General features: G+C 45.9%; 1 protein-coding gene across 1 annotated transcript; it reads left to right on the forward strand.

Annotated features, from left to right (window-relative positions):
* The first annotated feature begins 33,700 nt into the window (after positions 1-33,700).
* LOC123143924 (FBD-associated F-box protein At5g18780) lies at positions 33,701-35,792 on the forward strand. Its single transcript, XM_044562911.1, has 3 exons — positions 33,701-34,896; positions 34,982-35,143; positions 35,251-35,792. Exons 1-3 carry the CDS (start codon positions 33,976-33,978, stop codon positions 35,611-35,613), a joined length of 1,446 nt encoding a protein of 481 aa, XP_044418846.1. The 5' UTR covers positions 33,701-33,975; the 3' UTR covers positions 35,614-35,792.
* The last annotated feature ends 36,297 nt before the right edge of the window (positions 35,793-72,089 follow it).

The raw sequence follows: 72,089 nt of genomic DNA on the forward strand, positions 1-72,089 counted from the left end.
AAATATGTTCCATGGAGTTTCAGGTCATTCCGAGAACTTTTGTTTTTGCACATAAATAACACCATAGAAAGTCTGCTGAAAATAGCGTCAGTCCGGGTTAGTTCCATTCAAATCATGCAAGTTAGAGTCCAAAACAAGGGCAAAAGTGTTTGGAAAAGTAGATACGACGGAGACGTATCAAGAGGGTGTGCGACGCCTCTATATCTGGCTGCATTGCGCCGTAGCTCCGAATTCATGGAGTTCATGGAGTTTCATGGAGTTCGTCTGCGGTTATCGGCTCGGGTGTGACTAGGTTTGTCACGCCCGAGTAGGTAGCCATCATCGTGTATCGAGGGACGTCCTCGCGATCCATAAATCGATTGGGTATGTCCTGCTCTACTATCCAGGGTCTGCCGGAGGTCGTATGTGTGACCCTGAGCTGTTTCGTCTCTGTTTTTACGAGGCGGTGGGGCATGCTGCTGTTCGGCCTGAGCTGCCGCTCTATCCCGACCACGTGGTGGTCGGTCCGCCGCACTGTCCCGACCGCGTGGTGGTCGATCGGCCGCGTTACGCGAGGGGGGTTTGAGCTCTGGTGCCTCTTCATCAAACTGGGGTAGCAACCTTCGCTTTGGGTAACTCTTGGCTGGGCGTCTGAGGCCGTATTCTTCGGCTGCCAGGACATTGGTCCATCTATCGACGAGCAGATCTTGGTCAGCTTGAAGCTGTTGTTGTTTCTTTTTCAGGCTCCTCGCCATTGCTATTAGCTGGCGCTTGAAGCGCTCCTGCTCGAGATGTTCCTCAGGCACGATGAAATCTTCGTTGCCGAGGCTTTCCGCATCCTCGGAGAGCGGACGGTAACTACCGTCCTCCGAGTCGTTGGGCCTGGCCTGTTCATCGGGGCTGGCTTGCCTGTTTTCTTGCTCCTCCTGCTCGGATGTTACCTCAGCAAGGTCTTCATTGTTTTCGGTATCGTCTGGAGTATTATTTTCACCGGTGCCAGCATTGCTGTCTTTTGAACGACGTGACTTAGAGCGGCGCCGAGGACGCCGATGTTTTTGCTGTGTCTCAGGAGGTTTATTCTCGACTGGATTTTCTTTGTCGTCGTCGTTGGTTGTTTTGGGTGTATCCACCATGTACACATCGTACGAAGAAGTGGCCGTCCAGCGTCCGTTAAATGGCGGATTTTGGTCTTGCTCCTCATCGGCATCGTCGTCCATACCGTCGATGTCTTCGGAGTCGTAATCAAGCGTGTCGGTTAGGTCCTCGACAGTGGCAATAAAGTGGGTGGCGCGTGGGAAGCAAAATTCTCGATCATCAGCCCCCAGTCCAGACTAGACCGAGTTCGGCTGTGAGTCCCCCGCCAAGGACAGGCTTTTTAATGAGTTTAGTATATCGCCCAGAGGCGAGTGCTGGAAGATGTCTGCAGCGCTGAATTCGAAGATCGATGAGTGATCGAGTTCGGCGTCCACAGGCTCACATGGTTCGGAACTTATAACCAGAGACGAGTCCGGAGTTCTGGTGACACAGATATGGTGTGGGGTTAAGTCCATGTGCGGCTCCAACACCGGGGGATCTGTGGCCTCCGTGGTGGGGTCGAGCCACCGATCCATGGATGCCGCAGTGTGCTTTGGATCTAAGGCCAGAGTGCTCACTGGAGCTATCTCCTGGATGCGGTCTGATGACAGATTTAAGTCATGTTTGTCAAGGTGGCCAGGAGCGGTCGCCGCGGTCTCGAATCCGGCGAAGATCAAATCTCCATGGATGTCCGCAACATAATTCAGGCTCCCAAACCTGACCTGATGGCCAGGGGCGTAGCTATCGATCTGCTCCAGGTGGCCAAACGAGTTGGCCCACAGTGCGAAGCCGCCGAACACGAAGATTTGTCCGGGGAGGAAGGTTTCTCCCTGGCCAGCGTCATTTTTGACGATTGAAGGGGCCATCTAACCTTTCGTCGATGGCACAGTGGAACTCTCAATGAAAGCACCAATGTCGGTGTCAAAACCGGTGGATCTCGGGTAGGGGGTCCCGAACTGTGCGTCTAAGGTCGATGGTAACAGGAGACAGGGGACACGATGTTTACCCAAGTTCGGGCCCTCTCTATGGTGGTAATACCCTACTTCCTGCTTGATTAATCTTGATGGATATGAGTATTACAAGAGTTGATCTACCACGAGATCGTAATGGCTAAACCCTAGAAGTCTAGCCTGTATGACTATGGTAATGAGTATCTATTTTTCCGGACTAAGTCCTCCGGTTTATATAGACACCGGGAGGATCTAGGGTTACACAAGGTCGGTTACAAAGAAAGGAATCTACATATCCGGTCTCCAAGCTTGCCTTCCACGCCAAGGAGAGTCCCATCCGGACACGGGTGCAGTCTTTGGTCTTCGTGTTATCACAGCCCATCAGTCCGGCCCATGGCTAACAGGCCGGACGTCCGAGGACCCCTTAGTCCAGGACTCCCTCAATGGGCCTGGGCTCAGACCCACGACCGAGTCCGCGAACAGCCCACGGTCCAACGTCTCGGATAGTGGCACTTCCGTAAGCGACTCATTAATTAATCTGAGATTAATTAACCATTCCTGACCGGCAAAAATAAGCTTCGGCTCGGCTCATTCCAGACGAGGCGAGGCGTGGCGTGGCGAGGCGGGCGGCGGAGGAGGAGGAGCGCACGTGTACAACTCCTATTCCCAAGCTCCCAATAGCAAGTGATGGAGCAACTCTTATAAAGAGGTCTCACTCTTCTTACTGTAGCAGTATGGTACTAAACTTCCCACACTTCCCACCACATGCCGTGCACATGCATGGGCCTTAGAGATTAACCAGGGATTATTGTCTTATATGGGCCTAAGCCCATCCATAATCCAACAGTTAGGTACTTAGGTTAGAGCACGAATGTGGTTGCTTTCCATGTTCTTCCTCCTTTCTCATGCTCGTGTCCTCGTCTCCCACCATCATTCTACCAAACAGTCCATGGTCTCCGATTTTCTATGGCCTTCATCAATAGGACACCACCCTCGTCATTGACGACTCGAAGTTCATCGATGCCAATCCCTTCCCCCTCTCCGCCCTAGCCCACTCTCCTTCGTCCTCCTAATGTGCACCAGCAATTTGTGCCATAAGGCTTCACTCCTAAATTTTAGAATAATGTTTCTTTCTTTGTTTTATCAGCATACAATAGAAGAACACTAGTCAAAATTAAGTACACAAGACATTGTACATTGTCTACAAGGGCAACCTATTCGCTCCTAACCACATGAGAAAAATCAGAACCCAAAATGCGCCTAAGCTGCTTAATTACCATCCAGGTGGGAGTCCGAGAAGAACACCACCTCCACTCTCGCACGCCCTTGTAACTCCAAGAGCTCCTGAAAACCATGCTCGAGAGCATGCCATGACAGTTTCAAACTAGTGTTATCATTGCTCCTAGTGGTCGTCCGCCATGGCGGCCGCTGATCCATCGTTAGAACTCTTGTCGGTTGTTGAATCTTCACTTCCTTTTCATTTATTCTTATTTGCATTTTTCTACGGTGTTCCCGTCAGATCCTATTCCACATGAACATTCTCCGTAGCAGAAATTTAAAATTTTCTACGTATCACCAAGATCAATCTATGGAGTCATCTAGCAACGAGAGAGAGGGGAGTGCATCTACATACCCATGTAGATCGCGAGTGGAAGCGTTCAAGAGAACGGGGTTGATGGAGTCGTACTCGTCGTGATCCAAATCACCGATGATCCTAGCGCCGAACGGACGACACCTCCGCGTTCAACACACGTACGGAGCGGGGACGTCTCCTCCTTCTTGATCCAGCAAGGGGGAAGGAGAAGTTGACGGAGATCCAGCAGCACGACGGCGTGGTGGTGGAAGTAGCGGGATCCCGGCAGGGCTTCGCCAAGCGCAAGCGGGGAGGAAGAGGTGTCACGGGAGGGAGGGAGGCGCCAGGGCTTGGGGTGCTGCTCCCATGCGCCTCCCCACTATATATAGGGGTGGAGGGGGCTGGTTTCTTGCCCTCCAAGTCCATTGGGGCGTTGGCAAAGGTGGGGGGAAGAAATCCCATCATTTCCCTTCCCCACCGATTGTTATCCCCCTTTTTTAGGGATCTTGATCTTATCCCTTCGGGATATGATCTTATTCCTTCTAAGGTGGGATCTTGGTGCGCCTTGACCAGGGGTGTGGGGCCTTGTCCCCACCACCCACGTTCATGTGGGTCCCCCCATGCAGGTGGGCCCCACTTCGGAACCTTCTAAAACCTTCCCGGTACAATGCCGAAAAATCCCGAACATTTTCCGGTGGCCAAAATAGGACTTCCCATATATAAATCTTTATCTCCGGACCATTCCGGAACTCCTCGTGACGTCCAGGATCTCATCCGGGACTCCGAACAACTTTCGGTTAACCGCATACTAATATCTCTACAACTCTAGCGTCACCGAACCTTAAGTGTGTAGACCCTACGGGTTCGGGAGACATGCAGACATGACCGAGACGACTCTCCGGTCAATAACCAACAGCGGGATCTGGATACCCATGTTGGCTCCCACATGTTCCACGATGATCTCATCGGATGAACCACGATGTCGAGGATTCAATCAATCCCGTATACAATTCCCTTTGTCAATCGGTACGTTACTTGCCCGAGATTCGATCGTCGGTATCCCAATACCTTGTTCAATCTCGTTACCGGCAAGTCACTTTACTCGTACCGTAACGCATGATCCCGTGGCTAACTCCTTAGTCACATTGAGCTCATTATGATGATGCATTACCGAGTGGGCCTAGAGATACCTCTCCGTCATACGGAGTGACAAATCCCAGTCTCGATTCGTGCCAACCCAACAGACACTTTCGGAGATACCTGTAGTGCACCTTTATAGCCACCCAGTTACGTTGTGACGTTTGGTACACCCAAAGCATTCCTACGGTATCCGGGAGTTGCACAATCTCATGGTCTAAGGAAATGATACTTGACATTAGAAAAGCTCTAGCAAACGAACTACACGATCTTGTGCTATGCTTAGGATTGGGTCTTGTCCATCACATCATTCTCCTAATGATGTGATCCCGTTATCAATGACATCCAATGTCCATGGTCAGGAAACCATAACCATCTATTGATCAACGAGCTAGTCAACTAGAGGCTTACTAGGGACATGTTGTGGTCTATGTATTCACACATGTATTACGGTTTCCAGTTAATACAATTATAGCATGAACAACAGACAATTATCATGAACAAGGAAATACAATAATAACCATTTTATTATTGCCTCTAGGGCATATTTCCAACAGTATCCCACTTGCACTAGAGTCAATAATCTAGTTCACATCACCATGTGATTAACACTCAAAGTTCACATCGCCATGTGATTAATACCCAAGAGTTTACTAGAGTCAATAATCTAGTTCACATCACCATGTTATTAACACTCAATGAGTTCTAGGGTTTGATCATGTTATGCTTACGAGAGAGGTTTTAGTCAACGGATCTGCAACATTCAGATCTGTGTGTGATTTACAAATCTCTATGTCATCTTGTAGATGCAGCTACCACGCGCTACTTGGAGCTATTCCAAATAACTGCTCTACTATACGAATCCGGTTCACTACTCAGAGTCATCCGGATTAGTGTCAAAGTTTGCATCTACGTAACCCTTTACGACGAACCCCCTTTCCACCTCCATAATCGAGAAAATTCCTTAGTCCACTAGATACTAAGGATAAGTTCGACCGCTGTCATGTGATCCCTTCCTGGATCACTATTGTACCCCTTGACTAACTCATGGCAAGGCACACTTCAGGTGCGGTACACAACATAGCATATTGTAGAGGCTACGTCGACGACCTTCGTCCTTTCTCTTTCTTCTGCCGTGGTCAGGTCTTGAGTCTTACTCAATACTCACACCTTGTAATACAGCCAAGAACTCCTTCTTTGCTGATCTATTTTGAACTCCTTCAAAATCTTGTCACGATATGTATTCATTTCAAAGTACTATTAAGCGTTTTTGATCTATCCTTATAGATCTTGATGCTCAATGTTCAAGTAGCTTAATCCAGGTTTTCCATTAAAAACACTTTTCAAATAACCCTGGATGATTTCCAGAAATTCTACATCATTTCTGATCAACAATATGTTAACAACATATACTCATCAAAAATTCTATAGTGCTCCCACTCACTTCTTTGGAAATACAAGTTTCTCATGAACTTTGTATAAACCCAAAATCTTTGATCATCTCATCAAAGCGTTCATTCCAACTCCGAGATGCTTACTCCAATCCTTAGAAGGATTGCTGGAGCTTTGCATACTTGTTAGCATCTTTCAGGATTGACAAAACCTTCTGGTTGTATCACATACAACCTTTCCTCAAGAAAATCGTCGAGGAAACAATGTTTTGACATCCTATCTGCAAGATTTCATAAATAATGCAGTAATGACTAATATAATTCTAACAGACTCTTAGCATCGCTATGAGTGAGAAAGTCTCATCGCAGTCAACTCCTTGAACTTGCCGGAAAACATCTTAACGACAAGTCGAGCTTTCTTAATGGTGACACTTACCATCATTGTCTGTCTTCCCTTTAAAATCCATCTGTACCCAACAGCCTTACGACCATCAAGTAGTTCTTTCAAAGTCTATACTTTGTTTTCATACATGGATCCTCTCGGATTTTATGGCCTCGAGCCATTCGTCGGAATCCGGGCCCACCATCGCTTCTCCATAGCTCGTAGGTTCATTGTTGTCTAGCAACATGACTTCCAAGACAGGATTACGTACCACTCTGAAGTAGTACGCATCCTTGTCGTCCTATGAGGTTTGGTAGTGACTTGATCTGAAGTTTCATGATCACTATCATAAGCTTCCACTTCAATTGGTGTAGGTGCCACATGAACAACTTCCTGTGCCCTGCTACACATTAGTTGAAGTGACGGTTCAATGACCTCATCAAGTCTCCACCATCCTCCCACTCAATTCTTTCGAGAGAAACTTTTCCTCGAGAAAGGACCCGTTTCTAGAAACAATCACTTTTGCTTCCAGATCTGAACTAGGAGGTATACCCAACTGTTTTGGGTATTCTATGAAGATGCATTTATCCGCTTTGGGTTCGAGCTTATCAGCCTGAAACTTTTTCACATAAGCGTCGCAGCCCCAAACTTTTAAGAAACGACAGCTTAGGTTTCTCTAAACCATAGTTCATACGGTGTCATCTCAACGGAATTGCGTGGTGCCCTATTTAAAGTGAATGCGGTTGTCTCCAATGCCTAACCCATAAACAATAGTTGTAATTCGATAAGAGACATCATGGTATGCACCATATCCAATAGGGTGCTTATGATGTTCGGACACACCATCACAATATGGTGTTCCAGGCGGTATTAGTCGTGAAACAATTTCCACAATTTCTTAATTGTGTGCCAAACTCGTAACTCAGATATTCATCTCTATGATCATATCACAGACATTTTATCCTCTTGTCACGACGATCTTCAACTTCACTCTGAAATTACTTGAACCTTTCAATAATTCAGACTTGTGTTTCATCAAGTAAATATTCTCAGCATCTACTCAAATCATCTGTGAAGTAAGAACATAACGATATCCACTGCGTGCATCAGCACTCATTGGACTGCACACATCAAATGTATTACTTCCAACAAGTTGCTCTCTTGTTCCATCTTACTGAAAACGAGGCCTTTCAGTCATCTTGCCCATGTGGTATGATTTGCATGTCTCAAGTGATTCAAAATCAAGTGAGTCCAAATGATCCATCTGTATGGACTTTCTTCATGCATATATACTAATAGACATGGTTCGCATGTCTCAATCTTTTCAAAAACGAGTGAGTCCAGAGATCCATCAACATGGAGCTTCTTCATGCGTTTTATACCAATATGACTCAAGTGGCAGTGCCACAAGTATGTGGTAATATCATTACTATCTTATATCTTTTGGCATGAACATGTGTATCACTACGATCGAGATTCAATAAACCATTCATTTTAGGTGCAAGACCATTGAAGGTATTATTCAAATAGACAGAGTAACCATTATTCTCCTTTAATAAATAACCGTATTGCGATAAACATAATCCAATCATGTCTATGCTCAACGCAAACACCAAATAATAATTATTCAGGTTTAACCCCAATCTCGATGGTAGAGGGAGCATGCGATGCTTGATCACATCAACCTTGGAAACACTTCCAACACATATCTGAAGGAAAAATGCCCTAGAGGCAATAATAAAGTATTATTTATTTCCTTGTATCATGATAAATGTTTATTATTCATGCTAGAATTGTATTAACCGGAAACATAATACATGTGTGAATATATAGACAAACAGAGTGTCACTAGTATGCCTCTACTTGACTAGCTCGTTAATCAAAGATGGTTATGTTTCCTAGCCATAGACATAAGTTGTCATTTGATTAACGAGATCACCTCATTAGGAGAATGACGTGATTGACTTGACCCATTCCGTTAGCTTAGCACTCGATCGTTTAGTATGTTTCTATTGCTTTCTTCATGACTTATACATGTTCCTATGACTATGAGATTATGCAACTCCCGTTTACCGGAGGAACACTTTGTGTGCTACCAAACGTCACAACGTAAATGGGTGATTATAAAGGTGCTCTACAGGTGTCTCCAAAGGTACTTGTTGGGTTGGCGTATTTCGAGATTAGGATTTGTCACTCCAATTGTCGGAGAGGTATCTCTGGGCCCACTCGGTAATGCACATCACTATAAGCCTTGCAAGCATTGTGACTAATGAGTTAGTTGCAGGATGATGTATTACGGAACGAGTAAAGAGACTTGCCGGTAACGAGATTGAACTAGGTATCGAGATACCGATGATCGAATCTCGGGCAAGTAACATACCGATGACAAAGGGAACAACGTATGTTGTTATGCGGTCTGACCGATAAGGATCTTCGTAGAATATGTGGGAGCCAATATGGGTATCCAGGTCCCGCTATTGGTTATTGACCGGAGACGTGTCTCGGTCATGTCTACATAGTTCTCGAACCCGTAGGGTCCGCACGCTTAACGTTACGATGACAGTTTTATTGAGTTTTGATGTACCGAAGGAGTTCGGAGTCCCGGATGAGATCGGGGATATGACGAGGAGTCTCGAAATGGTCGAGACGTAAAGATCGATATATTGGACGACTATATTCGGACTTCGGAAAGGTTCCGAGTGATTCGGGTATTTTCCGGAGTACCGGAGAGTTACGGGAATACGTATTGGGCCTTATTGGGCCATACGGGAAAGAAGGAAAAGGGCCTCAAGGGTGGCCGCACCCCTCCCTTGGTCTGGTCCGAATTGGACTAGGGAAGGGGGGCGCCCCCTTCCTTCCTTCTCTTTTTTCCTTCCTCTTTTCCTATTCCATATGGGAGGTGGAATCCTACTAGGACTAGGGAGTCCTAGTAGGACTCCACACTTGGTGCGCCCCCTCCTAGGGCCGGCCTCCTCCTCCCTTGCTCCTTTATATACGGGGGCAGGGGGCACCCCATGGACACAACAATTGATCCTTGAGATCTCTTAGCCGTGTGCGGTGCCCCCCTCCACCAAATTACACCTTGATAATACCGTTGCGGAGCTTAGGCAAAGCCCTGCGTCGGTGGAACATCATCATCGTCACCACACCGTCGTGCTGACGAAACTCTCCCTCAACACTCGGCTGGATCGGAGTTCGAGGGACGTCATCGAGCTGAACATGTGTAGAACTCGGAGGTGCCGTGCGTTCGGTACTTGATCGGTCGGATCGTGAAGACGTTCGACTACATCAACCGCGTTGTGATAACGCTTCCGCTGTCGGTCTACGAGGGTACGTGGACAACACTCTCCCCCCTCGTTGCTATGCATCACCATAATCTTGCGTGTGCGTAGGAATTTTTTTGAAATTACTACGTTCCCCAACAATATCGTCATCTCACCTTTAGCTAGTCTCCGTTTATTCCGCAGCTTTTATTTCGAGTTACTAACAGTTAGCAACCGAACCGGTATCTAATACCCTGGTGCTACTAGGAGTACTAGTAAAGTACACATTAATATAATGTATATCCAATATACTTCTGTCGACCTTGCCAGCCTTCTCATCTACGAAGTATCTAGGGTAGTTCTGCTTCAGTGACCGTTCCCCTCATTTCAGAAGCACTTAGTCTCGGATTTGGTTCAACCTTGGGTTTCTTCACTAGAGCAGCAACTGATTTGCCGTTTCATGAAGTATCCCTTCTTGCCCTTGCCCTTTTAGAAACTAGTGGTTTTACTAACCATCAACAATTGACGCTCCTTCTTGATTTCTACTTTCGCGGTGTCAAACATCGCGAGTTGCTCAAGGATCATCATGTCTATCCCTGATATGTTATAGTTCATCACGAAGCTCTAATAGCTTGGTGGCAGTGACTATGGAGAACCATCACTGTCTCATCTGGAAGATTAACTCCCACTCGATTCAAGTGATTGTAGTACTCAGACAATCTGAGCACATGCTCAACGATTGAGCTTTTCTCCCTTAGTTTGCAGGCTTAAGAAACTTGTCAGGGGTCTCATACCTCTTGACGTGGGCATTAGTCTAAAATCCCAATTTCAGTCTTTGGAACATCTCATATGTTCTGCGACGTTTCAAAACCGTCTTTGGTGCCACAATTTTAAACCGTTAGCATCACACACTGAACTATGACCTAGTCATCAAAACGTGTATGTCAGATGTTTCGTAACATCTACAGACGACGCTCGAGGTTCAGCACACCGAGCGGTGCATTAAGGACATAAGCCTTCTGTGCAGCAATGAGGACAATCCTCAGTTTACGGACCCAGTCCGCATAATTGCTACTATCAACTTTCAACTAAATTTTCTCTAGGAACATATCTTAGTAGAACTAAAGCGTAAGCTACGACATTATTTGCAAAGACCTTTTGACTATGTTCACGATAATTAAGTTCATCTGATTATTTAATGAACTCCCACTTAGATAGACATCCCTCTAGTCATCTAAGTGATACATGATCCGAATCGACTAGGCCGTGTCCGATCATCACGTGAGACGGACTAGTCATCATCGGTGAACATCTCCATGTTGATCGTATCTACTATACGACTCATGTTCGACCTTTCGGTCTCTTGTGTTCCGAGGCCATGTCTGTACATGCTAGGCTCGTCAAGTCAACCTAAGTGTTTTGCTTGTGTTCCGAGGCCATGTCTGTACATGCTAGGCTCGTCAACACCCGTTGTATGCGAACGTTAGAATCTATCACACCCGATCATCACGTGGTGCTTCGAAACAACGAACCTTCGCAACGGTGCACAGTTAGGGGGAACACATCTCTTGAAATTTTAGTGAGGGATCATCTTATTTATGCTACCGTCGTTCTAAGCAAATAAGATGTAAACATGACAAACATCACATGCAAATCATAAAGTGACATGATATGGCCAATATCATCTTGCGCCTTTTGATCTCCATCTTCGAGGCGCGGCATGATCACCTTCGTCACCGGCATGACACCATGATCTCCATCATCATGATCTCCATCATCATGTCTTCATGAAGTTGTCTCGCCAACTATTACTTCTACTACTATGGCTAACGGTTAGCAATAAAGTAAAGTAATTACATGGCGTTTTTCATTGACACGCAGGTCATACAATAAATTAAGATAACTCCTATGGCTCCTGCCGGTTGTCATACTCATCGACATGCAAGTCGTGATTCCTATTACAAGAACATGATCAATCTCATACATCACATATATCATTCATCACATCCTTTTGGCCATATCACATCACATAGCATACCCTGCAAAAACAAGTTAGACGTCCTCTAATTGTTGTTGCATGTTTTACGTGGCTGCTATGGGTTTCTAGCAAGAACGCTTCTTACCTACGCAAAAGCCACAACGGTGATATGCCAATTGCTATTTACCCTTCATAATGACCCTTTTCATCGAATCCGATCCGACTAAAGTGGGAGAGACAGACACCCGCTAGCCACCTTATGCATCAAGTGCATGTCAGTCGGTGGAACCTGTCTCACGTAAGAGTACGTGTAAGGTCGGTCCGGGCCGCTTCATCCCACAATGCCGCCGAATCAAGATAAGACTAGTAACGGTAAGCAAATTGAACAAATCGTCGCCCACAACTACTTTGTGTTCTACTCGTGCATAGAATCTACGCATAGACCTGGCTCATGATGCCACTGTTGGGGAACGTAGCAGAAATTTAAAATTTTCTACGTATCACCAAGATCAATCTATGGAGTCATCTAGCAACGAGAGAGAGGGGAGTGCATCTACATACCCTTGTAGATCGCGAGCGGAAGCGTTCAAGAGAACGGGGTTGATGGAGTCGTACTCGTCGTGATCCAAATCACCGATGATCCTAGCGCCGAACGGACGGCACCTCCGCGTTCAACACACATACGGAGCGGGGACGTCTCCTCCTTCTTGATCCAGCAAGGGGGAAGGAGAAGTTGATGGATATCCAGCAGCACGACGGCGTGCTGGTGGAAGTAGCGGGATCCCGGCAGGGCTTCGCCAAGCGCAAGCGGGGAGGAAGAGGTGTCACGGGAGGGAGGGAGGCGCCAGGGCTTGGGGTGCTGCTCCCATGCGCCTCCCCACTATATATAGGGGTGGAGGGGGCTGGTTTCTTGCCCTCCAAGTCCATTGGGGCGTTGGCAAAGGTGGGGGGAAGAAATCCCATCATTTCCCTTCCCCACCGATTGTTATCCCCCTTTTTTGGGATCTTGATCTTATCCCTTCGGGATATGATCTTATTCCTTCTAAGGTGGGATCTTGGTGCGCCTTGACCAGGGGTGTGGGGCCTTGCCCCCACTACCCATGTTCATGTGGGTCCCCCCATGCAGGTGGGCCCCACTTCGGAACCTTCTAGAACCTTCCCAGTACAATACCGAAAAATCCCGAACATTTTCCGGTGGCCAAAATAGGACTTCCCATATATAAATCTTTACCTCCGGAACTCCTCGTGACGTCCGGGATCTCATCCGGGACTCCGAACAACTTTCGGTCAACCGCATACTAATATCTCTACAACTCTAGCGTCACCGAACCTTAAGTGTGTAGACCCTACGGATTCGGGAGACATGCAGACATGACCGAGACGACTCTCCGGTCAATAACCAACAGCGGGATCTGGATACCCATGTTGGCTCCCACATGTTCCACGATGATCTCATCGGATGAACCACGATGTCGAGGATTCAATCAATCTCGTATACAATTCCCTTGTCAATCGGTACGTTACTTGCCCGAGATTCGATCGTGAGTATCCCAATACCTTGTTCAATCTCGTTACCGGCAAGTCACTTTACTCGTACCGTAACGCATGATCCCGTGGCTAAATCCTTAGTCACATTGAGCTCATTATGATGATGCATTACCGAGTGGGCCCAGAGATACCTCTCCGTCATACGGAGTGACAAATCCCAGTCTCGATTCGTGCCAACCCAACAGACACTTTCGGAGATACCTGTAGTGCACCTTTATAGCCACCCAGTTACGTTGTGACGTTTGGTACACCCAAAGCATTCCTACGGTATCCGGGAGTTGCACAATCTCATGGTCTAAGGAAATGATACTTGACATTAGAAAAGCTCTAGCAAACGAACTACACGATCTTGTGCTATGCTTAGGATTGGGTCTTGTCCATCACATCATTCTCCTAATGATGTGATCCCGTTATCAATGACATCCAATGTCCATGGTCAGGAAACCATAACCATCTATTGATCAACGAGCTAGTCAACTAGAGGCTTACTAGGGACATGTTGTGGTCTATGTATTCACACATGTATTACGGTTTCCAGTTAATACAATTATAGCATGAACAACACACAATTATCATGAACAAGGAAATACAATAATAACCATTTTATTATTGCCTCTAGGGCATATTTCCAACATCCACCATATGAGCAGTATTTTCCACCGGTATGATACGATAGCCCACTATTGATAGGTGGTGTAGCGGCCTCGTTATTTGCTGGTAGGGTATTAGAGTCATGTGCAGTTCTCTTCCCTAGAACAAAAAATCTTCCGTGCAGACGTCTTCTCTTGTATTTACTGCATGAGTTCCGTAAGATCCACCATTGCCATCTTCCTGGTACACCATTCCAACACCAGTTTCCACCTGGAAAAGTACCATCTCTTCCACAACCATGCCCATAGACCGATCCAGCAAGGCATGCACCTCTTACTCTGCCAAAGGGACCTCAATCTGTTCCATCAAAGTCATCCCCACATTTTGTATTGCTTGAACCACGGCCACACCGCGTCCTGGTCTACGACCGCCACTGCGGCCATGATCCCTACGTCGTCCACCATATGCTAGAATAAAGTCACCCCTTTCCAGATTAGCCTCATCATGCACGTTGTCCCCGTATTCCTGATGCCAGTGCCCCATTAAACCGCAGTTGCCCCATAAAATAGGGAGCTTCTCATATTTGACCTAGTACCACTCTTCTGTCCATCCTTTGTTACCAAGACAAATCTTATCAGTTCCGTATGCACCTTAAGTTTCAACCTAATCCAGACGAATTCACCTATAAACCGTGCTTGCATCTTGAATTGCACCTCTAGAATCTCTCCCATCGACCAGGACATAGCTCGGGGTGCATGATCAAACAATAAATTATCAGGTAATTTATGCACCAGAGCCCATACAGTCAGTTTATCCAATACAACTGATATAGGGTTTGCAAAACCAACATACTCTTCAATCAACAAAGCCTGATTTCTAAACAACCATGGCCCCATGTTCATTGGTTTGTTCCAATCACCTAGAGCAACCGAGTTGAACAGTGACAAGATTTTCACCAATTCTTCTTGATATCACATCCTTCGTAGGGTTCCATGCTGACCGCATGTCCGCAAAGAGTGAACTAGGGCTAAATCCTCATATGGGCATTTACGATTGCTAACCACTTGGCCTTCTCTCGCGACTCAAAAATTTCATCTTCGCAAACCGAAATTGTCATCATCTTCCTCATGCAGCGTTAGCCGTCCCAACAAATCATCAACTTGATCATTTGTAACACTGCTTGACTTGCCTCGTTCTCCCATGGCCGCGGACAAAACCGATCTATCTGCAACAAACCCTGACGTTGCCTCTGTCGGGCCGGGGGAATCCAGCGCAGGCAAGGCTGGGAAGATGTGGATCGGGAGTCGAGAAACTCTCAACGGGTGGGTTGTTACCAGAGGTAAAGGAACCCTTGATTTTTCGCAATTTTTCTCCACTAGTAGTTTGATAAGAAGCATTGGTGTACTGGTAGTCGGGGCTTAGTTTGGGGGGAAATCCATGGCTAATGAGGATGTTGTGCGATTGGTGATTAGGGAGGAATCGAAGCGTACAATCTTCCTTTAATAGTAGAGATATATAACAACTCCAACAAGTTCCTCTCCATAAAAAACCGTCGTTCATGAAAAGTTGGGGCAAAAAAACCTCTCCAACAGTTCCCATAAACCATTCATAATTTTAGGGGATCATGTAAATTAGGCCCTTTCTACCCTAGGTTTACCGGGATATGATCTTCTCGTATAATTTTGGCGGGCTAGAAACCGCCAAAAGCTTCACCGGCGCCCCGCCGGAACACCGCCGCCACCCGCGTCACCGCCCGCACCGCCCCTCTCCCGCGGCTGTCCCGCACCCGCGCTGCCGCCCACCGCCACGCCGCCTCGCACCGTCCCTCGCCGACGGCCATCACGCATGTCACTGTGTGGCGGGTTCTAAGTCATTATCTATTTTCGTTTAATTAAAAATGACTGCTTTTTGTCCTTGTGCATCATAGAAAGCGTGTAGGACGAGGGAACAGGAGCTGCGTGGCATGCATGCCCGCCAAACATCTTGCATGCTCTCTGTCCTTGTGCATCATAGAAAGCACATAGGGACGAGGAGGGCTGCCTGGCATGCATGCCCGCCAAACATCTTGCATGCTCTCTGTCCTTGTGCATCATAGAAAGCGCATAGGGACGAGGAGGGCTGCCTGGCATGCATGCCCGCCAAACATCTTGCATGCTCTCTGTCCTTGTGCATCATAGAAAGCGTATAGAGACGATGGGAGCTGCCTGGCATGTGTGCCCGCCAAACATCTTGCATGCTCTCTGTCCTTGTGCATCATAGAAAGCGCATAGGGACGAGGGGAGTTGTCTGGCGTGCATGCCCGCCAAACATCTTGTATGCTCTTTGTCCTTGTGCATCATAGAAAGCGCGTAGGGACGAGGGGAGCTGCCTGGCATGCATGCCCGCCAAACATCTTGCATGCTCTCTATCCTTGTGCATCATAGAAAGCGCGTAGGGACGAGGGGAGCTGCCTGTCATGCATGCCCGCCAAATATCTTGCATGCTCTCTCTCCTTGTGCATCATAGAAAGCGCGCAGGACAAAGGAACAGGTCAAGCTCCGCCAGCTGGAAAGAAAGCAAGCAAGCGAATCGTTGGACTCGATCACATAAGTTTCACATGAGTTTTTTACGGGAGTCGTTGGACTCGATCGATCTAAACATACAGGCCAGACCACTCGTCTCGTCATGTAACCATCGCCGCCTCCAAGTGTGCCGCTATGGACGCTCCTCTCCCTTCGCCGGCGGAGTGGAGGGACTGGGCGGGGCTGCCCAGTAACCTCAGCCGGCTCCCACAAGCCGACGTCCTCCGCGAGGCGGGAGTTGGACTCGCGTGCAAACCGTGGCGGCGGGCAGCCGTCGAGGAGGACCTGCTGTGGCGGCGCATCGATCTGGCCGCCCCCGAGGACGCTGACCGGGACGCCCCGGCGGGATGGAAGGCCATGGCCCGCGCCGCCGTGGACCGCAGCGCCGGCCGGTGCGAGTCCTAGCGCGGCCGCGCCGACGCTGATTTCCTCGTCATTCTCGGCGACAGGTACCAATATATAAATCCCTTCCTTTACGTACGTAATTAAGCGTCAGTATGATTATTACTCCCTCCATCACAGTATATAGGGCGCCGATGGCGTCGCTCTAGGACCAAGGTGCCTTCTGATAGGCAGGGATTAAGGAGTCGGTTGTGCTGCGAAATTGATGGCAAGGCGCCTAATGAATCGCTAAAATGAAGCTTGGTAACCTCCCCGTCCAATAAAAACTGAAACAGAGTGCATGCATTGGTGGAGCCGTTTCTGAGCGAAATTTTAGCGGGTTTCTTCCTCCTCCCGCGCCATTCCTTTCTCCCCCGCTCGGTTTCCATCTCCCGCCGATCTGCTGCCAAATACAAAACGAAAATTTCGGAGTTCAAAGCTCCCGCCGATCCGCTCTATAATTAGCTGCGGCGATGGAGGGACACGTACAGACGGCATCTTCTCTCCTCCCTCCTCTCTCCAATGGCGCCGCCGCAGCAATGTGCAGATCGCCGGCCTCCTCCTCTTGGCCTCCGTGGGCTTTCTAGGGTTGCTTTCCAGCCGAGATCGCCGCCGCCCGGAGGTCTTCCTCCTCTTGGTCTCACCGGACGCTCTGGTGCTCCTTCCTTCTCCATCGGCACGGCAGGTTTCGAGCGTCTTCCTCCTCCTACAACTTTGCCTCGACGGCGCGTCGGCCTCACACGCCCATCTCGCGCTCCGGCACCTAATGAGGCCGGTTCCTCGAACTGGAGTGCCTCCGTCGGCGAGGCCGGTACAGGCAGCGGAGGGTTCGTGGGGTTTCACCTCATCAATGGCAGCGGCGGGATCTCGTTTGGCGGTGGCGGTGGCGGTGGCAGCGGGATATCGTTTGGCGGCGGCGGCAGCGGGAAATTAGACGAATAACGAGTGAATTGAAGCCTGCCTTGACTGCTGCAAATGAAAGGGCTCGTGTGGAGTATGCTCTAAAGCATCTTGAGCCATGTAGCCTAACGTCCCTAGGCGGTATCAAACCCACATTTAGGGCTGATATGGATCTGGTTCATATAGATGAGAAATGGTTTTATCGCACGCGGAAGACCCAGAACATGTATTTGAGCCATAGAGAGAATGCACCACACCGGGAATGTAAACATAAAAACCACATTCAAAAAATTATGTTCTTGTCCGCAATGGCTAGACCGAGGTATGCTGCTCAAGGCAATTGTGTTTTTGATGGCAAGATTGGGGTTTGGGCTTACACAGAAATGGTGCAAGCTCAAAAGAAGAGTCAAAACAGCTCCGCACTTGTTTTTGTTACTACTCCTACTTTGTGCTAAAATTTTATGTGCACATTATTTACTTTGTTTCTATATCCATAAGGTTGAGAGGGACATGGGAGCTCAAGCCTTGCCATACAGTGGACAGGGAGAAAAGTCGGGAATACTTAGTGAAATACGTACTGCCGGCTATAAAGGAAAAGTGGCCTGAGAGCGATAGATGGAACACTATCTACGTACAGCAAGACAATGCTAGGACTCATATAAAACCAGATGATCCACTTTTTTTGCAGGAAGCTGCTAGGGGTGGTTGGGATATTAGGATGATATACCAACCACCTAATTCTCCCGACACAAACATATTAGATCTTGGTTGGTTTGCCTCAATTCAAGCCATGTTCCATAGAAAGATGCCCAAGACCCTAGCCGAGATTGTCCAAAAGGTCTTGCAATGTTCCATTTGAGTATTTATATGTTATTTGTGATACATAGCTATTTGCTTATGTAATGATTTGAGTTTTCTTGCTGTTATGTGTCATAGGTTAATCAATCCCTAGCTGAGTACCCCCATCAAAAGCTCAACAGGATCTGGTTGAGTCATCAAGCGTGCATGAGAGAGATCATCAAGCACAAAGGGTCTATCCACTACGCAGTTCCTCACTTGAAGAAAAAAGCATTAGAGAGACAAGGACTTCTCTCGGTTCGTTTGACGATTGATCTAGAATATGTTGAGCAAGCAATTGAGTTCTTGAACTCAACATGATTTGTACTGCCTCATGTGATGGTGCTACTATTCGAGTATTAGTTTCATTAATCTTATCAAAAAATTTGTGGACTGTTTTGAACTGAAAATTTACACCGTAGGGTTTATCATGGAACCATTTTCATATAACGTTACATGACAAGATCATATAAAACAGCTCTTCATATAAGATCATATAAAACCATATTCATACTCATTTTCTTACATAAGATCATGTAATGTTATAAACTTGAAACATATATAACCATTACAACTCACTTTTTTTCATCATCTGGCAAATCTAAACTTGACTATTCGGCACATTATGCGCTTTCTTTTCCTCCTCGAGATAGATAGATGGGTTGCGACGACACCTTATGCATATCCCATCTTTGTTTATCGCCGTCGTAATCGCACAATCCTTGCACCAATAATTGTCACACAGGCAAGGATTTCCACACGAGGAGCAAGAACGTAAATCTTTTGGAACCGGGAGCCTACACCCCGAGCAAAGGAATATAGAAGCCTCACCACGGATGCCACACTTGAGGCACAAAGCCTGATGAATGCACACCTCACAAGTTGAGGTCGGGTTGGAGTAGGTTTTGCGTACCATCTCTTGCTCTTGCACCATCTCCTTCATGGCATGAACTTCCACCACGCCTTGCACCTCCTCCATAGTAGCAACCTCCACCATGCCTTGCACCTCCTCCATGGCAGCAACCTCCACCACGCCTTGCACCTCCTTCATGGAAGCAACCTCCACCACGCCTTGCACCTCCTTCATGGCAGCAACCTCCACCACGCCTTGCACCTCCTTCATGGCAGCAGCCTAGGGAGCCGAAGGAGAGAGAGAGGGAGAAACTGAAAGAGAGCAAACTCCACCACGCCTTGCACCTCCATGGCAGCGGTTTTATACATGTTGCATGCGGGAGCCGAAGGAGAGAGGGAGGGAGAAACTGCATGCGGGAGTAGGCTCATGTTCACACTTGCATGCCTCACATGCACTCATGTTCACACCTGCATACAGGAGGCAAAAGAATTCATGTTCCCACTAGCCAAACCATGCATGCGGGAGTACTAATGCTAAGTAATTAATAGCCTAATTAAGGAGGTGCGCCCTATTTCAAAGGGATTGTGAAAAAAATCTGGTTTTGAAACTGCGCCCTATATACTGTGATGGAGGGAGTATCAAACCTCCGATCGATCGAGCTAACTGATCGCCATGCCTGCGTACATCCATGGATGCAGCGCGCCTTCGCTGAGGAGCCTCCATGTGACGAGCGCGCTCTACAGGGGTGAGGGAGACCTAGTCACGGCGGCGATCAAGAAGCTCCCGCTGCTGGAGCAGCTGGTGCTGTCGCGCGGCATCGTGAAAAAGGAATGGCCGGTGGCCCTCCTCGAGCATTGCCCGCGCCTCGAGCTGCTCGACGCTGGCGACTGTGTGGCCCTTGAGCTGATCGGCAAGAGGCTCGTGGAGAGGTGCGAGAGCAGGATCAGTAAGGAACTCCGGTGGCCACAACGGGGTGATGGCGTGTGCCCTTGCTGCGCCATGCGTGCTCAGATATACGTCGACGAACACGATGAGTGAGCGGTTTTGGATCGATCTTTAGGTTTTGATGATTGCTTTGATCCTTTGTTGTTATTTTACTTTCGACCGCACATTCAAATAATGGAGGCACAAATCCAGTCACGGCTCAAAGTACCAATTATGAAGGCTCGGAGTAGAAGTGGGATGAGGCGCCATTACGTTGCCTAGCATGGTGGTGGTCAATCTGATGAACTTTCCAGCATGCTTGTTGCAGTGTCATGAATTGTCACTTCATCACTATACACTTCGATCTAAGTATTAGTTTATTCTTTGCCATGTTTAAATGAATGATCTACATGTGGGAGTGGATGCAACCGTCCTCAAGCCAGGGCTCGCGTTGGTTCTTTGTTACAATCAACATCCACTATGCTGCGCAGACAAAAAAGCTTCCCTTCGCAAAATTCCATGACCTGTAATCCTCCATTTGGCGTGTAAATTAACTGATAGATAAAATTACCTCGATGCCAATAGTGATAAAATGTTGCATGATCTTTTACCGGGCGCATGATGTCGAGTTAGGGAGGATTAGCTCATGTACCGTTCGACACGTGATCGTACTCATGTTAAGTCCCTCAGGAGCCAATTATGCGCACAAGCATCCGTGGTTTTGCCATCCCCAATTCCATGAATAAGGCCATGGACTAATTTTTTGGCTTCATTAAAAAAAATCCCACTTTTTGAAAAGGATGAGATCCTTTCATGTTCGCATGATCCGTTGTTAGGGCTCGTTGAGCCTTTTTTAGTGACCCCAAGTATCTCGAAGCCATGAAGAAGCCACGACAAAGATTAAGTTTAAATTAAGTTGTGAAGCGTTTTTTGACGATCAAAACACAAAACTAATGATGATCTCCAAGTTCTCATCATGTGAGGAGGAGGTTGAAAACATGAGCATTACCTCTCCTCTATTTGAAAAGGGCAAGAAAATAAGAAGACACTAACTAGAAGGACATCATGTAAAAAATTATATGCAATAAACAAAAAAAAATCCTACTAGAAGTGCAACATGCCAGAGTTTGTACAATTTTGTAGTTTGTAAAAAGCATGCACCCGAGTTTGCTACAAAGGAAATCAATATTACTCCCTTCTGACAGGTACTTAGTGAAAGAAAAATGCCCTAGAGGCAATAATAAAGCTGTTATTTATATTTTCTTATATCATGATAAATGTTTATTATTCATGCTAGAATTGTATTAACCGGAAACTTAGTACATGTGTGAATACATAGACAAAACAGAGTGTCCCTAGTATGCCTCTACTAGACTAGCTCGTTAATCAAAGATGGTTAAGTTTCCTAACCATAGACATGTGTTGTCATTTGATGAACGGGATCACATCATTAGAGAATGATGTGATGGACAAGACCCATCCGTTAGCTTAGCATAATGATCGTTTAGTTTTATTGCTATTGCTTTCTTCATGACTTATACATATTCCTCTGACTATGAGATTATGCAACTCCCGAATACTGGAGGAACACTTTATGTGCTATCAAACGTCACAACATAACTGGGCGATTATAAAGATGCTCTACAGGTGTCTCCGATGGTGTTTGTTGAGTTGGCATAGATCGATATTAGGATTTGTCACTCCGTGTATCGGAGAGGCATCTCTGGGCCCTCTCGGTAATGCACATTACTATAAGCCTTGCAAGCAATGTGACTAATTATTTAGTTGCGGGATGATGCATTAGGGAACGAGTAAAGAGACTTGCCGGTAACGAGATTGAAGTAGGTATGATGATACCGACGATCGGAATCTCGGGCAAGTAACATACCGATGACAAAGGGAATGACGTATGTTGTTATGCGGTTTGACCGATAAAGATCTTCGTAGAATATGTAGGAGCCAATATGAGCATCCAGGTTCCGCTATTGGTTATTGACCGGAGATATGTCTCGGTCATGTCTACATAGTTCTCGAACCCGTAGGGTCCGCATGCTTAACGTTCGATGACGATTTATATTATGAGTTATGTGATTTGATGACCGAACTTTGTTCGGAGTCCCGGTTGAGATCACGGACATGACGAGGAGTCTCGAAATGGTCGAGACATAAGAATGATATATTGGACAATGTTATTCGGACACCGGATGAGTTCCAAGAGGTACCGGATAACTATCGGAGTGTCGGAGGGTTATCGGAACCCCCCGGGGGAACTAATGGGCCTTCATGGGCCTTAGTGGAGAGAGAAAGAAGGGCCACAAGGGGCTGGCCACGCACCCCCCTTGCAGTCCGAATTGGACTAGGGGAAGGGGCGACACCCCCTTTCCCTTTCCCTCTCCCTCTCCCTTCCTTCTTCCCCCTTCCACCAAGTGGAATCCTACTAGGACTTGGAGTCCTAGTAGGACTCCTCTCTCTTGGCGCGCCCTACAGGGGCCGGCCGGCCTCCCCCTCTCCTCCTTTATATACGGGGGCAGGGGGCACCCTAGAACACACAACAGACAATCTCTTAGCCGTGTGCGGTGCCCCCTCCACAGTTTAACACCTCGGTCATATCATCGTAGTGCTTAGGCGAAGCCCTGCGCCGGTAACTTCATCATCACCGTCGCAACACCGTCGTGCTGACGGAACTCTCTCTCGTCCTCAACTGGATCTAGAGCTCGAGGGACGTCATCGTGCTGAACGTGTGCTGAACACGGAGGTGTCGTACGTTCGGTACTTGGATCAGTTGGATCGTGAAGACGTTCCACTACATCAACCGCGTTACTAAACGCTTCCGCTTTCGGTCTACGAGGGTACGTGGACACACTCTCCCGTCTCGTTGCTATGCATCTCCTAGATAGATCTTGCGTGATCGTAGGTAAATTTTTTGAAATACTGCGTTCCCCAACAGTGGCATCCGAGCCAGGTCTATGTGTAGATGATATGCACGAGTAGAACACAAAAAGTTGTCGGCGATAATAGTCATACTGCTTACCACCAACATCTTACTTTGATTCGGCGGTATTGTTGGATGAAGCGGCCCGGACCGACATTACATGACCGCATTCATGAGACTGGTTCTACCGACGTGCTTCGCACACAGGTGGCTAGCGGGTGTCTGTTTCTCCAACTTTAGTTGAATCGAGTTTGACTACGGCCGGTCCTTGTTAAAGGTTACAACAGCACACTTGACGAAAAATCGTTGTGGTTTTGATACGTAGGTAAGAACGGTTCTTGCTAGAAGCCCGTAGCAGGCACCCAAAACTTGCAACAACAAAGTAGAGGACGTCTAACTTGTTTTTGCATGGCATGTTGTGATATGATATGGTCAAGACATGATGTGATATAATTTGTTGTATGAGATGATCATGTTTTGTTGAAGTTATCGGCAACTGGCAGGAGCCTTATGGTTGTCTCTTTATTGCATAAGATGCAAGCGCCATATAATTTCTTTACTTTATCGCTATGCGATAGCAATAGTTGCAAAAGCAATAGTTGGTGAGACGACCATGTGACGACACATTGATAGAGATCAAGATGATGGAGATCATGGTGTCATGCCGGTGACGATGGAGATCATGACGATGCTTTGGAGATGGAGATCAAAGGCACAAGATGATGATGGCCATATCATGTCACATATTTTGGTTGCATGTGGTGTTTATCCTTTATGCATCTTATTTTGCTTAGTACGGCGGTAGCATTATAAGATGATCCCTCACTAAATTTCAAGGTATAGGTGTTCTCCCTGAGTATGCACCGTTGCTATAGTTCATCGTGCCGAGACACCACGTGATGATCGGGTGTGATAAGCTCTACGTTCACATACAATGGGTGCAAGCTAGTTTTGCACATGCAGAATACTCGGGTTAAACTTGACGAGCCTAGCATATGCAGATATGGCCTCGGAACACTGAGACCGAAAGGTCGAACGTGAATCATATAGTAGATATGATCAACATAGTGATGTTCACCACTGAAAACTACTCCATCTCACGTGATGATCGGACATGGTTTAGTTGATATGGATCACGTGATCATTTAGATGACTAGAGAGATGTCTATCTAAGTGGGAGTCCTTAAGTAATATGATTAATTGAACTTTAATTTATCATGAACTTAGTCCTGATAGTATTTGCATATCTATGTTGTAGATCAATAGCTTGCGATGTAGTTCCCCGTTTATTTTTTTGATATGTTCCTAGAGAAAAATAAGTTGAAAGATGATAGTAGCAATGATGCAGACTGGGTCCGTGATTTGAGGACTATCCTCATTGCTGCACGGAATAATTATGTCCTTGATGCACCACTAGGTGACAGACCTATTGCAGGAGCAGATACAGACGTTATGAATGTTTGACAAGCTCGGTATGATGACTACTTGATAGTTTAGTGCACCATGCTTTACGGCTTAGAACCGGGACTTCAAAAACATTTTGAATGCCATGGAGCATATAAGATGTTCCAAGAGTTGAAATTGGTATTTCAGACTCATGCCCGAGTCGAGAGGTATGAGACCTCTCAAAAGTATTTTTCCTACAAGATAGAGGAGAATAGCTCAACCAGTGAGCATGTGCTCAGAATGTCTGAGTACTACAATCGCTTGAATCAAGTGGGAGTTAATCTTCTAGATAAGATAGTGATTGACAAGAGTTCTCTAGTCACTATCACCAAGTTACTGGAACTTCGTGATGAACTATAATATGCAAGGGATGACAAAAATGATTCCCGAGCTCTTCGTGATGCTGAAATCGGCGAAGGTAGAAATCAAGAAAAGCATCAAATGTTGATGGTTGACAAGACCACTAGTTTCAAGTAAAAGGGCAAGGAAATGGAACTTCAAGAAGAATGGCAAGCAAGTTGCCACTCCCATGAAGAAGCCCAAAGCTAGACCCAAGCCTGAAACTGAGTGCTTCTACTGCAAAGTAAATGGTCACTGGAAGCGGAACTGCCCCAAATACTTGGCAGATAAGAAGGATGACAAAGTGAACAAAAGTATATATGATATACATGTTATTGATGTGTACTTTTTACTAGTGTTCATAGTAGCCCTGGGTATTTGATATCGGTTCAGTTGCTATGATTAGTAACTCGAAATAGGAGTTACAAAATGAACAGAGACTAGTTGAGGGAAAGGTGACGATGTGTGTTGGAAATGATTCCAAGGTTGATAAGATCACCATCACATACTCCCTCTACCTTCGGGATTAGTATTGGAACTAAATAAATGTTATTTGGTGTTTGCGTTGAGCATGAATATGATTGGATCATGTTTATTGCGATACGGTTATTCATTTAAGTCAGAGAATAATTGGTGTTCTGTTTACATGAATAAAACCTTCTATGGTCTTACATCCAATGTAAATAGTTTACTGAATCTCGATCGCAGTGATACACATAATATTGATGCCAAAAGATGCAAAATTGATAATGATAGTGCAACATATTTGTGGCACTGCCGTTTTGATCATATTGGTGTAAAGCGCATGAAGAAACTCCATGCAGATGGGCTTTTGGAATCACTTGATCATGAATCATTTGATACTTGCGAACCATGCCTCATGGGCAAGATGACTGAAACTCCGTTCTCCGGAACAATGGAGCGAACCACTGACTTATTGGAAATAATACATACCGATGTATGCGGTCCAATGAGTGTTGAGGCTCGTGGCGGGTATCGTTATTTTCTGACCTTCACAGATGATTTGAGCAGATATGGGTATATCTACTTAATGAAACACATGTATGAAACATTTGAAAAGTTCAAAGAATTTCAGAGTGAAGTGGAGAATCATCGTAACAAGAAAATAAAGTTTCTGCGATCTGATCGCGGAGACAAATATTTGATTTATGAGTTTGGCCTTCATTTAAAACAATGTGGAATAGTTCCACAACTCACGCACCTGGAAAACCATAGCGTAATGGTGTGTCCGAACGTCGTAACCGTACTATATTGGATATGGTGCGGTCTATGATGTCTCTTACCGATTTTCCACTATCATTTTGGGGTTATGCATTAGAGACAGCTGCATTCACGTTAAATAGGGCACCATCTAAATCCGTTGAGACGACACCGTATGAACCGTGGTTTGGCAAGAAACCTAAGCTGTCGTTTCTTAAAGTTTGGGGTTGCGATGCTTATGTGAAAAAGCTTCAACCTAATAAGCTCGAACCCAAATCGGAGAAATGCATCTTCATAGGATACCCAAAAGAAACTGTTGGGTACACCTTATATCACAGATCCGAAGGCAAGATATTCGTTGCTAAGAATGGATACTTTCTAGAGAAGGAGTTTCTCTCGAAAGAAGTGAGTGGGAGGAAAGTAGAACTTGATGAGGTAGTTGTACCTTCTCCCGAATTGGAAAATGATTCATCACAAAAATCGGTTCCAGTGATGCCTACACCAATTAGTGAGGAAGTTAATGATGATGATCATGAAACTTCAGATCAAGTTATTACCGAACCTCGTAGGTCAACCATAATACGTTACGCACCAGAGTGGTACAGTAATCCTGTTCTGGAAGTCATGTTACTAGACCATGACGAACCTACGAATTATGAGGAAGCGATGATGAGCCCAGATTCCGCGAAATGGCTTGAGGCCATGAAATCTGAGATGGGATCCATGTATAAGAACAAATTGTGGACTTTGGTGGACTTGCCCGATGATCGGCGAGCCATAGAGAATAAATGGATCTTCTAGAGGAAGACAGACGCTGATGGTAGTGTTATTATCTACAAAGCTCGAATTGTCGAAAAAGGTTTTCGACAAGTTCAAGGTGTTGAATACGATGAGATTTCTCACTCGTATCGATGCTTAAGTCTGTCCGAATCTTGTTAGCAATTGCCGCATTTTATGAAATCTGGCAAATGGATGTTAAAACTGCATTCCTTAATGGATTTATTAAAGAAGAGTTGTATATGATGCAACCAGAAGGTTTTGTCGACCCTAAAGGTGCTAACAAAGTGTGCAAGCTCCAGTGATCCATCTATGGACTGGTGCAAGCATCTTGGAGTTGGAATATACATTTTGATGAGTTGATCAAAGCATATAGTTTTATACAGACTTTTGGAGAAGCCTGTATTTACAAGAAAGTGAGTGGGAGCATTACAGCCTTTCTGATAAGTATATGTGAATGACATATTGTTGATCAGAAATGATGTAGAATTTTCTCGAAAGCATAAAGGAGTGTTTGAAAGGATTTTTTCAAAGAAAGACCTTAGTGAAACTACTTACATATTGGGCATCAAGATCTATAAAGATATATCAAGACGCTTGATAAAAATTTCAATGAGCACATACCTTAATAAGTTTTTGAAGGAGTTCAAAATGGATCAGTCAAAGAAGGAGTTCTTGCCTGATTGGTAAGGTGTGAAGTTGAGTAAGACTCAAAACCCGACCACGACAGAAAATAGAAAGAGAATGAAAATCATTCCCTATGCCTCAGTCATAGGTTCTATGAAGTATGCTATGCTGTGTACCAGACCTATTGTGTACCTTGCCATGAGTTTGGCAAGGGGGTACGATAGTAATCCAGGAGTGGATCACTAGACAGCGGTCAAAGTTATCCTTAGTTACCTAAGAGGACTAAGGAAATATTTCTCGGTTATGGAGGTGATAAAGAGTTCGTCATAAAAAGTTACGTCGATGCAAGCTTTACATCAATCCAGATGAATCTAAGTCTCAATCTGGATACATATTGAAAGTGGGTGCAATTAGCTAGAGTAGCTCCATGCAGAGCATTGTAGACATATAAAATTTGCAAAATACATACGGATCTGAACATAGCAGACCCGTTGACTAAACCTCGCTCACAAGCAAAACATGATCACACCTATGTACTCTTTGGGTGTTAATCACATGGCGATGTGAACTAGATTACTGACTCTAGTAAACCCTTTAGATGTTAATCACATGGTGATGTGAACTATTGGTGTTAAATCACATGACGATGTGAACTAGATTATTGACTCTAGTGCAAGTAGGAGACTGAAGGAAATATGCCCTAGAGGCAATAATAAAGTTGTTGTTTATATTTCCTTGTATCATGATAAATGTTTATTATTCATGCTAGAATTGTATTAACCGGAAACTTAGTACATGTGTGAATACATAGACAAAATAGAGTGTCCCTAGTATGCCTCTACTAGACTAGCTCGTTAATCAAAGATGGTTAAGTTTGACATGTGTTGCCATTTGATGAACGGGATCACATCATTAGAGAATGATGTGATGGACAAGACCCATCCGTTAGCTTAGCATAATGATCATTTAGTTTTATTGCTATTGCTTTCTTCATGACTTATACATATTCCTCTGACTATGAGATTATGCAACTCCCGAATACCGGAGGAACACTTTGTGTGCTATCAAACGTCACAACGTAACTGGGTGATTATAAAGATACTCTACAGGTGTCTCCGATGGTGTTTGTTGAGTTGGCATAGATCGAGATTAGGATTTGTCACTCCGTGTATTGAAGAGGTATCTCTGGGCCCTCTCGGTAATGCACATCACTATAAGCCTTGCAAGCAATGTGACTAATTAGTTAGTTGCGGGATGATGCATTACGGAACGAGTAAAGAGACTTGCCGGTAACGAGATTGAACTAGGTATGATGATACCGACGATCGAATCTCGGGCAAGTAACATACCGATGACAAAGGGAATGACGTATGTTGTTATGCGGTTTGACCGATAAAGATCTTGGTAGAATATGTAGGAGCCAATATGAGTATCCAGGTTCCGCTATTGGATATTGACCGGAGATATGTCTCGGTCATGTCTACATAGTTCTCGAACCCGTAGGGTCCGCATGCTTAACGTTCGATGACGATTTGTATTATGAGTTATGTGATTTGATGACCAAATTTTGTTCGGAGTCCCGGATGAGATAACGGACCTGACGAGGAGTCTCGAAATGGCCGAGACATAAAGAATGATATATTGGACGATGTTATTCGGACACCGGATGAGTTCCGAGAGGTACCGGATAACTATCGGAGTGCCGGAGGGTTATCGGAACCCCCCGGGGGAACTAATGGGCCTTCATGGGCCTTAGTGGAGAGAGAGAAGGGCCACAAGGGGCTGGCCACGCCCTCCTTGTAGTCCGAATTGGACTAGGGGAAGGGGGCGACGCCCCCCTTTCCCTTTCCCTCTCCCTTCCTTCTCCCCCCTTCCACCAAGTGGAATCCTACTAGGACTTGGAGTCCTAGTAGGACTCCTCTCTCTTGGCGCGCCCTACAGGGGCCGGCCGGCCTCCCCCTCTCCTACTTTATATACGGGGGCAGGGGGCACCTTAGAACACACAACAGACAATCTCTTAGCCATGTGCGGTGCCCCCCTCCACAGTTTAACACCTCGGTCATATCGTCGTAGTGCTTAGGCGAAGCCCTACGCCGGTAACTTCATCATCATCGTCGCCACGCCGTCATGCTGACGGAACTCTCCCTCGTCCTCAACTGGATCAAGAGCTCGAGGGACGTCATCGTGCTGAACGTGTACTGAACATGGAGGTGCCGTACGTTCGGTACTTGGATCGGTTGGATCGTGAAGACGTTCCACTACATCAACTGCGTTACTAAACGCTTCCGCTTTCGGTCTACGAGGGTACGTGGACACACTCTCCCGTCTCGTTGCTATGCATCTCCTAGATAGATCTTGCGTGATCGTAGGTAAATTTTTTGAAATACCGCGTTCCCCAACACTCAGGGTGTGCTTGTGCTTTTAAATCATCAATTTATTTGGCCAAATATGTGTATATCACACCAAAAGCATATAATTGAATTCATATATGGATGAAGGTTCAAAACATATATTTTTCGTCACATACACCACATATTTGATTAATCAAATTACCGACCTAGAGGCTCACACACATACTATATACCTTTTGGAGGGACTATATAATCAATATCATTACATACTCTTGTTATCTATTTGTTATACCCCTATATAGTGTGCAAAAAACTTTGAATATTGGTCATTGAATGAACAATTCGACAGTACAGAGGTGGCAAACCCGAGCACTACTGGCCATTGGATATCATCTTCACTCCATCGGATCATGCCAAAATTCCATGGTTGAGCTTAAGCAAAATACACAAACCTCAAAACACAAACAGTCCTCCTCTATTCTAGAATCTTCCAAGTTTTAATTATTAAAAAAGAATTCTTCTAAATGAATTCCCATTCTTTATTTTTATTTTTTCTTTAAGTTTTGCAATGCACAATAATTACATGAACTCAAAAGCCAAGAACTTTTTTTAGAATCTTTCATACATTAATTATCCTTTTTCTTAGTTCTAAATCAATTATCATCCTCTTTTTACTCTATGATTTACACTTCACAATATGAGCAAACATCTACACAAACACTTCTGCTTTGTTCTAGAATGTTCGTACTTTAATTATGCAAACTTGTTTCTTCTAAATGAACAACCATTTCTTTTTTTCATTTACGATTTACAATGAACAATATGCGCAAACCTCACATCACGAACATTTCTCATTTGTTGTAGACTCTTCTATACTTTGAATCCACCCCTCCCTGGAAATTCTTCTAAAAGAATTTCCATTCACACTTGAATTTATAACTTTTTTATTCAAGGCTATGACATGACATTCATAAAACCCATTTGTTTTGAAGATGCAACTAGCTATTCAAACTGCAATATGAGATACCTAAAGACAAATGTGTTGGATATATTCACACGAGTTTAGTGTAGTATTATACCATGTAGTCTTCGAATATTTTGTAGCTATAGTTTGATTTTGAATAGGATGCACTACGTGAATTAATTCAACATCTACGTCATATGCATATATGACTCCAAGCTTACATGTCTACATGTTATAATGTGATATGTCGATATTCATTCATATCTTTGTTAGCAAAACTCCTAAGTGTACCTTACTAGTTTTCTTTAGTTATCATCATGGATTAATTATGTATTAGTATTTCCTTCCTCGAGGCACTTCGAGTGCATTATATCTTTGGTTATATCATATGCATTAAACATGTATTTAGATATAGCTCCTCCAATGAATTGTATCTTATTGTTGTGTCTAAAAGAGCTATAATGTAATGTGTTTTATGAGAGAGAAAAATACAAGTTGTGTTGGTATTGATGCTAAGTGCTATATTTGGATTAAGACATGACAACTTTCCCTTTCCTCGTTAAAAATGGTGACACAACAGATTTTTGCTCGGATGTCATAATTAAAATACAGTCAAGGGTGGAGTATTGGGACTACCCTTATTTGTGTATGTACAAAGTGAAGATTATATAATCAATGTGATTAATTACCTTTGCTATTTTTTATTTATCATCATGCATTGATTACGTACTCCCTCCATTTTTATTTACTCTGCATATTAAAGTTGACTGAAGTCAAAGACCAAGTTTATAGAATTTTTTTTAACCATAACAAATCTATATGATGTGGTAGTACATTCAACAATGAATATAATGGTATTGATTTGTTATTGTATATGCCAATATTTTTGTCTATAAATTTGGTCAAAGTTTATAAAGGTTGACTTTGACCAAAACTAATATGCGAAGTAAATAAAAACGGAGGGAGTATTATTTTATTTTTTGTGAGGTGAAGCTCAGACATAATCAATATCATTAATTGCGATTATGATTTTCTTATTTAATTGTGTGCATTGATTGCAAATTATTTCCTTCCTCATTTGTACGAGGCGATGACGAGGAAGGCGTACACCCATCGTGACGGTGATGCCCGCAGACTCGTGTTAATAACGATCAAAGAAAAAAAAAGAATTATGGTTCATATTTACGCATAATATATGTACCTAGAAAGAGCATTCAATGATTTGCACAAATGCACATATAGAATAGATCCTTGGCTATTTTGATAAGGATAGTATTCTTTAATAATTCCTCTATTTTTATTACTCCTACTTGACCTATGAATTTTAAAGCTATGTCTATTCTATATTGGAAAGATGATTGATGAACACACTTGTCACGAGGTAAGTTCTATTCTATTTTATAGTAACATATTTTATTCATTTTCTTTGATTTTTAAACATAAGAGTAAAAGCATAAGTAGAAGAATAAAGTTAAACTTCGTAAAATTTGACCAAATTTATATTTTAAAACATTAACATCTACAATACTAAAATTAATTTCATAACGCATCTAATGATACTGATATGGTATTGTGAGTGTTGATATTTTTCACATAAACATGGTCAAACTTTATTATGTTTGACTTATATGCGAAGTAAAAAAGAAACGAAGGGAGTACGTGGTACCTCGGTAGTCGACGAGGCGATCCATCCCACTCTTCTACTAAAGTTGTGCAACTCTACATAGCTCTAAGTCAAAAGGTCTAAGTTATTTTTTTTGAGGGGTTCAAGAGGTCTTGAGTGCCAAGACCCACTAGTTAACAGTACAGTGGTTTTGAGTATGCAGAGTAAAAAAGAAATAGAGTGAGTACATCACGCTAGCTGATGAGCACGGCAGGTAATGTTCATGTTTTCTACCTTCTCTCCACACGATAGGAAGTAGGAGATCATCATTAGTTTTGCGTTTGATATGCCCGTCTCATGATGTACCACGACCCTCTGTGATTGTTCAAGAAAAAATGATGTACCACAACCTAATCAAATACTATCTTCGTCTGAAAAAGTTTGTTCCTCAAATGGATGTATCTAGTATCAAGTTAGTGTTAAATACATTTATTTGAGAAACAAGTTTGGCATAAGTTTTTTCGGACAGAGGGAGTAGGAAATAACGCTTCTTGAGTGTCACGGTATGGCTCGTCGTGGCTTCGTCACGTCTCCAAGATACTTGGGGTCACAACTTAAAAAGATTTTTTACTTGGGGTCACCAGGTGGGTCAGCTCAATTAGCCCGGACTAAACACAATTAGCCCTGACTAAACAACGGGTCACACGAACACCAAAGGATCTCCCCTTTTCAAAAAGGGCAAGAAAAACATAGTAGAAATGGAGGTGGCCTCCGAAAGGGTGTGAAACGAACGCAGAGAGCAAAACGGCGGAGGCGGAGAGAAATGATTCATTACTCCCAAATTTTCCTTTTGGAAAAGAAGCTACAAGGCCCCGGAAAGCAGCTAGCTGGCGAAGCGAGAGAAGGAGAAGGAAAAAAAAAAACGGCAGGGCGAACGCGCCGTGTGAAACGGGGCGATCCCGCGCGGCCGGCGACCGGGCACGAGGCCAGAACCAAAAGGCCCGACGCGACGCGATCGATGCGAACCAAACGCAACGGCAACGCGACGCAACGGTGCGGACGCGACGCGGGCCGGGGAGGGAGGGAGGGAGGGACGGGCTGCTGACCGGCGCACCAAACAAAGGTAGAAGAGTGGTAGAGGAGGAGGGAGGGACGGGCCAGGAGGGGAGAGGAGGAGAGGGATTGGAAGGGGAGACGCAACGCGCACCGCACCGCACCGGCCCGGCGAGACGCCTCCACACGTCTCTCCCTCCCCCTTCGCCTTCGCCCTCGCCGTCCTAGTCCAGTGACCCCAGCGGCACGCACGCACGCGGCCGGCCCATCACCACCCCCCTGCGAGCGAATCCCGGTCGATGCGGACGGGGTAGGGAAGAGGAGGAGGAGGAGGCCGAGGATGGAGCGGGAGCGGCGGCGCGCGGCGGGGTGGGAGGACCGCATCTCGGAGCTCCCGGACGCGCTGCGCCTGCAGATTCTCAGCCTGCTGCCGCTCAAGTGCGCCATCCGCACCGGCGCGCTCTCCTCGCGGTGGCGGGACCTCTGGGAGCAGCGCTGGCCGGTGCCCTCCTCGCTGCGCCTCCGCGTCCCGCCGGGCCCCTCGGGCGCGGCGGGGGCCCAGGCGCAGCTCGCGGCCGTCGACCGGCGCGGGCGGCGCCGGGTCGACGTCTTCTCCCTCGCCTTCCACGCGGGCCAGCTCACGCAGGCCGACCTCAAGCGCTGCGTCGACTACGCCGCGGCCTGCGGCGTCGAGGACCTGCAGCTCCGCCTCGATGGCGGCGGCGCCCGCGGCGCGCGCGGGGGCCAGCGCCGCGCCGGCGCGCTCGCCGTGCACTTCCCCGTCGGGAGCCCGCTCCTGGCGCGCCTCTCGGTGCGCGGGCTCCACCTCACGGCCTCCGCCAACGCCATGGTCGCCACGCTCGAGGTCATCCACCTCCACTCCGTCTCCATCACCGACGCCGCGCTGCGCCGGGTCGTCGCCGCCTGCCCCTGCCTCCGCGACCTCGAGCTCCGCTACTGCCGCCACCTACGCCGCATCGACTTCACCACCGTCGGGGCCGCCAACCTCAGGAGCCTCACCGTCGTGGACTGCTCCCGCACCACCGAGCTGCGGGTCCCGGCGGCGCCCCGCCTCCGCTCGTTCCGGTTCAGCGGCCCCTTCCTCTGCAGCAACCTTTTCTCTGGCGTCGGTGACTCTTTCCAGGATCTCTACCTCTGCTCGGGCGGGCCAGAGGCCGGCTTGCCGCCCACCAATTTGCCCTCGGCGGTTCCTCACCTTGCCAACATCACCACCCTCACCATATGCAGCATTGCCCTCCAGGTTCGTCTTTGGCATCCATTCCATTTCCTTGTGAAACACTTTCCATTGGCTATGCGCTTATACTTTGTTCTACCTCTACCTCTAGTACGTGTCTGCGTCACTGGCCACCATCCTCAAGGAGACCAATCTCCGCAGGTTGAAGGAGCTTCAATTGCTCATGTTCGGGATGGCCAACTCCAATCTCGCAGACATTTTTAGCTTCCTCAAGACCTGTTCCTGTCCTCAGTTGGAGAGGCTCTTCGTGCAGGTTGTTATCTTTACGCGCAATGTATTTGGTCATAGTCCATTCATTATATGTACTATGCATGATGTCTGGATGTTTTGATTCTCAATATATGGCACTTGATGTGACAGCTACCAACAAACACCCATGATTCATTCACGAGGAATTACTTGGACGTGGCAGAGGAAGAACAGCCTGAAGACGGATTAGAAAACCTTCGGTTGGCCAAGATGACAAACTTCAAGGGGCATCACAATGAGATGCGTCTGCTGGACTTTCTGCTGACAAAGGCCAGTTGCCTTAAGAAATTGTTCCTGGTTGCTCCTAAAGAGGATCACCCACAAGGGCTAAGAAAGATTCAGCCAGATGTGCTGCCCCTTTCTCGAAAGGCAGAAATTCTTGAAAGAGCTTCAGCAGGCACCCAGATAGTTTTCAGTGGGCCTGATAGTTCTCACGCTCAGCCATTGCACTCGGAAGTCTTCATCAGATTTTAGCTTGAAATTAGCAACAGTGCTGTAGTCCGATTATTTCTTCTAAATCATTACATTTATAGCTGTTAGGCAACAAGCATGAAATACAAATCTGGGACACATACAGAGTATGGTAGAACATTTTCGCAAATTTGTACTTCAGATATTCTGGCAAGATGGTTAAAATGTGAGGTGTTAAGATCTGCGTCTTTGCCTCTTCTACTACTACTACTACCGCTTTTCTCTCTAAATAGCTTTGCGATTAGCCTGATCAGCCATCTCTTTGTAGTTAGCTTATGTATAAGTTGCTGCTGGGAAATCATGTATACGAAACAAATATGCTTACACCATAGGAAAACGAATGACTTCATTCTTTGAGGGACAAACTGGACAACTGATTTCAGATCCTGGACCGTGCATAGATTGGTAAGTTGTTGCCTGATATAAGATACCTTGGTGTTGTCCGCTTGAGGTGAGCTCCCTTGGTTAGTCTCAAAATCACTATTGCCTTATCTCGTCTAGGTTTCTTGATTTCTACTCCCTCCGCCCCAAATTACTCGCAAAAATGGATAGAAATGAATGTATCTAGAACTAAAAATACGTCTAGATACATCCATTTCTGCGACAAGTAATTCCGGACGGAGGGAGTACTATATAGGTATAGTTTGTACAGGAGCATTCTGATGGAGCAAGGTTCTCTATAATCTACTATTGCCCTACCATTAAAGTTATGTTATGGCAGATAAAGCCGTATAAACTACAGCTGTCATGGACCTTATCTGTTTTTTTCATTGGTCATATAAGTAAACTTATGTTTTGGGCTTAGATAGTACTACATGCAGCATCGAAATGTACTTTCCTATCATGAAGATATGAATCATGTGGTCATGCGAACTTCATTACAATATAGCCACTCTTTCAGACTGTTGCAATGATGTATGTGCAATCTTTCGAAGATGATGTTTTCTTGTTTGGCGAATCTTCCTTCAAGTATGTGTTCTCCCTTTGCAATGCTATCTTGTTTTCCTCAGCATAGCATGTTAGATTATGAAAGAGCTTTTTTAAGTAAGTGGTACTAATTTTTACAGAAACCACTATCTTCATGGTCAGATTCTGTGTGTATGTTCCGTCTTGATTGATGGTAGTAATAGGTGAACATATTTCAGTATGCAGTTTGGCTGGAGTAGTGGTATAGAAAGTATTTCAACATGGAACTTTGTGAACACCCTTGCTTTCACTGTATCAGTATGCCGATTCTTTGTTCAGTTGAGCTGGTGCTAAGGGCAGCAATGTGGCAGATCTTCCCTTCATGCCGACATATAGAAGCTTGGGTGCTGATTTCATGTATGCTTGCTCCTATTGGGCTTCGAGATCATGGAAATTTTGTACAATGTTTATGCATTTCTAATTTTCTATCTAATGTGGAGCCTGTAGAGGTAATTAGCTAATTCTCCTACTTCTTGCTTTTCTAACCAATATATTTAGTTGCATGATCCCGTGTTATCCTGTTTTTTGTGAGACAGATACTGTGTGTCTGTACAGATAAAACAATGATGTTGTCTTTTCATGGAAGAAGAATTGCAGATGGTGGGAGCTAGCTCTATAGTGGCAACAGTTACTTTCCTGATAATGGTAGATTTGAGACGGTGCACTGATGATATCTGTGCAACAAGTCGATATCTAGGAAATGGCTATCTAGCAGGAATGCTAAAAAATGTTAAAAGTGTGACTGGGTTATAATTGATTATTGGTGGTATCAAGGTCTGTCTTTTAATGTTTAGGTCATTCAAAATCGTAAGTGGCTCCGAGGAATGAGATTGATTGTGCAACTTTTTCAGCTAGCTTATTTTTGGCTTGAAAGTGGTGGGAGCTGCGGGCATGGCGGTGTTCAGATATTCAGCGAATGATGATTTCCTGAAATAATCTAATAGTGCACCCAAGAAGTTGGTGTAGTTTATGGGGCTAACCTGGGAGACCTGGGTGGGACATCTTTATGAAAATTCTAAGGTGCTCTTATATGAAAGTGGAAAAGTCGTACCACATCTCAGTGCTTTGGTTTTGCACCTTATCCTGCAAGCATGCCACGCGGAACTGTAGAGCCACACAACATTGGGATTTGTGAAAGGATGTGGATAATGATGTGAAGGTATCCACTATCTTACACCTATCTTCTGCACTTGCATGCTTAAAAGCAGTGATACTTGTACATTTGTTTGATTCTGCTATATTTAATACTCTCTAGGATGGGATCATGTCTCTTGAATTTGGCAAATGTTGATATAGAGCTTTGCTTGGGCTTTGTACTGACGCCCAGCTATCTGGAATCAGCTGATCATACTTGCTCTCATGTGGGTGTCGAATAATACTTGCTCTTTTTTAGATGCTATTTTTCATTCTAAGAAACTGATTGTTTTCAAGGTTGATGAAATAAATAATTGTATCCGCGTTCTCCTAAAAGGAGCAGCAGTTAAATTGCTGCAACATGTTGGAACAGGAATTACTTGGGTATGTTATTTAGTTGTGACCTTGTGGGGAGAAATTTTTGATGAACTATCAGACATTTGAATTTGTTCTTAGAAATAACTGTCTTTGTTTTGTGGCAGTTCAAAGATGTCGCTATATGGTTACCTTGTCATGCTCATATAGCTGTCTGGGATCTATGGTATAACCTTCTTCAACTCTTGTGTTAAAACATTACTACATTGGTTTGTGTCGATGTCTGAGTGCAGCATACTTGTTGGTCTGCTATCTAGCATTATGCACCATGTATCCTTTTGTGGGCAACTGGCTCGTGAAACCAAGTTTAACTTAATTCTTATCCAACATGTAGCAAAATGGTAAACTAACAGATAACGAGTTCACAGCTTAGCCAAAAGCATCTGTATTCATCTGATCGTTTCAATCACTATAAAGTTGTTCACAAAGGCAGGACTGGAAGTTAACCTTTCTGGCAATGATATCATTCACGAGGTAGATCCTTTCTTCATGAATTTACACATGACTCTTTACACATGGACACTCTTGTTTGCAATACTAGATAATAGTTCTTGTGCATTGTGCTTGCTAACTTCTGTATGACTTGATGAAGAAATCTGTGTTGCGAAGATGTATAATTTACCCCACCTGGCTAATAAGATATCTTTGCACATAAGTTGAGGCTACACTAAACTAAAACTTTGGACATTTTCTTGGCGGTGATTTTGTTGTAGTTAGTCATCATATATTAGTTATTCTGTTTACAGATAACTAGTTGAGATATAAGAGCATACGCTCATACACATACATTTCTGGATATGCACTATCTGGTGTACTTGTGCAAAACTCTCCTATGTCCTTTTGCCATTTACAGGATGAGTTGAATGTGTTCATTTTCCTGTGGTGCAGTCATAAATGCTTGAAGAATGGATGATTCACATTTCGCTGAATGTACTTATGTGTACTCAAGTAAGCCTGAGGAGCAAGCAATATTGTGATAAAGCTGTAGTACTAGCATGTAATAACTGTGAAAAGAACTCACCAGATATAGCTGGTGAAACATCTTTACCAAGGTTTTATTTTTCTTTTGGGCTGCTGGTATTGGGACTCTCTGATTTTTGGATTTCATCGTGACAAGTAGGTACATTGTTGGAGTTCCGATACGGGCATGCATTGGGTCGCATCAACTTCCCAGGTCATCTCTAGTTCTCTATTTCCAACCTTCCATGCATAGTGCATCTTTTCACTTCTATTTTTCTGTACTAAAGTTATGGGCAACCAATTATATGTCAAGTTTTAAATGTAGGAGTGCTCATTTTCCATTTTTTAAACGTTTCTGTCCTTTTCAGTTCGCTGTTCTACTTGCTATTCCTTAGTCGTTTAATTGCATTATATTTGTTCATTGCATCAGAACAGCAGATTGCAGACTGTGTCTGAGTCCAGTGTGTTGCCTGAGTGCAGATTGCAGACTGCTTTCTCCGTACGCATCAGAACAGTATGGACATAGACAAACAAAAAATCGTTAGTGGTGATTTAGAGTAGCAATCAGTCCTCGTCTCCTCGAAGTCGAGTGTACAAGATGTGTCTAGGTAAGGTAGCGTTGCAAAACCTCCTTCGAAAAGGTAGGCTAGAAAGTTGTGGGTGAGCTTGTAAATTAAACAAGACTACCTAATTGCCTGCAGTCTTTAATCATATCGATGTTCTCTTTACTCGCTTGGTGACCCATTTCTTTAAACTATTCTCCCGCAGTTGCCCCTTTACCTTTTAGGCATATTTATTTTCCTTGCTCTTCAAAGCAAACCTGGTCCCAAAACAAAATGGGTGATTTGTGAAGAACATTCTTGTTATTACAGTCTCCTTCAGTGGGTGATTTGCGATGAACTCTGGGGCATACTGATGAAATCTTTGAAATAGGTCATATCCATCATTTGTTTTGCATACTGTACTTATTATTCCTTTGGGCAGCAAAATGAATCTGTAGCAGGTACGCTGGACGCCGCAATTTGATTTGCTCATTCAAAGAGATTAGTCATCGAAGAATTATATCCGAATAGCAATGCACGAAGTTTCTGTCTGTTCACTAAATCATAGTTCTAGCCCCAAATTTCAGTGCTTGGGGTTTCTTTTAGCTAGAAAACATAGTTCTACATTTGGTGGAGCTGCTGCATTGTTTCCAATTCTTTTTGTGGACAATAGAGGAGATTCCGCATTCCTTCATTCGTGGTTACAAACCGTCTAGCTAGCAGTCAGTCACCTATGGTTACCATTACTTGCTTCTCTTTCCATGTTCTTGGTGCAGAGGTTCCTTGGGGTCGAAGGATGGTAGTAAAAACGCTGTAAGCTCTGAATTCTCTTATCGTTCTGCAGGATTAAAATGTCATTATGTCAGAACTTATCCATTCTGGAGCTGTATTGTCTTGAGCTCTGAATTCCCTTATCGTTCTGCAGGATTGAATGTCATCTTGTCGAGCTTATCCGTTCAGGAGCAAGGAGCAGGGTACATCATCACATCACATGGGGTGGTGGTGTGCGGTGCGCCACCGGGCTACCGATACTGCTAGAGTACTAAACAAATTTTAATAGGTGGTACCGCAGTCCCCACTTGCATATCAGCATATGGTCCATTTCTGCTCTCGCACCAACCGAATGGACGGCCCTTTTTCCATCACGTGCGTGCTTCCTATTAACCTTCGCATGGACGCCATCTCTTCTCCTCTAACTAACTTCTCAACTGATGTGAAAAACGTGGTTGATAGCTGCTCTCATCATTCACCGTTTGCATTTCGCAGTTCTTACCTTTTTTTTTAAACAAGGCAAAAGACATTTCATTGATTAAGGAGAAAGTTTAGACAGAAACCGCAAAGCGGCGAATAAAAGGACTACTCCCGCGACATTACAACACCCAAATGTTTCGCTCCGGCCAAAGCCCAAAGCAACACCTCCTATTTGATTTTGTTGATGATGACCATGCAAGGGGTCGCCGAGTTGCGGAAGACTCTAGCATTGCGCTCCAACCAAACCTCCCAAGAGATGAGCATCGTAAAGGAGGCAAGCGCCTAGGGCAAGCCAAGACAGATCTAAAGGTTACCATTTCACCATTCTCTGACCGAAGCCCTTGTCACCCAAGTAGACGTGGTGATGTGATGCATACCGAGCCGGGGGGGGGGGGGGGGGGGGGGGGGACGTCATTCCAAATGCGTATGGTGTAGCGGGCACTGGAAGAGAAGATGAGTTGTCGTTTCTTGGGTTTGCTTCCAAAGAGGGCATAGACCGCAATTAGGCCAACCGTGGCGGGTCAAGCGGTCTGAAGTCCAAATCCTATCTTGAAGAACAAGCCAAGCAAAAAACTTGCATCGAGGGGGCGCCCACACCGTCCACACAGAATGGACAAGGTCCGAGATGGCGAGGCCTTCAAACTGAGCCTCGTAGACCGAGGATGCAGAATATACCCCATCTTTGGTGAACTTCCATATAATAGAGTCTTCAACGTCGTCACCAAGAGCCATGTTATTAGTTTGTCCCAAAGGTTAGCAAACTGTTGGATGTGTTCAAGGGAGAGGTCATTTGAACTGTCAATATTCGCAATTCACTAGTTGTTGGCCATAGCTTGCTGAACTGAGGAGTTTTTCTTGCGAGAGAGATCGTAGAGACATGGAGCGATGTCACGAGGGCACAATCCTCCTAGCCAAGATGAAGTCCAGAACCTCGCCGTCCTTCCATTTCCCACGGTGACCGTGGTGGCTGCCGCAAAGAAATGGCGGCCGTCTTCCGTGCATGGCACTCCCATGCCAATCCATGGCTTGCTCTTATCTTTCCACTCAAACCATAACCATCGAAGTCTCAGGGCCTTCGCAAATTTGTTCAGATTGAGCACCCCCAAGCCACCCTTGTTCTTTGGTTTGCAAACGATGTCCCAGTTTACCTTGCATTTCCCTCCAGAAACCTTGTTCGTGCCCGCCCAAAGATATGCACGGTGGATGCTATCAATTTTTTGAAGGACCTCCACCGGGATGCCAAGAGGGGTGAGATGATATATTGTGATGGCCGTTAGGACAGCCTTGACAAGGATCGTTCGGCCTGTAGCAGCCACATGCCTTCCTTGCCAAGGGGGTAGCTTGCCCGCGATCTTATCTTCAAGATGCTGGAAATGGATTCTCTTGAGACGCTTAATAGACAGAGGAAGGCCAAGATAACGCGTCGGAAACGATGAACGGACCGCCGGAAAAGCATGAAGAACGTTGTCCAGATTGATACCATCACATCGAATAGGAGCAACAAGACTTTTAGCATAGTTATTGACAAGACCAGTTGAGGGAGTCCTGGACTAAGGGGTCCTCGGGCGTCCGGCCTGTTATCCATGGGCCGGACTGATGGGCTGTGAAGACATGAAGGCCGAAGACTGTACCCGTGTCCGGATAGGACTCTCCTTGGTGTGGAAGGCAAGCTTGGCGATCAACTATGAAGATTCCTTCCTATGTAACCGACTCTATGTAACCCTAGATCCCCCGGTGTCTATATAAACCGGAGGGTGTAGTCCGGAAAGGATATATTCATTACAATAGTCATACATGCTAGACTTCTAGGGTTTAGCCATTACGATCTCGTGGTAGATCAACTCTTGTAACACTCATATTCATCAAGATCAATCAAGCAGGAAGTAGGGTATTACCTCCATAGAGAGGGCCCGAACCTGGGTAAACATCGTGTCCCCTGTCTCCTGTAACCATCGATCCTAGACGCATAGTTCGGGACCCCCTACCCGAGATCCGCCGGTTTTGACACCGACATTGGTGCTTTCGTTGAGAGTTCCACTATGCCGTCGACGAAAGGTTCGATGGTCCCTTCGATCGTCTATAACGACGCTGTCCAAGGAGGAACCTTCCTCCCCGGACAGATTTTCGTATTCGGCGGCTTCATACTGCGGGCCAACTCGCTTGGCCATCTGGAGCAGATCGATAGCTACGCCCCTGGCCACCAGGTCAGATTTGGAAGCTTGAACTATGTCGCGGATAGCCGTGGAGACTTGATCTTCAATGGATTTGAGACCGCGGCGATCGTTCCCCCTCGCTCCGATGAACATGACTTAAATCTGTCATCGGACCAGATTCAGGAGATGGTTCCTGTACCTACTACGGCCTTAGATCTGGGGCAGATTGCACCATCTGAAGCCACAGAGTCCGCGGCGTTGGAGCCGCACACAGACTCAACACCAGGGAATATCTGCATCAACGGAATTCTGGACTCGTTTCCGGCTATAAATTCCGAAGCGCATACGCCTGCAGACACCGAGCTGGATCGGTCCTCGATCTTCGAGTTCAGCGCCGCAGACGTCTTCCAACACTCGCCCTTGGGCGATTTGCTAAATTCATTAAAAAACCTGTCCTTGGCGGGGGACTCACAGCCGAACTATGTCCGGTTCGAACTAGAGGCTAATGATGGGGAATTTTGCTTCCCACCCGCCACCCACTTCATAGCCACTGTCGAGGACTTAACCGACGTGGTTGATTATGGCTCCGAAGACATCGACGGTATGGACGACGATGCCGATAAGGAGCAAGGCCAAGACCCTCCATTCACTGGACGTTGGACGGCCACCTCTTCATACGATGTGTACATGGTTGACACACCTAAAAAAGCTAGCGACGATGACAAAGAAGATCCAGTCGCAAATACACCTTGTGAGACACAGTCCAAGCGCCGGCGCCCTAAACGCCGCTCTAAGCCACGTCGCTCAAAAGATGGCAACACTGGCACTGGAGAAAATAGTACTCCGAACGACGCCGAAAACAATGAAGACCCTGTTGGAGTAGCACCCGAACAGGAGGAACAAGGCAACAGGCAAGTTAACCCTGATAAACAGGCCATGCCTAGTGACCCGGATGACGATAGTTATCGTCCACTCCCCGAGGATGAGGAGAGCCTCGGCAACAAGGATTTCATCGTGCCTGAGGCACCCCTCGAGCAGGAGCGCTTCAAGCGCCAGCTAATAGCTACCGCAAGAAGCCTGAAGAAAAAGCAGCAGCAGCTTCAAGCCGATCAAGACCTACTCATTGACAGATGGACCGATGTCCTGGCAGCCGAAGAATACGGCCTCAAGCGCCCAGCCAAGAGTTACCCGAAGCGCAGACTGCTACCTCAGTTCGATGAGGAGGCACCGGAGCCCATACCTCCCTCGCGCAATGCGGAACGACCACCACGTGGTCGGGATAGTGCGGCGGACCGACCACCATGCGGTCGGGATAAAACGGCAATTCAGGCCGAACAACAGCCCGCCCCACCGCCTCATAAAAACAGAGACAAAACAGCTCGGGACCATACATACGACCTTCGGCAGGACCTGGACAGTCGAGCAGGACACACCAGATCAATCTACGGATCGCGAGGACGCTTCTCGACTCGGGATGACGGCTACCTATTCGGACGTGACAAACCTAGTCACGCCCGGGCCGATAACCGCAGACGGACTCCATCGGAGGTGCGTCGCGACGCGGCCCAATACAGAGGCGCCGCACACCCTCTCTGCTTCACAGATGAAGTACTGGATCACAAATTCCCCGAGGGGTTCAAGCCCGTCAATATTGAGTCATACGATGGAACAACCGATCCCGCAGTGTGGATCGAAGATTTTATTCTCCACATCCATATGGCCCGAGGAGACGACCTCCACGCCATCAAATACCTCCCATTAAAATTAAAAGGGCCAGCTAGACACTGGCTAAATAGCCTGCCTAAAAATTCCATCGGCAGCTGGGAGGACTTGGAAGAAGCTTTTCTTGACAACTTCCAAGGTACTTATGTCCGGCCACCAGATGCCGATGACTTAAATCATATAGTTCAACAACCTGGAGAATCGGCCAGAAATTTCTGGACTAGGTTCCTAACCAAAAAGAACCAAATCGTTGACTGTCCGGATGCCAAAGCCCTAGTGGCCTTCAAACACAGCATCTGTGACGAATGGCTCGCCCGCCACCTCGGCCAAGAAAAGCCGAAGTCTATGGCAGCCCTCACGGCACTCATGACCCGCTTTTGCGTGGGTGAAGATAATTGGCTGGCTCGTAGTAAAAACACAGCCAACGAGGCAGGCCCCTCCGAGGCCAAAACAGCACCGGCAAGACCCGGCGCAATAGACACAAACGGCAATGTAATGGCGATAACACCGATGACACTGCAGTTCACGCCGGATTCAGTGGCTCCAAGCCTGGCCAGCGAAAGAAACCTTATAAAAGGAACAGCGAGGGACCATCCAGCTTGGACCGCATACTCGATCGTCCGTGCCAGATACATGGCACCCCAGGCAAACAAGCCAATCATACCAACAGAGATTGTCGGGTTTTCAAGCAAGCCATCAAGTTAAATACCGAGAGCAAGGAAACGAGATCGCAAAGCCAGGACGACGACGAAGAGCCCCGGCAGCCGAACACTGGGCGGCAGAAGAAATTTCCCCCTCAAGTCAAAACGGTGAACATGATATATGCTACACACATACCCAAAAGGGAGCGCAAGCGCGCACTCAGGGACATCTACGCGACAGAGCCAGTCGCCCCAAAATTCAACCCGTGGTCGTCGTTTCCGATCACCTTTGATCGTCGAGATCATCCAACTAGTATCCGTCATGGCGGATCGGCCGCACTGGTCCTTGACCCAATCATCGACGGATTTCACCTAACGTGAGTCCTAATGGACGGTGGTAGCAGCCTCAACCTGCTCTATCAAGATACAGTGCGGAAGATGGGCATTAATCCCTCACGAATCAAACCCACAAGGACTACCTTTAAAGGAGTCATACCAGGCGTAGAGGCCCATTGTACGGGCTCAATCACGCTGGAGGCGGTCTTCGGTTCTCCGGACAACTTCCGAAGCGAAGAGTTAATCTTCGACAGCGTCCCCTTCCGCAGCGGCTACCACACACTGCTCGGACGAACCGCGTTTGCTAGATTCAACGTAGTGCCACACTACGCTTATCTCAAGCTCAAGATGCCCGGTCCACGCGGCGTCATAACAGTCAATGGAAACACGGAACGCTCCCTCCGTACTGAGGAGCACACAGCCGCCCTAGCAGCAGAGGTACAAAACGGCCTTCTCAAGCAGAACTATAATCTGGCTGTTGAGCCCCCGGACATCGTTAAGAGGGTCCGGACTACACTGCAACAGGACAGCTCGGCTCGTAAAGAGCTTGATTAACAATTCGGCCTCCGTCCCACGCGTACATAACTACGAGCCCAAAAAATATGGACGGAGGCATAGCTAGCTCGCGATCCACAGTGCGGCTCGACCGACCCCAGGATTCGCGTACCTTTTCTTTTCCATTTCAGGTCAATTCTCTCTTTTCGAGATTTCTTCTGACAACCCGTCTGTCGGACACACCAAGGAGGCAAGGAGCTTTGACGCACAAGGGAACCCCCAGGTGGCCTCCGTTAACGATTGCTATACCTGTTTTACATACCCGCACGCAGCTCGCACTTGGTCTTGGCATGTTAAATAGACTTTTTTGCTTATCATATTGCACGTACAAATACGCCTCGACGTATTAATCACATTATAAAAATAAAGGGCGGCGTCAGTTTTTACTCAATCTTCCCCTTTCTTCCTTTGTATTTATTACTCGTTGCATGCGTATATTCTGGTACGTATCACTGCGCCAGGGGCTTCATCACGCCCCGCATTGTGGCAACAAAAGTCCGAACACTTTTACAGTACTGTTCGGCGCCCCGAACTTATAGCATTATATGCATCGGCTCCGAAGCATGTCTTTGGTCAATAGTTGGGTTGCCTGGCTCCTGTGTTTGCTACCTTACGTTCCGCTATATTGGCTAGGGTAGTAAAGGGAGAACTACTGCGATTGTGTCCCGGTTCGTCCGGACGAGCACCTCAGTAGAGAAAGTCGAAAACTGACTGTCATGATGAGGCGAGAGCTGGTCAGCTGTTCAAGAGGTCTCAAATCCCTAGAGATTTTTTCCGCTTTATGCGAGGAATCGGTTTTTTCCGATTAGGCGTATATAACGCCCCCAGTTCGGCCTTCTGAACACCAGGGGCTTTGCTGAAATTTTCATGGTCAAACTGCTATGGCTAAGTGAGGGTAATAAAGGCCGTATAGTCTGATTGCCTTGTTCGTTGCGCTAAACACCTCCTTTAAGGACCAGAATGTGGAGTAAAGAGTGTTTAGATTTATCCCGAACACCCCCGTAATCTACGTGGGGGCAGAAGCCGAGGACTGGTCAACCCTCAGATGTTAATAAACGGCCGCACAGGAGGTAAAATTTAATCACAAGCATCATATTACATACCAATCTTGTTTCATATTACAGGACAACCCGAATGTTTTCATGAGAATATCACGTCCTTCGCACATTGCTCTGCCACAAGGCGGGATCCCTTCGGGACACCGTCGAAATATAGCTCGGGTCGCCGATGCTGCTTGCCCTCAGGTGGCCCTTCGGTCATCAACTTCTTGGCATCCATCTTCGCCCAGTGCGTCTTGACACGCGCGAATGCCATCCGCGCACCCTCAATGCAGACCGACCGCTTCACGACTTCAAGCCGTGGACAGGCACTCACAAGCCGATTTACAAGTCCAAAGTAGCTGCCGGGCACGGGCTCGGCAGGCCACAGCCGGACTATCAGGTCCTTCATGGCTAACTCGGCCAACTTGTGGAGCTCGACCAACTGTTTCAACTGGTCGCTAAAGGGCACCGGATGTTCTGGTCCAAGATATTGGGACCAGAACAGCTTCTCCGTAGACATCCCTTCTTCGGCCCGGTAGAACTCGGCGGCAACCGATACGCTGCGCGACAGATCTGTAAATGCCCCAGGAAAACACAAGTTCGGGTAAGTTCAAGGATCGTTTCCTTTGCATACTTGCCTTGCATAGTGCTACCTCTTGAGCACTGCGTTGGTTTTCCATTGAAGAGGAAAGGGTGATGCAGCAAAGTAGCGTAAGTATTTCCCTCAGTTTTTGAGAACCAAGGTATCAATCCAGTAGGAGGCTACACGCGAGTCCCTCGTACCTACACAAACCAAATAAATCCTCGCAACCAACGCGATAAGGGGTTGTCAATCCCTTCACGGTCACTTACGAGAGTGAGATCTGATAGATATGATAGGATAATATTTTTGGTATTTTTATGATAAAGATGCAAAGTAAAATAAAAGCAAAGTAAAAAAGCAAAGGAAATAACTAAGTGTTGGAAGATTAATATGATGAAGATAGACCCGGGGGCCATAGGTTTCACTAGTGGCTTCTCTCAAGAGCATAAGTATTTTACGGTGGGTGAACGAATTACTGTTGAGCAATTGAAAGAATTGAGCATAGTTATGAGAGTATCTAGGTATGATCATGTATATAGGCATCATGTCCGAGACAAGTAGACCGACTCCTGCCTGCATCTACTACTATTACTCCACTCATTGACCGCTATCCAGCATGCATCTAGAGTATTAAGTTCATGGAAACAGAGTAACGCCTTAAGCAAGATGACATGATGTAGAGGGATAAATTCATGCAATATGATAAAACCCCCATCTTGTTATCCTCGATGGCAACAATACAATACGTGCCTTGCTGCCCCTACTGTCACTGGGAAAGGACACCGCAAGATTGAACCCAAAGCTAAGCACTTCTCCCATTGCAAGAAAGATCAATCTAGTAGGCCAAACCAAACTGATAATTCGAAGAGACTTGCAAAGATAACCAATCATACATAAAAGAATTCAGAGAAGATTCAAATATTGTTCATAGATAATCTTGATCATAAACCCACAATTCATCGGTCTCAACAAACACACCGCAAAAAGAAGATTACATCGAATAGATCTCCACGAGAGAGGGGGAGAACATTGTATTGAGATCCAAAAAGAGAGAAGAAGCCATCTAGCTACTGGACCCGAAGGTCTGAGGTAAACTACTCACACTTCATCGGAGAGGCTATGGTGTTGATGTAGAAGCCCTCCGTGATGGATGCCCCCTCCGGCGGAGCTCCGGAACAGGCCCCAAGATGGGATCTCGTGGGTACAGAAGGTTGCAGTGGTGGAATTAGGTTTTTGGCTCCGTATCTGATTGTTTGGGGGTACGTAGGTATATATAGGAGGAAGAAGTATGTCGGTGGAGCAACAGGGGGCCCACGAGGGTGGAGGGCGTGCCCTGGGGGGTGGGCGCGCCTCCCTACCTCGTGGCCTCCTGGAAGCTTCTCTTACGTAGGGTCCAAGTCTCCTGGATCATGCTTGTTCCAAAAATCACGCTCCCGAAGGTTTCATTCCGTTTGGACTCCGTTTGATATTCTTTTTCTGCGAAACTCTGGAATAGGCAAAAAACAACAATTCTGGGCTGGGCCTCCGGTTAATAGGTTAGTCCCAAAATAATATAAAAGTGAATAATAAAGCCCAATATTATCCAAAACAGTAGATAATATAGCATGGATCAATCAAAAATTATAGATACGTTGGAGACGTATCAAGCATACCCAAGCTTAATTCCTGCTCGTCCTCGAGTAGGTAAATGATAAAAAAGATAATTTTTGATGCGGAGTGCTACTTGGCATAATTTCAATGTAATTCTTCTTAATTATGGTATGAATATTCAGATCCGAAAGATTCAAGATAAAAGTTCATATTGACATAAAAAATAATAATACTTCAAGTATACTAACTAAGCAATTATGTCCTCTCAAAATAACATGGCCAAAGAAAGTTCATCCCTACAAAATCATATAGTTTAGTCATGCTCCATTTTCGTCACACAAGAATGCTCTCATCATGCACAACCCCAATGACAAGCCAAGCAATTGTTTCATACTTTAGTAATCTCAAACTTTATAAACCTTCACGCAATACATGAGCGCGAGCCATGGACATAGCACTATGGGTGGAATAGAATATGATGATGGGGGTTATGTGGAGAAGACAAAAAAGGAGAAAGTCTCACATCAACGAGGCTAATCAATGAGCTATGGAGATGCCCATCGATTGATGTTAATGCAAGGAGTAGGGATTGCCATGCAACGGATGCACTAGAGCTATAAATGTATGAAAGCTCAACAAAAGAAACTAAGTGGGTGTGCATCCAACTTGCTTGCTCACGAAGACCTAGGGCACTTGAGGAGGCCCATTGTTGGAATATACAAGCCAAGTTTTATAATGAAAAATTCCCACTAGTATATGAAAGTGACAAAACAAGAGACTCTCCATCATGAAGATTATGGTGCTACTTTGAAGCACAAGTGTGGAAAAAAAAGGATAGTAGCATTGCCCCTTTTTATTTCTTTTTTGGGCCTTTTTTTTATTTGGCCTTTTTTTGGGACAATGCTCTATTAAATGATGATCATCACACTTCTATTTTTTACAACTCAATGATTACAACTTGATACTAGAACAAAGTATGACTCTATAGGAATGCCTCCGGCGGTGTACCGGGATATGCAATGAATCAAGAGTGACATGTATAAAAGAATTATGAACGGTGGCTTTGCCACAAATACTATGTCAACTACATGATCATGCTAAGCAATATGACAATGATGAACGTGTCATGATAAACTGGATGGTGGAAAGTTGCACAGCAATATATCTCGGAATGGCTATGGAAATGCCATAATAGGTAGGTATGGTGGTTGTTTTGAGGAAGATATAAGGAGGTTTATGTGTGAAAGAGCGTATCATATCACGGGGTTTGGATGCACCGGTGAAGTTTGCACCAACTCTCAATGTGAGAAAGGGCAATGCACGGTACCGAAGAGGCTAGCAATGATGGAAGGGTGAGAGTGCGTATAATCCATGGACTCAACATTAGTCATAAAGAACTCACATACTTATTGCAAAAATCTACAAGTCATCAAAAACTAAGCACTACGCGCATGCTCCTAGGGGGATAGATTGGTAGGAAAAGACTATCGCTCGTCCCCGACCGTCACTCATAAGGAGGACAATCAAAGAACACCTCATGTTTCAAATTTGTCACATAACGTTTACCATACGTGCATGCTACGGGACTTGCAAACTTCAACACAAGCATTTCTCAAATTCACAACTACTCAACTAGCACGACTTTGATATTATTACCTCCATATCTCAAAACAATCATCAAGCATCAAACTTCTCTTAGTATTCAACACACTCATAAGAAAGTTTTTACTAATCTTGAATACCTAGCATACTAGGATTATTTAAGCAAATTACCGTGCTATTTAAGACTCTCAAAATATTCTAAGTGAAGCATGAGAGATCAATAGTTTCTATAAAACAAATCCACCACCGTGCTCTAAAAGATATAAGTGAAGTACTAGAGCAAAACTATATTACTCAAAAGATATAAGTGAAGCATATAGAGTATTCTAATAATTTCCAAATCATGTATGGCTCTCTCAAAAGGTGTGTACAGCAAGGATGATTGTGGTAAAAAAAAAGCAAAGACTCAAATCATACAAGACGCTCCAAGCAAAACACATATCATGTGGTGAATAAAAATATAGCTCCAAGTAAAGTTACCGATGGAAGTAGACGAAAGAGGGGATGCCTTCCGGGGCATCCCCAAGCTTTAGCTTTTTGGTGTCCTTAGATTATCTTGGGGGTGCCATGGGCATCCCCAAGCTTAGGCTCTTGCCACTCCTTGTTCCATAATCCATCAAAATCTTTCACCCAAAACTTGAAAACTTCACAACACAAAACTCAACAGAAATCTCGTGAGCTCCGTTAGCGAAAGAAAACAAAAGACCACTTCAAGGTACTGTAATGAACTCATTATTTATTTATAATGGTGTTAAACCTACTGTATTCCAACTTATCTATGGTTTATAAACTATTTTACTAGCCATAGATTCATCAAAATAAGCAAACAACACACGAAAAACAGAATCTGTCAAAAACAGAACAGTCTGTAGTAATCTGTAACTAACGCAAACTTCTGGAACTCCAAAAAATCAGCCAAAATAGGAAGACCTAGGCAATTTTTTTATTGATCAGAAGAAATTGGAATCAATATTTTATCACGTTCTTGTGATTTTTAACAATTGTTTTCGTGAACAGAATGTTTCTGGAAATTTCTGCAAGATCAAATAACTATCATCCAAGAAGATCCTATAGGTTTAACTTGGCACAAACACTAATTAAAACATAAAAACACATCTAACCAGAGGCTAGATCAAATATTTATTCCTAAACAGAAGCAAAAGCAAAAAAACTAAAAATAAAATTGGGTTGCCTCCCAACAAGCGCTATCGTTTAACGCCCCTAGCTAGGCATAAAAGCAAGGATAGATCTAGGTATTGCCATCTTTGGTAGGCAATCCATAAGTGGCTCTCATGATAGATTCATATGGTAATTTTATTTTCTTCCTAGGGAAGTGTTCCATGCCTTTCTTTAATGGAAATTGGAATCTAATATTCCCTTCCTTCATATCAATAATTGCACCAATCATTCTAAGGAAAGGTCTACCAAGAATAATAGGACATGAAGGATTGCAATCTATATCAAGGACGATAAAATCTACGGGCACATAGTTCCTATTTGCAACAATAAGAACATCATTAATTCTTCCCATAGGTTTCTTAATAGTGGAATCCGCAAGGTGCAAGTTTAGAGAGCAATCATCAAAATCACGGAAATCTAGCAAATCGCACAAAGTTTTGGGAATAGTGGAGACACTAGCACCCAAATCACATAAATCATAGAACTCATGATCCTTAATCTTAATTTTAATAGTTGGTTCCCACTCATCATAAAGTTTTCTAGGAATAGAAACTTCCAACTCGAGCTTTCCTTCATAAGATTGCATCAAGGCATCAACGATATGTTTAGTAAACACTTTATTTTGACTATAAGCATGAGGAGAATTTAGCACGGATTGCAACAAGGAAATACAATCAATCAAAGAGCAATTATCATAATTAAATTCCTTGAAATCCAAAATAGTGGGTTTAGCAACATCTAACGTTTTGATTTCTTCAATCCCACTCTTATCAATTTTAGCATCAAGATCTAAAAACTCCGAATTTTTGGAACGCCTTCTAGGTAAAGGTAGATCATATTCAGTCCCACCATTATCAAGATTCATATTGCAAAACAAAGATTTAATAGAGGACACGTCAATAACTTTTAGATCTTCATCTTTATTTTCATAGAAATTCGAAGAACACGCTTTCATAAAGCAATCTTTCTTAGCACGCATCCTAGCGGTTCTTTCTTTGCACTCATCAATGGAAATTCTCATGGCTTTGAGAGACTCATTGATATCATGCTTAGGAGGAATAGATCTAAGTTTTAAAGAATCAACATCAAGAGAAATTCTATCAACGTTCCTAGCCAATTCATCAACTTTAAGCAATTTCTCTTCAAGCAAAGCATTGAAATTCTTTTGCGAATTCATAAACTCGTTAACACTAGTCTCAAATTCATAGGGCATCTTATTAAAATTTCCATAAGAGTTGTTGTAGGAATTACCATAATTATTAGAGGAATTACTAGGATAAGGCCTAGGATTAAAGTTTCCTCTATTCGCGTTGTTACCAAAATTATCCCTACCAACAAAATTCACATCCATAGATTCATTATGATTCTCAATCAAAGTGGACAAAGGCATATCATTAGGATCGGAAGGAACACTCTTACTAGAAAATAGTTTCATAAGTTCATCCATCTTCCCACTCAAAACATTAATTTCTTCTATCGCATGCACTTTTTTATTAGTAGATCTTTCAGTGTGCCATTGAGAATAATTAATTATAATATTATCTAGGAGTTTAGTAGCTTCTCCTAAGGTGATTTCCATAAAAGTGCCTCCCGCGGCCGAATCTAAAAGATTTCTAGAAGCAAAATTCAATCCGGCATAAATTTTTTGTATAATCATCCACAAATTCACACCATGAGTAGGGCAATTACGTATCATTAATTTCATCCTCTCCCAAGCTTGTGCAACATGTTCATGATCAAGTTGCTTAAAATTCATAATATCGTTTCTTAGAGAGATGATCTTAGCGGGAGGAAAATACTTAGAGATAAAAGCATCTTTGCACTTGTTCCAAGAATCAATACTATTTTTAGGCAAAGACGAAAACCAAGCTTTAGCACGACCTCTAAGCGAAAAAGGAAATAGCTTCAGTTTAACAATATCATTATCAACATCTTTCTTCTTTTGCATATCACACAAATCAACGAAGCTATTTAGATGAGTAGCGGCATCTTCACTAGGAAGGCTGGCGAATTGATCTTTCATGACAAGATTCAACAAAGTAGCATTGATTTCACAAGATTCAGTATCGGTACGAGGAGCAATCGGAGTGCTAAGGAAATCATTATTGTTGGTATTGGTAAAGTCACATAATTTGGTATTATCTTGAGCCATCGTGACAAACAAGCAATCCAACACACGAGCAAACAAAAAGCAAGCGAAAAAGAGGCGAACGAAGAAGAGAGGGCGAATAAAACGGCAAGGGTGAAGTGGGGGAGAGGAAAACGAGAGGCAAATGGCAAATAATGTAATGCGGGAGATAAGGGATTGTGATGGGTACTTGGTATGTTGACTTTTGCCTAGACCTCCCCGGCAACGGCGCCAGAAATCCTTCTTGCTACCTCTTGAGCACTGCGTTGGTTTTCCCTTGAAGAGGAAAGGGTGATGCAGCAAAGTAGCATAGGTATTTCCCTTAGTTTTTGAGAACCAAGGTATCAATCCAGTAGGAGGCTACGCGCGAGTCCCTCGTACCTACACAAAACAAATAAATCCTCGCAACCAACGCGATAAGGGGTTGTCAATCCCTTCACGGTCACTTACGAGAGTGAGATCTGATAGATATGATAGGATAATATTTTTGGTATTTTTATGATAAAGATGCAAAGTAAAATAAAAGCAAAGTAAAAAGCAAAGGAAATAACTAAGTGTTGGAAGATTAATATGATGAAGATAGACCCGGGGGCCATAGGTTTCACTAGTGGCTTCTCTCAAGAGCATAAGTATTTTACAGTGGGTGAACGAATTACTGTTGAGCAATTGACAGAATTGAGCATAGTTATGAGAGTATCTAGGTATGATCATGTATACAGGCATCACGTCCGAGACAAGTAGACCGACTCCTGCCTGCATCTACTACTATTACTCCACTCATCGACCGCTATCCAGCATGCATCTAGAGTATTAAGTTCATGGAAATAGAGTAACGCCTTAAGCAAGATGACATGATGTAGAGGGATAAATTCATGCAATATGATAAAAACCCCATCTTGTTATCCTCGATGGCAACAATACAATACGTGCCTTGCTGCCCCTACTATCACTGGGAAAGGACACCGCAAGATTGAACCCAAAGCTAAGCACTTCTCCCATTGCAAGAAAGATCAATCTAGTAGGCCAAACCAAACTGATAATTCGAAGAGACTTGCAAAGATAACCAATCATACATAAAAGAATTCAGAGAAGATTCAAATATTGTTCATAGATAATCTTGATCATAAACCCACAATTCATCGGTCTCAACAAACACACCGCAAAAAGAAGATTACATCGAATAGATCTCCACGAGAGAGGGGGAGAACATTGTATTGAGATCCAAAAAGAGAGAAGAAGCCATTTAGCTACTGGACCCGAAGGTCTGAGGTAAACTACTCACACTTCATCGGAGAGGCTATGGTGTTGATGTAGAAGCCCTCCGTGATGGATGCCCCCTTCGGCGGAGCTCCGGAACAGGCCCCAAGATGGGATGTCGTGGGTACAGAAGGTTGCGGCGGTGGAATTAGGTTTTTGGCTCCGTATCTGATCGTTTGGGGGTACGTAGGTATATATAGGAGGAAGAAGTACGTCGGTGGAGCAACAGGGGGCCCACGAGGGTGGAGGGCGCGCCCTGGGGGGGTGGGCGCGCCCCCCTACCTCGTGGCCTCCTGGAAGCTTCTCTTACGTAGGGTCCAAGTCTCCCGGATCATGTTCGTTCCAAAAATCACGCTCCCGAAGGTTTCATTCCGTTTGGACTCCGTTTGATATTCTTTTTCTGCGAAACTCTGAAATAGGCAAAAAACAACAATTCTGGGTTGGGCCTTCGGTTAATAGGTTAGTCCCAAAAATAATATAAAAGTGAATAATAAAGCCCAATATTGTCCAAAATAGTAGATAATATAGCATGGAGCAATCAAAAATTATGGATACGTTGGAGACGTATCACATAGCGACAACCTTACCCGCCGCAATCTTCTTGGCCGCCTGGATTTCCTGGAGGGCGCTCTGGCTTCATCTCGGGCATCTTGCGTGCTCTTGCGGGCCTTAGCAAGTTCGGATTCTTGTGCCTTAGAGTCACGCTCCAAGGACTCGTACTTTTTGACGGCGTCCTGGAGCTCTTGCTGACCCTGGCCTCGTGCTTCTCGCGTGCGGCATGTTCCTTGGCCGCTTTCTCCTCGGCCTCGGCCAACGCCTTTTTGAGGGCCGCCACCTCGGTCGTGGCCCCTACTAAAGCTCATGACACTTTAGTCAGCTTGAACCATTTATTCTTCAATATACACGCAGGTTACTGCATACCTTGGCTATCCTCCAGCTGCTTCTTCACGAGGCCGAGCTCTTCCTCAGCCCGCCCCAGTTTCTGCTTCAGTCCAGAGACCTCCGCGGTTTGAGCGGTAGCAGCCCGCAATGAGGCCTGCTTATTCACATAGACACCTTATGTTAGACTCCTGCGACAACTATTTTTGATCCTCTGTTCGGCTTTTTCTTTCCGGACACCGAACAGAACATCAGGGGCTACTGTCTATGCTATGATATTCTTTTTACAATTACATTACTGACCTCAAAGCTTGATAGAAGGCTAGTGTAGGCTTCGTTCAGTCCGTTTTTGGCGGACTGAACCCTTTCAATCACCGTACCCATATGGGCACGGTGCTCATCCACAATGGAGGCGCCTTGTAGTGCTTCCAGTAGACGATCCGGCCCCTCCGGTTGGACAGAGGTTGCCGGTTGCACACCCCCTCTTTTTGGGAAAAGCCGTTTGCTGGATTCCGGAGCTATATAGGTGTCCGGAATAGAATCCGGCTGAGGGTCGAGTAGAACCCGGCCCGCACCGTCTGTCTCCGTAGGGGCTTTGTCTCCCATATATCCGGCGGCCCGAGAGTCATCCTGGGGCGCCACCCTGACGATCTCCGGAGCCTTCCCCCGGTCCGGGGAAGCCCTTTGGGACGCTGCCTCGTCATCACCCTTGGTCGAAGGGGAGCAAGCGGGCGGCGGTGACATGCTGGCCCTCTCCTTGGGGTCCAGCAAACCTTCTGATGAAGATCGTGGAGAACTGTCCCGAGCCGGACTGCAATAACACGATTCAAACATATTAATATTGCAAGGCGGAAAGGACGGACGTTCAGGCGTGAATAAAGATTTTTGATACTTACGATGCGGCCCGAGGCTTGGCCCGGGAAGGCCTTTCCGGACTGCTATCGACATCCACGCGGAGTTATCCGCGGGGAAGCCTTTCCCCCTCTTGGGTGCCTTCGCCTCCAGATTCGTGGAGGCCGTTCTCTTCATCCTCCCCACCTCGAGTGGGGAGTCATCTTCCTTTTCCTCCTCCTCGTCATCGTCCTCGGTGGACGAAGAGCGAGTTTCGTCTTCGGACATCATGTCCGGAGCGCCTTTTCGGCGAGGGCCCCTCCGGGCCCCTTTGGCCGCTTTCTTGGCCGTCTTCTGCGGCACCTCATAAGGTGCTGGAAACAACATTTTCGTCAGTAATGGAAATTCGGGGTCTTCGGGCAGCGGAGCTGGACAGTTAATCCCCTTGCTACCTCGATCCAGGCCTGAAAACATGGATAGGAAGGCTTAGGCTTTTTCCTCAAAATATGCTGGTAAAGGGTATGCCTTGAAAACATGAAACAACTTACCGAATTAGCCTGACGTTTTAAGCTGAGCCCACGATCCTCGGTCATGGGCGGTGGTGTCTCGCCGGCCTTGAAGAGCACTTTCCAGATGTCTTCGTGCGTCGTGCCGAAGAGCTCTAGTAGCGTCTGGTGCTTGGCCGGATCATACTCCCACAGATAGCAAGTCCAGCGTTGGCACAGAAGAACCCGACGAATGAGCATGACCTGGATCACGTTGACGAGCTTGATTTTCCTGTCTATCATGTTCTGGACGCACGTCTGGAGCCCGGTCAGCTCGCTCGAGGGACCCCAGGTTAGGCCCCTCTCTTGCCAGGAGGTGAGCCGCATCGGGATTCCAGATCGGAATTCGGGGGCCGCCGCCCAGTCAGTGTCGCGCGGCTCGGTGATGTAGAACCACCCCGATTGCCACCCCTTCACTGTTTCCGCAAAGGAGCCTTCGAGCCAGGTAACATTGGGCATCTTACCCACCATGGCGCCTCCGCACTCTGCTTGTTGGCCGCTCACCACTTTCGGCTTCACATTAAAGGTCTTCAGCCAAAGGCCGAAATGAGGTGGGATGCGGAGGAAGGCCTCGCACACGACAATGAATGCCGTGATGTTGAGAATGAAATTGGGGGCTAGGTCATGAAAGTCTAGCCCGTAGTAAAACATCAGCTCGCGGACGAACGGGTTGAGAGGGAATCCCAGCCCGCGGACAAAGTGTGTGAGAAACACAACCCTCTCATGGGGCTCGGGAGTGAGTATGATTTGCCCTTTGGTCGGGAGTCAGTGAGCAATCTTCTTGGCCAAATATCTGGCCTCCTGGAGCTCCGTGATGTCCTTCTTCTTAACGGAGGAGGCCATCCACTTGCCCCTAGCTCCGGATCCGGACATGTTTGGAGTGCTTTCTCGAACGAGTAAAAGCTAAAGCTTGGGCGCTAGAGCTCAAGGACGGAAGGACTGAAGGAGAGAAAGAGTGTGGGTGAAGGAAGGGAATCCTTATCCCCTTATAAAGGCCATGAATATCAAGCGCCTCCCCACTCGCCCTGAAAGCTCGCCTATTCCCAAGGCGTGTGTAAATGGCACGGTTGGGTTACCCATACCCGCATTGATGAAAATCCCACGATAAGGGGACACGATCTTTGCTTTGACAAGACGTGCCAATGGCAACCGCGTCTTGGGACGTGGGGCGGCGGACACAGAAATGGTTCGGAATTATGACCGATCGGACGTGATGTCATGCTACAAAAATTTGTCAGCGGATTGGATTCGTGTAAAACTATATTTTCTCTATGGTTGTGTATGTTGTGTGTGACAGGTCCGGATACTATCATTGCGTCCGAAGACTATCTTGGAGTTCGGAAAGAAGGGAACCCGCCTTGCAACACCGAAGACAATCTGCACGCCGGACTCCTCGTCATTGAAGCCAGGTTCAGGGGCTACTGAGGGAGTCCTGGACTAAGGGGTCCTCGGGCGTCCGACCTGTTATCCATGGGCTAGACTGATGGGCTGTGAAGACATGAAGGCCGAAGACTGTACCCGTGTCCGGATAGGACTCTCCTTGGCGTGGAAGGCAAGCTTGGCGATCAACTATGAAGATTCCTTCCTATCTAACCGACTCTATGTAAACCTAGATCCCCCCGGTGTCTATATAAACCGGAGGGTGTAGTCCGGAAAGGATATATTCATTACCATAGTCATACAGGCTAGACTTCTAGGGTTTAGCCATTACGATCTCGTGGTAGATTGATAACCCACAAGTATAGGGGATCGCAACAGTTTTCGAGGGTAGAGTATTCAACCCAAATTTATTGATTCGACACAAGGGGAGCCAAAGAATATTATCAAGTATTAGCAGTTGAGTTGTCAATTCAACCACACCTGGATAACTTAGCATCTGCAGCAAAGTATTTAGTAGCAAAGTAGTATGATAGTAGTGGTAACGGTAACAAAGGTAACAGTAGCAACGGAAAAGTAAATAAGCGAAGAACAATATGTGAAAAGCTCGTAGGCATTGGATCGGTGATGGAGAATTATGCCGGATGCGGTTCATCATGTAACAGTCATAACATAGGGTGACACAGAACTAGCTCCAATTCATCAATGTAATGTAGGCATGTATTTCGAATATAGTCATACGTGCTTATGGAAAAGAACTTGCATGACATCTTTTGTCCTACCCTCCCGTGGCAGCGGGGTCCTAATGGAAACTAAGGGATATTAAGGCCTCCTTTTAATAGAGTACCGGAACAAAGCATTAGCACATAGTGAATACATGAACTCCTCAAACTATGGTCATCACCGGGAGTGGTCCCGATTATTGTCACTTCGGGGTTCCGGATCATAACACATAGTAGGTGACTATAGACTTGCAAGATAGGATCAAGAACTCACATATATTCATGAAAACATAATAGGTTCAGATCTGAAATCATGGCACTCGGGCCCTAGTTACAAGCATTAAGCATAGCAAAGTCATAGCAACATCAATCTCAGAACATAGTGGATACTAGGGATCAAACCCTAACAAAACTAACTCGATTACATGATAGATCTCATCCAACCCATCACCGTCCAGCAAGCCTACGATGGAATTATTCACGCACGGCGGTGAGCATCATGAAATTGGTGATGGAGGATGGTTGATGATGACGACGGCGACGGATTCCCCTCTCCGGAGCCCCGAACGGACTCCAGATCAGCCCTCCCGAGAGGTTTTAGGGCTTGGCGGCGGCTCCGTATCGTAAAACGCGATGCATCCTTCTCTCTGATTTTTTCTCCCCGAAAGTGAATATATGGAGTTGGAGTTGAGGTCGGTGAAGTATCAGGGGGCCCACGAGGTAGGGGGGCGCGCCCTCCACCCTCGTGGACAGGGTGTGGGCCCCCTGACGTGGATTTTTCTTCCGGTATTTTTCTTATTTTCCAAATAGATGTTCCGTGGAGTTTCAGGTCATTCCGAGAACTTTTGTTTCTGCACATAAATAACACCATGGAAAGTCTGCTGAAAATAGCGTCAGTCCGGGTTAGTTCCATTCAAATCATGCAAGTTAGAGTCCAAAACAGGGGCACAAGTGTTTGGAAAAGTAGATACGACAGAGACGTACCATAGATCTACTCTTGTAACACTCATATTCATCAAGATCAATCAAGCAGGAAGTAGGGTATTACCTCCATAGAGAGGGCCCGAACCTAGGTAAACATCGTGTCCCCTGTCTCCTGTAACCATCGATCCTACACGCACAGTTCGGGACCCCTACCCGAGATCCGCCGGTTTTGACACCGACACCAGTCACATCTTCAAATGAATCCAGAATGGCTGCCGGGAATTGTACATCCTCCTTAATTGGTTTGACAAAGAAGGCAGCATCATCGGCATAAAGCGAAGCTCGAACGGTTGGAGTTGTACCACACAGAGGGTGGAGATGCCCTTGGGTAGTGGCCTTGCTGAGGAGATGATGGAGTGGATCAATGACAAGGATGAAAAGAAGGGGGGACAACGGGTCGCCTTGTCAAAGGCCACATCCATGCTTCAGTGGGTCTCCCAACCCCCCATTGATCAATGCTACTTCTTGAGCTTGCGTTGATTTTTCCCTTGAAGAGAAAAGGGTGATGCATCAAAGTAGAGATAAGTATTTCCCTCAGTTAAGAACCAAGGTATCAACCCAGTAGGAGGCACAAGCAAGTCTCCAATCTATGCACCTGCACAAACTAACAAACACTTGCACTCAACGCGAAAAAGGGGTTGTCAATCCCTTCACGGTCTCAAACAAGAGTGAGATCTAACAGAGATAGGTATAAAAGATAAATAAAAGAGCAAACTAAAGTAAATATAAATAAATTGCAGCAAGGTATTTTTTGGGTTTTTGGGTTTATAGATATGGAAATATATGATGGAAAATAGACTCGGGGGCCATAGGTTTCACTAGAGGCTTCTCTCTTGAAGGAAAACATACGATGGGTAAACAAATTACTATCGAGCAATTGATAGAAAATCACAAAGTTATGACGATATCCAAGGCAATGATTATGAATATAGGCATCATGTCCGTGTCAAGTAGACCGGCTCCTGCCTGCATCTACTACTATTACTCCACACATCGACCGCTATTCAGCATGCATCTAGAGTATTAAGTTTATAAGAACGGAGTAACGCCTTAAGTAAGATGACATGATGTAGAGGGATAAACTCAAGCAATGTGACAAAAACCCCATCTTTTTACCCTTGATGGCAACAATACAATACGTGCCTCGCTACCCCTACTTTGTCACTGGGCGAGGACAACGCAAGATTGAACCCAAAACTAAGCACCTCTCCCATTGCAAGAACAACCAATCTAGTTGGCCAAACCAAACCGATAATTCGAAGAGAAATACAAATACATATAATCATGCATAAAAGAGTTCAGAAAAGACTCAAATAATATTCATAGATAATCTGATCAGAAACCAACAATTCATCAGGTCTCGACAAACACACCGCAAACGAATATCACATCGGATAGAACTCCAAGAACATCGAGGAGAATATTGTATTGAAGATCAAAGAGAGAGAAGAAACCATCTAGCTATGGACCCATAGGTCTATGGTAAACTACTCACGCTTCATCGGAAGGGCAGCAAGGTTGATGCAGAGGCCCTCCGTGACTGAAACCCCCTCCGACAGATAGCTGGAAAAGGCCCCAAGATGGGATCTCATGGGAACAGAGGCTTGCGGCGGCGGAAAAGTATTTTGGTGGGTGCCTCTGATGGTTTGGGAATATTTGGGAATTTATAGTGCAAATATTAGGGTTGGAGGACTCCCGAGGGGCCCACAAGCCCTAGCAGGCTTGTGGCCTCCTCGGGAACCTTCTGGCCCCCCTCTCCAAGTCCTCCGGATGTCTTCTGGTCCAAGAGAAATCATCGCAAAAGTTTTATTCCGTTTGGACTCCGTTTGATATTCCTTTTCTATAAAACTCAAAAACAAGGAAAAAACAGAAAACTGGCACTGGGCTCTATGTTAATAGGTTAGTCCCAAAAATAATATAAAATATCATATTAATGCATATTAAACATCCAAAACTGATAATATAATAGCATGGAACAATCAAAATTATAGATACGTTGGAGACGTATCAATCAACACTCTCGAGGTGGCGGTGGACAGCAGAGCCGCAACCCAATCTCGGAATCTGACCGGGAAGCAAAGATGTTGGAGAAGATCCATGAGAAAGTCCCAACACATAGAGTCAAAGGCCTTCTTGATATCAAGCTTGAATAGAGGAGTCGGGCTATTTTTTCGATGCAATTTTCTCACCAAGTTTCTGGCATACATGAAGTTGTCGTGGATACTTCTCTTTTTTATGAAGGTGCTTTTGGCATTTGAGACAAGATCGTGCATATGGGGTGCCATCCGGGTAGCCATCATCTTGCAATTATCTCCGCAATAGTTTGGATGAGGCTAATGGGGCGAAAGTCCGAGATGGATTCAGCCCCATCCTTCTTTGGAATGAGAGCAATGCTCGCCGAGTTGAGCCAGTGTAAATTCTCAGAGTGTAAGTTGGAGAAGTGGTTGACCACGAGCATGATGTCACCTTTTATGATTTCGCAACATTCCTTGAAGAAGGCCAGAAGAGCCATCGGGCCCAGGAGCTTTATCGTCGGGGAGATAAAAAATTGCCTTTTTCACCTCTTCCTCCATGAAAGCCGCTCCAAGGTCCCTGAGGTCGCACTCAGGGACTGGGATATTGCCCTAGTTGAAATCGGTGTGACACGGCAGACTGTGTTTCGTGACCTTCGCGAAATGATCTTAAATGATGGATTTCTTATGGCCATGGTCAGTAATCCATCCATTGTTGTGCTTGAGGCGGTGGATGAAGTTCTTCCTTCTTTTGTAATTGACCCAAAGGTGAAAAAATGAGTGTTGGCGTCTCCATCTTTTAGGTTGGTAATTCGTGAGCTTTGTCGCTTCCGTGCATGCTCCATAATGGCCAGGACCACCACCTTCTGTTTGAGGCATTTCTGTAGATCTCCCCCGTCAGTGTTGAGGGGCCGAAGTTCTTAAGCCACGTCCAAACGAAGAATGACTTCCAAATCCATGTGGATTTGCACCTTAGAGTGCGCGAAGATCGTCTTGCTCCATCTCCTCAATTTTTGACTAGTTTCTTTTAACTTGTCAAAAAGGATGTGGTAAGATCAGTGTGATTAATATCCTTATTCCAAGCTTCCTGGACAACCTCTTTGAACCCAGGCATTTTAATCCAAAAGTTTCAAAACGGAAGGACTTTGATCTCTTCGGGCCATTATCATTTGCAAGGAGGAGGGGGCAGTGATCAGACAGTGATGACAAGAGCACGTGGAGAAGGTGAGTGCCAAAATCGAGGTCCCAATCTTCATTACAAAAGAAAGAGTCGAGCTTGCTTAAGGTTGGGTCGCTCCGCTCATTACTCCAAGTGAATTTTCTGTTTTGCAAATGAATCTCTTTGAGTTCACAAGTATTTGGTGCATTACGAAAGTGGACAAGTCGGCTCCGATCGACATTTGATCTATTCTTTTCTCTGGCATGGTATATTTGATTAAAGTCGCCAGTGACTAGCACTACTACAGGATGCTGCTAACGCGACACTACGATCAGAGACCCTTCGAGAAACTGTGTGCGATGCAATAATCACAAACGATGCTGTATGAAAATCGTCAGAAATGATGCAAAACGTTTGCGACGAATGATACATCAAACACGGTTCAGATTATAGTTGCGTGTGCGATGAGGGGCATATGGTTGATCTGTATGAACTATTTGCGATGAGACAGAACAACAGAAACGGGCAGCCAGATCAAGGTTCGTGCGATATACGGCATACAACTCACTCCGATGAACCGTTTGCGATGAGTGAGGTGAACACAAACGATTCAGCGTAACAAGATGTGTGTGATACCCGGAAAACAAGTCGGTAATTAGAATTGTGTGTGATCATTATAGACAGCCCATACGGTCTTTGTTTGTGAATTGTGTGCTTGTTAGGGCACACAGTTCAACAAACCATGTAGAAGATCTCTGTCGAATACATATTACTAACCGTCTGCGATGAGATTGACAGGATAAACAGAGATATGTACAGTCTGCTGAATTTAGTCCTTCTTCTTCTTGTTGTTCTTGTTGGATGGCCCCGCGACATCGTCTTGGCGAGGATGCTTCTTGCTACTCACCGTTGGCTTTTCATCGTCGCCGCCATCGTCATCGTCGTTGCTGTCGTCGTCCTCCTCCTCCTCGTTCGACCATTCCTCCTCCTCCTCATCATCGTCCTCTTCTTCGTCCTCCGATGGCTCCTCGTCCGTCTGGTTTTCGTCTGACGACTCCGGAGGCAGCGTCCCTTCCATGAACCTAATATAATCGAGGTCTGGGCTCAACGACGAACTAATGGAAGACGAGCGGGATGATTACGATGTTGACCTATCATCGGGCGCCAGACTGCTGGCCGAACTATCGTCCTCGCTATCACTCGACATGGCTGCAGAGTGTGTTCCAGTGTGTAGCGCGGCCTGCCGGGGACGATGAAGATGGTGGACACTTAAGCGGGGTATGCAGAGAAGAGGAACTGCCAATTGAAGTGGGGATTGAAGCGGGGGTTGACGTATTATCGAACCGCTGATATAATCAACCGCAATTATTTGTACCCAGTCGCTCCAAATTCCCGGGGTTGCGCAGGACTCCTATTGGCTATTTGGCTGGTTTCCTTTTTCAGGAAAAAAACAAGGAACAAGTTTTGGGATTGTGCACCGGTACCGGTACGAACGGAGTAGGATAGTTGGCAAGCAATACATTGAGCTCTTCTTATTGATATAGCTAGTAATAATCAAACTAGAAAGGAAAAGAAAAAAGACAAAGAAAAATATCTGCATGAATCTTCGCGTAACATCAATGTCATAGGACCTTGATGTGCATTACTTAGACCACATCTAGATGTGCTTTAGCAATACTGTCAAGCAAAACCCCTAATCATCATTGCAAACAGCGCATAGAACATGGCTAATGCGACAACCACAACTACACATGCTAGTTCCTTCTTGTCTCTTGCTTTCATCTGTTGCCTGTGATTGATTCTTTCTTGCTTCATCGTACTGATTGTACATTCCAGATCAGCCAGTTTCTTCTCCAGCTTTACGTTATCTTCTGCGAGCTTGGTGATAACACTCCGAGCCCTGCCATGCCATTCTTCATCCAGCCAGTTAACAAAGGCAGAAGCCTCATATCCCTGCCAATGTTAAATAGTATTCTGGATGAGCGGTGCCATTAACTGAAGTAAAATGATGAACTTAATTAGCACTAACCTCTAAGGGGTAACTGAGAAACCGCCTGCCAATGTGAAATCCCTCTGTGCATACACGTCGAGCGGGAGTGTGCCCGTGCACACAACTCAACTTTTGGTACTTCTCGGTGGTGCAAAACTTGGAGTCGAACTCGTGTTGCGGGAGTCTCGAGCAGGAGCAGCTGCACCGAAACCATCAGCACCACTCGCCCGCATTCCCCCAATGTCAGCGCCACGCGAGGGAATTTGGAGGCTATGTAGGGATTTGGGGGAAATGGGGAAACTGTGGGGATAAGCTAACGGCCGGGAACTACTAATGGCACTATATATATGTTGTATACGGCACACTGTTTGTACATGTCGTTTGTGTTAGGTATTACAACGTCACACACGATTTCCGCACCAAACCATGTGAGAAGACAATGTAGGTTAGACACGGTTGCCGTTACATAACCATATGTGATGTACTACCCTGTCCATATAATTGAGTTACGGTAAGATACCGTGTAAACAGCCGCTCCGCGGATATCCGTAAAAAAAAGCAGCTCTGCATGTAGAGATGGCGGCGGCGGCCTAGGCAGCGGCTACCGGAGAAGAGGTCAATCCTTGATCGGTGGGCGGTGGTGGCGTCATAGGAGGTCAATCCTCGGTCTGCGGCGGGAGATAGGAGGAGCTCAACCATCGAGGTCGGCGGCGGCGAGATTCGAGCACATCCATCGCGGTCGATGGCGGGATAGTGGAGGTCGAACTTCAGGCGGCAGCCGCACTAAGCTTTGCTCCTCGACCCTGCTGTCTCGGTGTGCCGCCGCATCGCGCTTGTCTGTCTGCTGGGTGGAGGTCGTTGCGTGGCTAATTAATTAAGGTATTCTTTTCGTGAGTGGCTTAATTAAGGTATTGAATTCCTAAGTGTAGTGTTGTACTAGTACTCTGCGTGTAAATTGACTGGCCATTAATTTTTTTCATTGCACGTCTGGATAACAACATGGAGCACCCTCAGTAATTATTAAAATAAAACCTTGTGATTTATGCATGCATCTCTGGGCAGCAGTTAATCTGTGTATTAATGTTGTTGTTTTGTTTTTAATTACCATTCGCTTGCTGTAGATGAAATGATCTCGATGGATGAAGAATCGGAAAATCGCAGATTTTATCAGTGGCGTGACAGAGTTCATGAATTTGGCTGGAAGTACAAAGAGGAGAATTGGTGATGCGGATTGCATCCTGTGTCCATGTACTGATTGTGCCAATACAAAGTCACACGAAGTTGCAGATCAAACACGGTGAAGAGGAGGTCATGGATGAAGATACCCAGGGCAGCGAGATGCCAAAACCCGATCAGTGTCACATGGATGTTGAATCTAACATCGGGTGTCGGTGGAAACGACACCTATGGGATCACTGGGATCCCTCCTACGGTTGGCGGGTGCGGGGTTGTGCAAAGAGCAGGTCCAGGAGCTAGCACAAAGATCGTTTACCCAGGTTCAGGCCGCGAGGATGCGTAAAACCCTAGTCCTGCTTTGGTGTATGTATTTGAGTGTTCTTCAGTTCTTGAGCTAGCTACGGTGTGTGAGTAGCCCAAAAGATCTGAATCCCTCTCCTGGTCGCCTCGGGCCTCCTTTTATAGACAAAAGGGGTTGCCACAGTGGCACACAGGAGGTGGAAAGGTGTACAGTACACAAGCATATCACCTGTCATTATGGGACAAGGCGCATTAAATGTGCCCCCTTAAGTGTCCTGTTGCTTTATTGGGGACGACAACGAGGCCCGTCCCGTCCGTCGCCGCTCCGTCTTGCTCCGACACGCGTCCAGGCCAACGAGGTATGCAGCGCCACATAGGCTGGCAGGCTGCTGAGATGGCGTGGTGGTAGGGTCTTCACGAAGATTTGCATGCCACCACGTAGGTGTTTGCTGAGCTGGCCTGTAAGCTACATGTCTCCACGTAGGTGCCTGCCCAGCTGGTCAGGCTGGCAGCTGCATGGGAACGGCGGTGGAGTCTTGGCAGACTCAGGCCTGGTTGCGACCCCGTAGGTGTCTTCCGCAAGGGCCTTGCAGGGGCCCCGACAAGGGTCTTGTCGTGGCATCATGGTCGTCCCCGGCAAGGGTCTTGCCGAGGGTCTCGTGGATTTCCTTGGCTAGGATCCTGCCGAGGATCATCGTCTTCTGGTCCTCATCTGATCTTGAGTGCTTATGATCTTGACAAAGATCTGCATGCCATCATGGAGGTGCCTCCGGAGCCTTGGTTCCAATGTGGTTGTTGGCGGTGTTGGGACCCTTGGGCTCAAGGGTGGCGCGCGCTGCTGGCGTCGGGCAAGTTGCCCCGACAAGGCTCTTGCTAGGTGTCAGGACCGGTTTTTCAATAAAACATTTATTGAGAAACCGACCCTTATATCAAACCAGTATAGAAGAATCCTTCTTACTGGTGGACAAATCCTTGATACAGAAATCCAGAAGTACTAAATATTATACAAGGTTGAGCTGAGGTTGCTCAACAATTTATTACAAGCACGCCGATATAATACATAAGGGCGGATATGACACAAGGAGTATGGTGGCATAACTACTGACTCGTAATAAAAGTGGTGGTGGATATGTCACAGTGAAGTGGGTGACATAACTCCTAAATCTTACAACTCATCGAGCGTCGGAGTGAGGCTCGATGACTTTTATTCTGGGTAGCGGAAGCGTATATAATACAAGTGACCAATTCCAGGATCGCATGGGACTGACTGGGACTCCTCTAGGCGTCGGACTCGCTATCGAACTCTTCATCCATAAGATCGCCTTCGTCAACATCTGGCCAAATCAACAAGCCAGGTGAGTACTTTGAATGTACTCGCAAGACAGTTTGGACATAAGATATAACAAATGCAAACATGATGCACATGAGCAGATTAGTAATGCGCACTCAGATAATAAATTGCACTGCACGATAAATAAAAAGGAAGTCAGGCGGTAGTCCTCCCGAAATCCCAATAAAATAGCTGAAGACCGATCGGGTGTCTGAAGCGATGCCTCGAAAGGTAAAAAATAAATTAACAATGCCGCAGTCGGGCGTCAGAGCGACACCACATAAAGGGCTCATATTGAAATATAAACGACAATGCGTGCCACAGTCGGACGTCTAAGCGACATCTCGAAAAGGGCTTATATCAAAAGTAAATAGCAAGAATGCCACAGTTGGACGTCTGAGCGACATCACATAAAGGGCTTATATCAAAGTAAATAACAAGAGTGCCACAGTCGGACATCTGAGCGACATCACATAAGGGCTTATATCAAAAGTAAATAACAAGAGTGCCACAGTCGGACGTCTGAGCGACATCACATAAAGGGCTTATATCAAAAGTAAATAACAAGAGTGCCACAGTCGGACGTCTGAGCGACATCACATAAAGGGCTTATATCAAAAGTAAATAACAAGAGTGCCACAGTCGGACGTCTGAGCGACATCACATAAAGGGCTTATATCAAAAGTAAATAACAAGAGTGCCACAGTCGGACGTCTGAGCGACATCACATAAAGGGCTTATATCAAAAGTAAATAACAAGAGTGCCACAGTCGGACGTCTGAGCGACATCACATAAAGGGCTTATATTTCATTATTCGAATTCAAGTAGCTCATGAATTTAAATCATCTCAAGGGAATACTCATGTACGTAATAATAAACTGGTTAGTCCATCCACAGGAATAACATTCAGCCGGGTTTACCATTCATGTTTATTCACCGGGGATTTTCACTGAGACTGACACAGAGACTGACGCTGAGACGGACGTTGAGACTGATACTGATACTGATATGGATATGTTGACCAAGATCCTTGACCATGGACACGGTTACTCGGATGGGTTTTGACTCTGCAGAGTTTGTACTCTTTAACCACAGCCAACGGATTTCAGTAGTCACAAAGGACTAGTTCCGTTTACGGTATTTTAGGAGAAACACATCTAACCAGTACACACCCATTCCACATTCCGCTGCCAGGGATCACCCTAGGCAACGTTCAAGAAAAACTTTAAGACGGGGAGGCCACAACCTCGAGTAGCATGGGATCAAATTTATATCGCGCGCTCTAAGGGGTGCCCCCCTCTCGGTCCCAACCGGAAACACCCATGCCCCCTGACCGGATGACGGGCTTTAATCCAGGGCCATGGAACCCTCATCACGGCCCCTCTATTTGGTGTGTACGAGGAAAGAGGTTTGCAACTTACTAAACCGTATTCTTTGCAGAAAACATGTGGCAGCACGAAAAGGGGACGGACGGTAACGTGGCTTGATCCACGTTAACACTGGAGTTTAACGGTTGACATAAGACTGGCATGCTTCAACAATACCATCTTACCACCTTTCATGTCACCACATGATCATGTTATCTCCCATCAAATGATCACATCAAGTTTCGAAGCATACTGGTAGTTGCCTTGCATGCAATATAACACTCACTGATGCTCATATAAACATGCCATGAACTAACTATTCAAGCAAACATGCAAAACACTCATCATATCAAAGGTTCAAACATGCTTGCCTGGTTTGGAGTAGTCGGAGTCTAGCTCGGCGAAGTTCACGGTTTCGTCACCTCCTCCGGTATCTACGGTATAAAGAAATCGCATACTAACGTAAATACCGTGTGTGTATAAAATTATTCCAAATATTTTTCAAATAAATATGATAAAAAACTAGACAGAAAAACAAAGATGACAGAAAAAGAATCAACTCAAAATCATCTTTTGTTTAAAAGTTATAAAGGTTTTAGTCCAGGGACTAATCTGTGATGAAACAGAAAGTTTCCAGGGGCTAGTTTATAAAAACAGAAGACGTACTTTGCCCGAAGGCGCTTTCAGAAAACGGTTCAAATAAGAGAAAAAGCCGACGAGGGGGTCCCACCCGTCAGGTTTAAAATCAAAACAGAGCACCCGGCACCCGAGGGCCGCGGTGGTCGCCGGCGGCGATCCACGACGAGGTAGGGGGAGTGGATGGTACCTACGGACTCACGGTGCTCTCCCGCGTCTGTGGGTGGTGGAGTTGGTCGTCGGCGAGCACCACGTCGACTGCGGCCTCCACTCCGACGGATGGTGGTTCGGGCGGTGGTGGATCTCGCCGGGGAGGGCTGCAATCGTCAAATTGAGGCTCGGGTTAGAGGAGTGGGTGTACTAGGAGGCGACTGGCACGGTCTGGGAGGCGGGGGTGGTCTCACAAGAGGGAATCGTGCCGGAGCCCGAAGCGGATCGGGGCGGTCGGAGTCGGGGAAGAAGGCCTCCCCGAGGTCTCCCTAGTAGCTAGGCGTGGCTCTGGTGAGATGTAGGAGTGGTGCTGGGTCGAAGGCGAGCTCGAGGCTCCTTTTTATAGCCGGTCCGAGGCGGTTGCCGAGAACGGGATAACTCCGGCGATGATTACGGCGAGGCAGTGGTCGAACGGGGGTTTAGGGGTCGGGGCAGCTGCGGATTGGATCACCGGCTTCATCCCGTAGCTAAACTTGGCCAGACTTGGGCGATACTCCAAGTCTTCGACGGAACGGCCTCACGGGCCCGTTGGCGGCAGAGAGCGTGCTTTGCGCCTCTCAGGCCACGACGACTGTGCTGCAGCACGCACGGGGAAGAAGATGGCCACGCGTAGGCTTCTGGTGGTGTGGGCGGTGCTGGACGGCGCCGTCCCTCGCTGCGCCTCTCTGGCAGCCGCAGCAAGTGCTGCTGCCGCCGCTCACGGGGGCGATGCACCTCTGCTAGCTCACCGCCGACGCTCTCAACCGTCCAAGCGACCGTGCGGCGCGGTGGATAAGAAGGAGGAGCAGGGAGCAAGGCGCCAACGCGTGCACTGGTGAGATTGACGCCGCGGTTCCGAAGAAACGACACTGTCGTCTGAACTGAAACACTGAATTTCTGAACTTTTCTGAATTTGACAGAAACAGTGCATGCTAGGTGTTCGACGACATGTTTCAAGCACGTGGAA

The sequence above is a fragment of the Triticum aestivum genome, chromosome 6D (genome assembly GCF_018294505.1).
Source record: "Triticum aestivum cultivar Chinese Spring chromosome 6D, IWGSC CS RefSeq v2.1, whole genome shotgun sequence".
NCBI classification, from domain to species: Eukaryota; Viridiplantae; Streptophyta; class Magnoliopsida; order Poales; family Poaceae; genus Triticum; species Triticum aestivum.

Bases quoted from the DNA above. Each gene is read 5' to 3' on its own strand.
- LOC123143924 (XM_044562911.1), top strand. From the start codon at position 33,976: ATGGAGCGGGAGCGGCGGCGCGCGGCGGGGTGGGAGGACCGCATCTCG. The intron at 34,897-34,981 runs GTTCGTCTTTGG...CTCTACCTCTAG, and splicing joins TATGCAGCATTGCCCTCCAG to TACGTGTCTGCGTCACTGGC. The intron at 35,144-35,250 runs GTTGTTATCTTT...TTGATGTGACAG, and splicing joins TGGAGAGGCTCTTCGTGCAG to CTACCAACAAACACCCATGA.